General features: G+C 45.9%; 1 protein-coding gene and 1 long non-coding RNA gene across 9 annotated transcripts; one reads left to right on the plus strand and one right to left on the minus strand.

Moving 5' to 3' along the window:
- The first annotated feature begins 7,227 nt into the window (after nucleotides 1-7,227).
- Nucleotides 7,228-15,036, plus strand: LOC125748568 (uncharacterized). 3 transcript variants are annotated; one of them, XR_007399593.1, is made up of 6 exons: nucleotides 7,228-8,032; nucleotides 8,202-8,325; nucleotides 9,003-9,206; nucleotides 10,226-10,446; nucleotides 12,110-13,363; nucleotides 13,668-15,036. It is a non-coding gene; the product is annotated as an uncharacterized LOC125748568 (long non-coding RNA). The 3 variants fall into 3 exon arrangements; XR_007399592.1 differs by having other exon boundaries at nucleotides 7,228-8,325; XR_007399594.1 differs by having other exon boundaries at nucleotides 7,228-8,325; nucleotides 9,003-9,151.
- An 8,739-nt stretch (nucleotides 15,037-23,775) lies between these two features.
- Nucleotides 23,776-39,566, minus strand: vegfaa (vascular endothelial growth factor Aa). Of its 6 annotated transcripts, none has more exons than XM_049026083.1 (11): nucleotides 39,281-39,566; nucleotides 38,607-38,834; nucleotides 37,187-37,278; nucleotides 36,939-37,083; nucleotides 29,803-30,241; nucleotides 28,324-28,366; nucleotides 27,617-27,813; nucleotides 27,217-27,293; nucleotides 27,053-27,085; nucleotides 25,617-25,748; nucleotides 23,776-24,115 (listed from the first exon to the last, which is right to left on the minus strand). In XM_049026083.1, exons 5-11 carry the CDS (start codon nucleotides 29,866-29,868, stop codon nucleotides 24,094-24,096), a joined length of 570 nt encoding a protein of 189 aa, XP_048882040.1. In that variant the 5' UTR covers nucleotides 29,869-30,241; nucleotides 36,939-37,083; nucleotides 37,187-37,278; nucleotides 38,607-38,834; nucleotides 39,281-39,566; the 3' UTR covers nucleotides 23,776-24,093. The 6 variants fall into 6 exon arrangements, with proteins under 6 accessions (XP_048882040.1, XP_048882039.1, XP_048882046.1 ...); XM_049026082.1 differs by having other exon boundaries at nucleotides 39,276-39,566; XM_049026089.1 differs by lacking the exon at nucleotides 25,617-25,748 and having other exon boundaries at nucleotides 39,276-39,566.
- Between the last annotated feature and the right edge of the window lie 18,030 nt (nucleotides 39,567-57,596).

Here is a 57,596-nt window from a genome sequence, read left to right on the forward strand (position 1 = left end):
TCATCACTTTTATCGCCATATTAATAGTTGATCGTGGACGCTAATAATACAGAGTCCTGATACATCACTATAACATCCACTGATTGTTTGTTACATTAATCCTATAAGAAGCTTATATTTTAAAACCACAGTCCACAGAACTAACCTTTAGCTTGTTTGGTTCCCAATGTTCTATTTCAAGCTTTATGTTTATAGAAACATATAGAACGTTGGACTCTGTCCATTCAAAAAGTCAGTTATCATGCGGAACCTCCTTCCGCATTCCAGTTTCAAATACCTGCTGGTAGGACACAATAATCTTCTCACGACCGCCGCCTTGCCTGATATTTTTGTTCTAATATCTGTGAGTATTTATCCGATGGCAGATCTGGACTAACTGGTTTCCTTCCTATGGGAAAAGAAAGATCATCGCAGTAGAAAAATATTTTTACCAAGGGTGAGAAATTTTGCCCTTAATGATTGTTTATGCCGTTACCAAGGAAGTCACATCCTGATTTTCCGGACCAGGGTTCTGTTCCGGTCTGGCAATCAGAGAAACTATCTCACTACCTGTGTTTTCTGAGATTCATGGTCTCTACGAATAACTTATGCCAACATGGCATCCAATTTCCTGCCTGATTCTCACTCTCAAAAATTCTCATTTCAGCCTCAGTTTCATTACATGTACTTGTGATGGATGTGAATGAAATGTGGTTCGTAAAATAGTTTTTCCTCATACTGTTTCCGCCTGGTGATTAGTAAAACCTGCTGCCACTTATTTAGCTAGTAGTACTTTGAAATCTCAGCTTTAAGCAGGTTAACTTCTCCAGATTTAACTTGTTTTTTTTTTTTTTAAAGGTATATATTTTTTCATATAGAGGAGCTGACCTTATCATTAGCCAATGATATGTTTTGAATCAGTGAGTGACAGGGGGGTTGGCACTCTGGGGGCCAATCAGCTTTCAGCTGGGGTCAGAGCCCTTGTGACCGATATATATGCCCTTGATTTTAACTGATAAAATCAAATGTGTCCCCTTGTTAATCATTGAATGAATTCGCAAGCACGACTGCCCTGATATCCGAAGCTATCTCTGCTTGGTGCTGGCACCAAAGAGGGAGAAGGAGAGTGGTGCAGTTCGGCATGACCCCAGGAGAGGGACACGCTTGGTACGAATGTCCGGGGAGACGTGAGCTTCGTCACTCCGCTCCAGCAGGTAGCTGAGCAGCAGGACTGCTGTGTAACCAGCTCCCAAATCCCCAGTCATCCCCAGGAGCAGCTGTCACTGAGCCGGCCGAGAAAACCTGCGTGCCACTCAATCACGTCCGAATGACACCCAAGGACGGCTAAGGTGCAGTGGCCTGCCCCCCCCCCAAGTATCCCCATGTGGGAAAACAGGCAAAGACCAAAATATAACATCTGAGCATGTAATTTCATTTCCAGAACCACTTCCAAGGTCCATAAACGTTCAGGGGAGTCTTTCTGCACCCTGCCGTTGCACTGAGCTGTTGTTTTTGCACTTGTGGCTGGTCCTATTAACCTTAACGAGTCTGACCATTCTCCTCTGACCTCACTCATGAATAAGGTATTTTTTGGCAACTGCCCCTAAATGTTTTTTTTTTTTTTGTTTACCGAACCTTTATCTGCAAACTCTAGACACTGCAGAGTGTGAGAATCCCAAGATGCCGGCTGTTTCTGAGTTGCTGGAACCGGCCCGTCTGGCACCAACAATCACACATACATCATGCATCATAGCTGTGCTAATAAGTGATCCTGTTAACCTTGTCTGCCTGCTGTACGCATCCGTCTGCGGCCGTGTGATTCGAGTAGGTGTAGCCAATGAAGTGACCACTGATGGTGTGTAACGTAAGAGTTTTCATTATGAAAACATTAACAGAATGTTATGATTGTGTTAATCATTTTGCAAAAGCAACATTTAAAAAAAAAAAACGCAACTAGTGAAAATGATAATATTAGCAAGAATTGAGGAGCACCGCGGTCATGATGGTGAACAGACGTGTTACTTCAAAGAGTGCATTTTGTGCTGTGATTATATGTAGGTGATGGATGCCTGCATTTTGTGTTATTACCATATGTCAGTAATAATTCCTTGTGTCAGTTATGTGTTCATGTGGTAATTGGTAGCAACTTCCCCAAGGTGACTGGGTGAACCACGCTGATTGGTCCAATGAACAGGCATCCCAGTAGATGCCCGCCTTCTATTGGTGGACCCAGCCTTGCCCCCAAGCTCAAGGGATGGACATGGACAGCTGTTGTGCTGTCAGGGGCCACGTTTCAGTGTCTGTGGTGGGCGCGTGATAGCGATATGAAGCCGGGTTCGGTGTGATGGGTAACATTAGATCACAGGGACTTCAGGCGGCGCAACTTGCGTAGAAGGGTGACAGACGTAGCCCCCCACAGGTCCTCTTAACACGGTATCCAATTACATGAGTGTGTAACATTTATCTAAATATTAACGCCTACGTAGAGGGGTTCAGATCTTCTCAATAAACCACCCCAGCAGCAAACCACAACTGAGTTCTGTCACTGACCATGCAGAATCCATTTGAATCATGTCTACATCATGAATCCACAAGCATTACATGCAAACAGGAGCAGAATGGATCCAATCCCAGAAGCGGTTCCCAGGATACAAACCGCCAGGACGGAATTGGGGTGAGCCTGTATTGCCTATAGTTACCTGTAGGGGGTGCACCTGTCTTGCACGCTACTTCAGAGAGAGCCTATGGAATGGGAGGTTCTCCTCAGATTTACACTCTCACGTGGAGTGCGAACGCAAGTATTCCTGCACCATACTTATGTGCTTGTTTAGCAAGAATGATGGACAGATAAGATCAGTTGAAGAGCACCGGATTACAAGACCACACACACACATTCAGAGTTGTTATGATTTGTCGCTCGATTTGTATAGCAATAAACGTGAGTGACGGCGATTTAGGCTGTGAAGAGGCTGAGTTGTGAGACTTGCGGTTGAAAGGTCACATCATTGGAATGAGACCTGCTTTTACTGTTGGCTTCTTTATCACCGACACCTTCCCCCTCATCACTAGTGTCCAGCAGTTTAGCCCAGGAGAGCAGGCTGTGACCAGGCTTTCATGCACATTAAGGGTGCTGAGAGTTACCAGGGCTCCATCAGCCCGGGTTCCTTCCATTCTGTCTCCACGTGAATGTTCCTCCTCCCAAAATCCACCCTCCTCAGCTGCCCTTTTGCTGCTCTCCAGAGCCCATCTGTTAATTCATGGCTTTGTACACTTTGTGTGCAATGTTGGTCTTATAAGTAAATAAGACTCCTGTAATAAAGGGGAGAGCCTCCATCGTTCTCCCGTCTCCCAGGTAACGCACATCTGTTGTTTGCTATTGGTCACTAAGTGTCCTGGATGCTGCTGCAGAGATAAAGCTCATTTTATTCCCTGGCTGGCTTCTTAAACACCATCTTACAGTGATCTAGAATAGAATACTGATACTGCATTATATTGATCCCTGTAGGGAAATTTTCTCTTCACATATACGATCTTACTCTGACACACAGACATGTAGGTGACATCAAGCTTGGGGGGGGGTCACAGCTCAGGGTCAGACAGTGTATAACTCCCCTGGAACAACTAGTCAAGGGCCCGATGGTGGCATTAGTCTGCCGTCCCCAGGATACGGACCGGTGACCTTCCGATCACAGACACAGAGTCCAAACCTGCTGAGCCACACGCCGTCTCTGGAAATTTTGCCATCGTTACAGTTTGCATACAGCAGCTCATAGTCACATATCGTGCTCTGAAATGCCACAATGTGTTTCTCAAAAACCACACAGTCATTGTGAAAAACATCTCCCGTTTTAAACACTGCTATCAACACCAAGTACATTCTCCTCTAAAGGAAAGACTGTCTTCAAACCGGCGGCTACATTCGCTGTGTCACCCAAAACCGTGTTTTTCACACTGCGCTTACAACAGGATTCTGTGTACGCGCTGTTTTGTCTTTCTTTGATAAACGTCGGCTTACAGTATCTGAAAGAAATATACGTTTTTCCACAGAAAAAGCTTAAAAAACAGAAAAGCACCATTGCAGTAGAGAAAGTGTAAAGTGGTTTTAATGCATGGAAGCCTCCATCCTATCTGTGTTTGATCACGTAATTTCTCTCACATCCCAGGTACCTTCTTCCTGGCACTCGTCATAACAGATTCAGTAGGTCATTCTCATCATCTGCACACCCCTTCTCCGTGGTGTGAAGGTTGTCCTCCCGGCATTCGACTGCAGCCATGGAACACGGCAAGCAGAATTCAGCAGGGGGATGGAGAAAGAGAAAACATGGAGGGGGTCAGAGAATGGAGAACTGGTATTCCAAGATATCAGGGCAATAGGGAAAGCAGCAAGGAGGACAACATTTATCCTGCATTGCTGTATAGATTATGTAGATTTCTTGCTTGGGATAGAATGATGATGGAGCCATGAGCATCTGGAAAACCAGAAATAATGAGAGTGCTATGAGGTACTGGGCTGGGGTGGAGGTCCCTCTGAAAGCCGATAGTGGCACAGTTGGTAAGACTGCCCCCTTGCTGAATGGGGGCATCTCCTCTGGCATTCTGACCAGTCTGCCTCTTCTTGACCAGGATAAACTCTGTCTTGCCCCCCCCCCCGAAATATGAGTTTGTGTTGGACAGAACCTGCGTCAGCCCCAAGCCCTCTGAAATCCAAAGCAGGAGTGGTTAGGCCAGCCAGTAAACGTCACAGCACTGCATGAACTGATCTGGCATCCTGCGTAAAAGAGAATCCCTCAGAACGACAGCTACTTCCACATATTGGTGCTCTGCTCCCTGACCTTTCAAAAGGCCCTTGATGAATCTCTGTGACGTTTCCCTTTTCCTCCCTCTCTCTGTGGTGGAGACGCTGGCCCTCACTGCGCAAGATGTCACCATATAACGCCTGCTGACCAATGTGCCCCAGCTGGGAGACACTGTTTGCCAATAACAGCCTGAGGAAGAGACACTGTATTCCCTCTCCGCGAGGTCTTTGGCGCACTCTGCAAAATCACTGAAGCTCGAATAAATCTCTGTTCCGTGACACGTGCAGCAGCTGTGTGATAGTTCCAGTTCTGAATGGAAGTTAACTGCAAACAACTTTAAGTAATCCCTCATACTCCAGCTCCTGACCGGATCTATTTGGGTAAATGTTATCTTTCTAGACACGGGACTAGCACAACGCGGATGTAAACACGGTACCACATACGACACGTGTCATTCTGACAGATTTCTCATGTGTCATGGAATTCCTGTCATCGATTTAGAGAATCCAGTCTAGCACTTAATTTTCTGCAACACGAGAAGAAGGAGACATGGCTGTCATTGACCCCCACAGGTGCATGCCGTCGAGTTCATTTGGGATACTGTTGCCATGTCAACACAAGCCTGTGCGTCACCCCTGGTCACTCCCATCTTTTTACCTTCTTCATAATGCCCCCCCCCCTCCCCTCTGTAGTATTGTGAGAGCACCTGCCAAATGTGGACAGAAAGGCCATCGCCCCCGGTCAGAAGCAACGATGACGGGATTCACGTGACTCTGAGTCATTGGATGATTGTTTATGCTTTGGCAGTGGAAGGTTCTGGAAAAGTACTGTGACTCGGCATTGGGGCGACAGGAGGACGGCGTGTCCATTTCATGTGTAGCTGAGGGTCAGACTGGCGCAGGCAGTACATTATTAGTACGGAGATTACGGATGCGTAAGCACATGCCCACAAATGCTGAGTGAAGGGCAAAGAGAGACTTCCTGTTATGGAGTGAGTGAATATCATGAATGTCACCTATATTACCCATGAATCTCTACTTTGCGCTCAGTTTTTACTGAGGTTAATGGTAAATATTCACATTGTTGAAGATTCTTCATGTCAAGTAATTATGTGAACCACCACAAAACAAGATCAATAGCGTTGGATAAAATCAACCCCCCCCCCCTTAAATGGAATAATAGTCTCTTATAGTGCAGAATTTTGGGGTGGCATTGCAGATTAGTGCTGGTGATTAACCCCTTTCCTGAGAAGCAAAGAGAAGAGGCTGAAATTGGACCCAGACCAACTTCAAGCATCACCACCATGACCCTAGAGAAGATCATGTTGATCTGAGATCTTGAGAACAGGATCACAAGATCAAGATTCTCTACATACATCTGGAGACCAAGCCGTGCTGATATATGGGGCTTTGGGAACTTTACCGTCGACAACAGCAGCCAACAGTGATGCATGCATGAGATGCAGGTCTTTATGGACATGCTACTCGCACACATTTGCAGCTGACATATTTCACGAAGGAAGGGATGATATCACATCATAGAGAAAGAGAGAGAGGAACAGAGGTGCTGTAACCGCGTTTCTCTAGGTCAGGAAGGCCACTGTAGCTCAGTCCAGCAATACGTTCCCTGGATTTCTACCTCACTTTCCATCCAAGTTGTCACCATATTAGCTTCCCTCCAATAAGCACCTCCCAACCTTCAGAGGAGCTATAATTGGAAGCTTGCAGCCCTCAGCATGTCACCTGACCTGGAAGCACCAGAGGAACGAACACTCCTGCATTTCCACTCCTTTCCCTATGTTATGCCAGATTGCTGATAATAGAACAACCTTTAGCCTGGGCAGTTGCCGTGTTCCTAGGTGCTATGCGTGACATTCGCGACAAGCCACGTGTGTTCATCTCGGGCCGGCCTGGGTCGTAGCTGAATCTGGGGGACTGGAGGGAGCAGAAATACACCACGTGTGCGAGTTGGCCCGTATGCGTGTGTCGCCCCTGCGGGTATCAGCGTATCGATCTTATCGCGATGCCCATACTGCGGGTGTTTACACACAAGAAGCAGAAATGGCCTGGAGCAGGTCTGCCCGCTCGTCGCGGTGCGTGAATACCAAAGAAAAATCACTGGGGCAAAATTCAACAGCAGAGAAGTTCAGCCTCTGCCATTATTTTCCGCTTCTCAGGTTGTGTAATTCTGCTGTGGAATGTACTGGGGCATTTAGTAAACACCTGTAATGGAAAGCAGGATCATGAGGTAACCATGCTGCAGGACATGTGGCTCCAGGCAGCCATGGTGACCCTCAAATCATCAGGATTGTAGGCCTGAGTCCAGTTTTGAAACTTGTGGTGTCCTGTGTCAGTCACCACCCTTTATATACATCCACCCATTTTCTGTAACCACTTGTTCTATGTAGGGCCAAGGGGGGGGGGGCTGGAGCTTATCTCAGATGCTAGGGGCACATGGCAGGGAATAACCCAAGATGGGGAAATTGGTAACTCCAATTAACCACAGCCTGTTTTTGGACTTGGGGGAAATCGGAGAACCTAGAGGAAGCCCCACAATGACACAGGGAGAACTCCACACTTATGGAGCTATGGCGGAGCCTCGAACCCTGGTGTGAGGCAAGAGTGCTGACCACTGCACTCTTACATATCCAACTAAATCCTGTACAGCCCCCAACATCACTGTATCGCATCCACCTTCTCAATAGAAAACCAGCCAACAGACCCCCCGAGATTTCAGCCTGGAACCACAGTAAGCAGAACACTCCACAGGAATTAAGGAGGTCAGCACTGTCACACAGAGCAGAGGGATTTGATTATTTTCCTGCCTGAAAATGGGGCTCCATATCCTCAGGACACTGGAGTTGGTAAACCAACCTAATCCTCAGGTATGCATGTTCTTCAGAACAGATTCTCATTGGACTACAAAGAAACTCAAAGGGAAAGATTACCAACTCTCCCCTAAGTTTATTATGCTTTTGTGCATTTCTGCATCTTTGGAAATGCTTCCAGCTGAACACATTTTCTGAGGGTAATGACTCATTATTGGTAATCAGCTTCACACCCATCTGCTCTTCAGCACCTAATTAATAGCCTTGTAAACTGATGTCTGTGCACTGCTAACGTAGGGGGTGACTCCAGGTCAAGCAAAGAGAGCGGCGGAGGTAGAAGACAAAGACAATGCTGACAGGAGGAAATCATGAAGAATGAAGTGACGTGGCCTGTAAGAACTGTACTGGCATTGTTGCTGGTGTTACACAAGTAGGTACTGTGGTCCAGCCAAACCTGAGGGGCGATACAGTTATTTCAGTTATCAGTATATCAGTACCGGAAATAGGGTGCAAAAGACAAACTCACAGGTGTCTCCAAGTCAGACGATGGCATGGTCAGATGTAGACTACTGGTAGGATCCTATGGATTCCTCTTTCAGTTTCCTCAAAGTCCTGATGAGTCCGGGTTGAGGTGTGACGACTACGATGTGCATGTCTGGAGAACCTTTAAAGTGCACCCCACATCTTCATCCATAAATAACAAACGCGACTCACTGATTCCAGGTCAGTTACATGCAATGTGCCTTCAGTACTGCCTATAAACTGTACCTATAAACATTTGTGTGAGATGGAACACACATCGTTTAAAAACCTCAAACGGTTGAAGTCATGGTTTGGGATAATGCCAACTTTCACCGTGTAGAGGCACAGACTCTGTGGGAATTCATGTTGGTCTACCTACTCCATGGTGATGACATAACCGAGGAGCCCCACCAATCACAGTGGACCATTCCTCCCATGATGCATTGCTTTTAGTTCAATGCATAGGAGAATTTTCATGCAGCATTTATTTACTAATTACATGTTAATTTGAGTTAATGACTCCATGTATTTACAATGTTTAAATACAGTTATAGCTTTTTTTTTTTTTTTTTTACATTTTTTTAAATGTTTGATTCTGATCTTCAGTTAACAGCTTGTTACAAAACTATACTATAAAGCAGCTATAAAATGCTTGGGGAGTTAATTCCACGTCTGTGGTCTCTGGCTAAGTTTCAAATACGATGATGAAATTTTAATGAAAAACTGCAGTTGAATGGGCGGGAGGGTTTGTGAGCAAGGGAAGATGGGAGGATTTAATTTTTTGAGTTTGACATTAAAAGGGGGTGAGGGCGACCCTGTTGTCTGCATGCTGTGTCTGCTTCTCCAATCTATCTTTCATTGTAACTCCTTCCTACAAGAGTCCAGTCTGGCTACACAGACTGCACTGTACACAGGAAGTGGCAGCTCCTGGCCGGCAGGAGGCAGAGACGGGACCATGTGGCCGTCCTCGCTGGCGGGGCGACGCCAGGCAGAGTCTCCGGCCTCACAGGACGACGCAGCTGTCGCGGTCAGCACCGACACGGGGAACCCAATCACTGCCATCTCTGCAGCTGTGCACTCGGGTAATTGAGGCTTAAGGAACACAAGCAGGGGCACGTACATGCACACACACGCACACACGTGCACACATGCATACACGCACACTCACATTAGGTATGTACATCTTTGTGTGGACACTCTGTTCATTTCTATGGGAAAAACCCTAATCTGAACGATGACAAACCTTAAGCAAACCTTAAATACAGAACTTTTGGTATTTAAATTTTTTTGACACAGATTTTAATTAAACTGAGTATCCCCTTGAGGGGACCAAAAAATGTCCCCACAATGTAATATACAGATTCCCAAACACACACACGAACACACACACACACAGCTCTGGAGCTGAAAAAAATGGTACCCTCAAAACTGTTAATATCCTGAGCAGGTTTGATCAAGAGATCTACTTAAAAAGTTCAGCAAAAATGTTTATTGGACTGTAAAAGGCAGAAGAGAGCCCTTTAAGACATGTGGTTCTGATCGATTACCAGCTGGAAAAGCCCTTCACGCTGCAGGTTCTGCGGCTCACATGTGGTTACCCATCGGCATGGTTGGGAAACTGAGAACACCGTGGAACCGGAAGCCCATTGCCCCACTGTGGCACTCAAGAGAGCAGGAGAGTCAGAAAAGGGTCCTTGCTTGGGTGGGGACATGATTGATGATGCCTGGACTTCATCTATGGTCATTTACAGTCAGAATGCCTTATAAATATTATTGTTGTGGTTACAGTTATCAGTGCCAGCACTGGGAGGGGGGGGCTGAGTTGTAATAACATTTATTTTGTTGTGTAGAGGAAGCATCTGGAATCTTCTCCTTATGTTTGCCTTTTGCTGTCCAGATATTTACATATCGCAGCTGACATTTTTAAGAAGAGCAACGTACACTTTCTCAGTCATTTATATAGCTAGATATTTCACAGAAATGATTACAGGTCAAGTAAACCAAGCAGGGCACGTCCTTAACTGCCACGCCACCTGCTGGGTGGATGCCACGGAGCACCATCACCTCACCGCAGCTGTTCTGTGTGTTTTGGGAGATCCAGATTCTGCAGAGGATTCACAAAACAGCTGACGCCGGATCGGCAGAGCCGCCTGATGACATCTGAGGCAGCGGATTGGAGGGTGAGGCGGGGCCCCCGGGATGAGGCGGGGCCCCCGAGATGAGATGTTCCTAAAAGAGCCCGCCCTCCCCGTGGAACCCGCCACCCCCTGGGGCACGCTGATGGCCGTGACAGAGCTTTGGCCGGGGCTTCAAAAGGTCTGGGTGAGCGGCATGGGAAACGGGATATAATTATATGACTCACAGACGTGTCGGTCCAAGCACAGAATTGAGAAAAAAAAGCACATACCTTCAAAAAAACGGAAGGGGAAGCCTGTCTTCAGTGCCATCCATTCATGCCACGATGGCGAGCTGGCAGGAGGCTCTCTGCTGAGGGCATGCCCTCCACAATGAGGACGTGGCACCTGAAACGCGTGAGACCTGCCCCCGCAATAAACCTATGATTTCGGTGAGGACACGATGCACCTTCCCACCCCCCCTCCCCTTTAAAATGGAATGTGCCAAGTTCACCGCCCACGCCCCGCCTCTGAACTTCATGGGAAACGGTTTCCCCATCAAACGTCTCACGTGGATTTTGAAGAGGGTTGGTTCCCACCTCCGCCACGCGGAGCCACGTTTCCCTGATTGTGTGGCTCGGCAGGTTGGGCCCCCACGCCTCCGATCGGGAAGTTGCCAGTTCACATCCCAGGGTCAGTTTCCCCATTGGGCCCCTGACCTCCAGATGCTCCAGAGACCGTGTGACCCTGCTTTCTCTCGCAAATGTACATCACTTTGGATAAAAGTGCTAAATAAATAAGACGTTATGTAAATAAGGGTCTCTGTATACAACATGTTCTACGTCAGGTGCATGGTAACCAGCAGCTGAGCTTAACTGAAATACTGCTTATGTCTGTGATGACCTCCCCCCCTCTCTCAAAAAAAAAAATGGGCTGAAACTTTATAGGCGACGAGATCCCCTCGCAGGGCCCCGTACGCCTCATCGCCCCATGTTCCCGTGTTATTCCCAGTGTGTGTTTTTGTGTCTACACGTTTCACTTCCTCTTTGTAAACAGTAGAGATAGCTCTGCGACATGGTGTAAATACACTTCGTTGACCTTCAGGTAGCCTGGGATCTGATGTCTGTGGCAGATTGCCGGTATCGCAGGACATGGCACCCTCGTCTGCTGCCGAAAGAGACGCCACAGCCGACCCTGTCACTTGTAACCATCTGTAATCGTCCCTATCTGTAGCTCGGCTGAGTCGTGTTGGTGACCTTGGTATCAGATAAGCACGCATTTCCGATCAGCCGGGCCTGACAAGGAAACTACAAGAGGTGCCCGCCTGGAGGGTGCTGTTCAGGTACATAATGGTTTATTCAGCGCACCTTGGGGGGGGGGGACTCGGCAAGCCTTAACCAGTTACTCAGTAACTATGATGCTTCAGATGACTGGGTAGAGGCTTCTAAACAAATCCATTAGATAGTGTGTCAACGCTGGTCGGGAAAGGCGCCACAGTTTAGAGGGTGAAAAATAGAAGGTTAGTGGCAGTGTGCAGTTGAGAGAATCAGCAGTATGTGAGGGAGGTGTGCCTGCTCTTGGTGGAGCAGCATCTTATCCATCTGGATTGCGACAGCTGTACAGGGTCTCCATGGGAGATCCAGGGATTGTGGGAGGTGCTCGGCTCGGTGTCTTCAGCTTTTACTCCACTGGCAGGTTCTCTGGGCGTTCTCCCGGGATTCACTGGATGTTCTCTGAATGATCACAGAACATTCTGTGGATGTTCTCCCGGGCTTCACTGGATGTTCTCTGGATGGTCACAGAAGGTTCTGTGGAGGTTTCCTATGGTTTCTGACCCCTAATCTTGCTTTATTTTTCTTTTTCGTTCCCAGCCTCTCCTACATCATTCCAGTGATTCATAAGCAGGAACTTCAACGGCATAAATACTACCCGCTCCTCCACATTCTCCGGGCCAAGAGGAAGATCGCCGTTGTGCCAACCCACGCAGGGACACTGATGCCACCCTCGTTTTTATCCTTGTTTCTGAAGCTCAGTCGAGGGTCGAGTCGGTTTCCCTTCGTTTGTTGTGGTACTTGGCTCCGCTGCATGGGGAAATGGTGATTGGCATCCAGAATGAGGCCATGTTACAGGAACACGAAAAGGAAGAGCATGTGTGAATAGCCCTGCGCTGCCTTTCAGGCAGGGAGTTGGCATCAGCAATGTGGCAGAACTGGAAAAAATGAGACACTACCATACTTATTTTAATAAGGGGTTTTATTGTTAAGCAGAGGGACATGGAAGCATCGACATACACACTGAGGTCCTTCTCATAATCAGCTACCTTTATGTCAGTGGAACCCATAAAATATAAGTACTTTACATTTCTGCTCCCTGCATGGATTACCTTGCATTTATCTATGTTAAATTTCATCTGCCAGGTATCAACCCAGTCGCTAATTAAATCAAGATCCCGTCGTAGCCTCTGTGCTGCTAGATCAGTATCTGCTACACCATCCACCTTGGTGTCGTCTGCAAATTTAACCAGTTTACTGTATGTATAGGTGTCAGTATCATTAATGTAAATTCGGAACAATTATGGTCCTAAAATTGAACCCTCCAGTACCCCACTATGAACGCAGGGCCACTGTGACATTGTGCCTCTAATAACTACTCACTGCTTCCTGTCTGTTAACCAATTTTCGATCCAACAGTTTAGGAACTGCAACAGTTCCTAAAATCCCTGCAGCTTTGATCTTAAGCAAGAGCCATTTGTGGGGGACATCAAAGGCCTTCTTGAAATCTAAGTAGATCACATCATAGGCCTTTTTGTGATCAATTTCTCTTGTAGCTTCCTCAAAGAACTCAAGTAGATTAGTTAAACAGGATCTACCTCTCCTAAATCCATGTTGGCTATCTCTCAGAATGTTATTTGAATCCAGGTAATCTACCATTTTCACTTGGATTATAGCTTCCATGCAGGTCCTTGCAGTTTCTGACTGGAGTGCCCTGCAGTTATGCTCAGCTCCTTGCAGTTGCCCATCATACCACCTTCCTGATGTCCTCAGGTCTTTGCAGTGTCCTGGGCTTCCAGGTGTCCACCACTTTTCACCACCTACCAGTCATCTGACCAGAAGCACATTAACCTGGTAAGAAGCCTCCTTACTTTTTCTATGTACTGTAGTTGTTGATCAGGTGGGGTGTGGGAAATATTGATGGTAAATGTTGTTGATTGGGGGGGGGGTGGCCCATTTATTAAAGTGGAAATTTGGACCATGCTGGTGCTGGGTCAAAAGCCACATTGATGATGTCAAGTTCAGAAGGAGCATCAGGTCATATGAGTGGGTTAAATATCAGTGGTTGTGGGTCATCTCTCTCTCTCTCTCTCTCTCTCTCTCTCTCTCTCTCTCTCTCTCTTTCTCTCTCTCTCCACTCCCCCCCCCCCTGCACTAGTTGCAGCCTCTGGCTCTCTGATTATGCCCCAGATCCTCTGCGTGAGATTATATGTTATTATATAATATGATGCGGAGGTGTGGAACAGAGCGGGTGCAAGAAGGAACCAGTTACCTTTGGTCAGATGACATTCCTTAATTGCACCAGTAAATACCTTTAATATTTACTAGTGGTTCACTAGGTTCATCCCAGAGGAATAATGAGAAGAGCATGTGTGAGAGCGTCATTATGGGCAAAGCGCAGCTTACGCAACAGCAGACGGAGACGGAGAATGCCTTCCAGATCTCGTCAGGAGAAAGTGTGCACGCTACAGCACAGGGCTGCTTCTACGCCACACGGAGGCACATGGGGAAGAAATTTGAGGGGGCATCTTGTGACCCCACGGCTGCTGGTTTAAGGCAGCTGCGCGATTCTGCACATCCAGCTTCCTCTTCAACCTCTTGGAAATCCCCGAAGATGCACAAAAAAACATCGCTTCCGTCTGATCGGATCTGGAATGCGACAAGCCTGAACTGAGCTCTCTATCGCTCTCTTCCCCAGGAATTCACTACTACGAGGTCTTTCTCTGCAGCGCACGCGAACACAGACCCCCTGACACAGACATGCATGCACACATCTGCAGTCTCCATGTCAGTCTACATACACACATGAGGTCTCGCTGTCACGTCTTATCCCTCTTTTTATGATTTCGGAAAAAGTGACGGCATTCCGTGTTTGAAGTCTATCCTGTCACGTGGAAAGTGTCAGTTTGCCAACCTACCAACAAAGCTTTTGTGTGCCCTTAAAGGGTAATCCGCATCAGACAGCACCCACCAAATAGGTGAATGTAAATGGCATAAGATTGGTGTTCAGTCACTGAACTTCATGTGGGACAGCCAATAGGATGGAGGGAGCACTCTTCCCAGAGTCTGAAGAATTCATTTTCCTACATATAATTTCATTAATTGTGGTTTTCCCCTTTGGGAATTATGACCTTAAGAACTAATTTTAGTCAATTATGCTTCTCCCCGGGGGCGGCATGGTGATGCAGTGGTTAGCACTGTTGCCTCACACCTCTGGGACCCAGGTTCGAGTCTCCGCCTGGGTCACATGTGTGTGGAGTTTGCATGTTCTCCCCATGTCGTCGTGGGGTTTCCTCCGGGTACTCTGGTTTCCCTCCACAGTCCAAAGACATGCTGAGGCTGATTGGACTTGCTAAATTGCCCGTAGGTGTGCATGCGTGAGTGACTGGTGTGTGAGTGTGCCCTGCGATGGGCTGGCCCCCCATCCTGGGTTGTTCCCTGCCTCTTGCCCATTGCTTCCTCGTGCCCAGACTCCGGACCCCGCCGCGACCCAGTAGGGTAAGCGGTTTGGAAAATGGACGGATGGACGGATGGACGGATGCTTCTCCCCGTAGGTATTCACATGGTGATTCTGGAAGTCTCTCATGCTCTTGAATGAAGTCTAGGTAGTGGTTCCCAGCTGGGTTTGGGAATGAGGGAATTCCTTCTAGCAGATATGAGGTCACCTCAACTACGGAGAGGGAACTCTCACCGGTGTCTGCGCACACGTGCTGATCCGTGATGCGAGTTTCCTGGAAACTGTTGTCATTGCGGTTTAAAGAGGCGACGGTCACTAATGGAGACATCATGCTCCAGGCCTTCCATGCTCATGTGAGTAACGATAAAGAATGACAGAGAGGTGAGACTTGGTCACATGTAAAGATGTCAGTGGAGCTTTGCAGTGGTGGGAAAACTGAGTCTTTGATACTGAGAAACTGGATGGAAAATCTAGGTTATTTATGTCTTCTGTGCCAAGATGTAAACTGAGCTACAGGAGCAGCTTATTTAAGGAGCATCTCCCACGTTTAACCTCCCGACACTGAAGTGTTAGGCCTGGGAACAGTGGGCGTAGCTGTTTTTACTGCCCCTTTAAACGCATCAATTAAAAGTGGATCGTGGCTTAATGAAGCCCTTGGCTGTGTCGTCGGCCATTCTGCTTTGAAGTAATGAAATTTATTAAAAAAAAAGGTGTTCCTTGTTTATTGAAGGAAACTGTTTTCAAGCTGATGCTTCAGAGTTTTCATCTTGATTTCAGCCTTTTCAAATGCGCCCACAGACATGTCATTGTGTCGTAATTATGAACATGCTTTTTCTTTAACTCCTTACGCAGCTGTCAAAATCCTGCATCTTTTGTTCAAAAAGTGCCCTAAAACAAACAAAATAATCAACACGTGTCTCAAAATCAGAAACAGTGTCCAAAAACAATGTTCCCGTTTTCGTAACTTAACACAAACATCAAAAAAAAAAATTCTCAAAACACACAATTCGATCACGAAATGCTGTAAGATTTTCAAAATGACAAACACATGTTTCAAAATCAAATCAGTTGATCAAACGGCACAAGAGTCTGACAAAACAAGAGCTCAGAATTTGTTCCAAGATCACCAAGTGCTGTTTCCTACATTCTGCTATTGATACGGGCAGTCACTAAAGCTCTTACAACATCACATTGCAAACGGAGACGTCGCAACACATAAACCGGCAAAGTTTATTCAAAGTTTCCACTGTTTTACTCTTTAAGTAAAACGAAACAGGTGCAAACATGTCAAAGAAACGGCGGAATTCTGAAACAATTCAGTTACGGCATATAATTCCAATCAGCGAACAACAGCAGGTGGTTGAGACCGAGTCTGAAAGAAAACACGTGTTTCGGAATGCTGCCTCATCGTTCGAGCAGCTCCTTTTCTCCTGGAATGAATGCCATTGTTTGCAAAGACAATGCTGACAGCCGGCTCTGCCCAGCTTGGGGAAGACACTTTCCCCTCTGTTATCGGGAAAAAAGCAGTCAAACGAATGCGGAAAACAACAGTGGACAAAGGCAAGATGTAAATCGCTAAGCGGCGTGCTCTGACGAATGTCACTCTGCAAGGCTGTTAACAATCTGGCGTGATGACCTGTTTTCACCTCAACCACATGTGATCTCTCGAAACCCAACTTTTTAACACCCGCAAATGTGTTTCTGTGCATTCTTATTCTAAGTGACTCACATCCTGTAACACTGCGTACAGTTTTCATTAAAAAAAAAACAACAACAAACTAATTATGAACACCAAACTGCAACAGCCAGCCGACCTGAATAATTCGAGCTATAAACATGAAAGCTGTTGCACATCTGCCTGATGTGGAAAACAAGGCAGCACAATGTAGATACAGCCATGGCAGAGAAAGGGCCAGAGATTCTGAAAGCACTCTGCTCCTCAGCGTATAGCACAAGCCACGACAAAGTGTTATTATGTCAGACAAATTACAGATTACTGTAGCCCCTTGGAAAGACTAACCCAAATTACCATTTACACAAGTTACTTCGGTTCTTTCGACTGCCATCAGTAGAGAGGCATTGTCCAGTTGAGTAAACATCTTGGGGCAGTTTGTGGGCCTGAGGACTATCATGAAGGACCTGGGGAGCAGGGTTTAAAGCCACTGAACGGGGCCCAGGCCAGTCTGATGACACAAAGGCAAAATGTTTCATTGAAAAGTACCAGGGTATGAGAACGCTTCTCTGCCTCCACAAATCTCCTCCAGCCTTCTCCTGTTGACCCCACATAGTTGACCTCCTAAAACCCAGAGGAAGCCAATTTGCCGGTCAACCCATTAAGTGACATGCCCATTAAGAGACATTGCCATCTTCCGAGGGGGGCACCGACTTGACCAGTCAACTGAAGAGAAAATTTCCAAAACTCAGTCCACAGGAAATTTTGATGGAATCTCAGTGGACCTAGTGAGCTTGGCAAATTTAACGAAATTTGTTGGATTCCTTGAGGACTGAGGAATATTAGTTCACGAACCGTAACATATGATGAGAAAGCCTGACTTCACGTCATTGGTCTCTTCTCAGAAACAAGAAGAACTAAAATGACAGAATTTTTTTAATTTTGCTGTTTTACTTTGTCTCGCACAGTCTGCTTGCTTGTCGTGCCCTCTGTGGTGGTACTGCTGGCAGTGAAGTTTGGCAGGGGGGAAGGGCGAATGTTTCCAGCAGTGAAGCTTTCCTAGAGGGGGGGTCACCACATGGGTTTCGACCGGCACTGAGGCCAGCTGTGGTTCATTAATTCGGTTACCTGTAGATTCAAGGCCGATGGCTAATTGGCACGCGATTACTCAACTCATCCATGAGATCGAGGCACCAACGATCCAGCAGCCAAACAAACATCAGAATGACAGCACCCTGTCTGTACTCAGCACTGTCCGTCTTCTAAGTCCAACCCCTACGCTTCAGCATCTGCCCAAGTGAGCCATGACTGAGCTGCAGCTAAGCCGAGCCGCTGGTGCTAATTCACTGTTTATTTTCCCATCCCAATGCTATATCAGTTATGACCAAACTTTTTTTGACTGAAGTGGAATTCAAACTTCAAGTATTAGAAAATAAAGAGCTTCACACAAGACAACCATCATATAGATACTAAGTTTTCTGCTTTTTTTTCAGCCTTTGCTAACTAACAGTGGAGAAATTATGTTTCTTATCATAATAGCAAAATCCTTCGTAAAATGTTTTCTTCTGTGGACATCATAATTGTTATAACTGACAATAACAATAACCGTTCCCAACTACAACATCAGGAAGCATATTCCAATCCCCATTCCTGTAAATAAATGTCTTTTTTCCTTTCTTCTGAAATGGCTGCTAAATGTTTCCCTTTTTTGGGCTTGAATTCTCGAATCTGGACTAAATTTAACGCAGTCCACTGAGCCGACTTGTCAAGATCTATTTGGGATCATGACAGTCTTCTTTGCCTCTTGTGAGGACATGATATTTTGCGCAAACCCGATAACTGTTTCATGAGAATACAGGAATATCTGAATATGAATCTGTGTTTTTTCACACTTGCAAATGCTCTCACAAACACATATTTACCTTTAGGCACAATAATAATTCCAGTCTGAAATTCCCCCATAGTGTTTCAACTGAGAACCACTGTCAAACCCTCCCTCCATCACCACCACAAGCTGTGTGGTCCATACACTGTGTGGTCAAAAGTATACAGACACTTGCTTGACCAACATCTAATCCCAAAATCAATTGTAGTAATATTATAAATACATGCTTACTTAATGCATTAATTAACCAGTAACTAAGTGTTTGTTATGTACCGATCCCATACTTGTTCATCATTAATCAATCATGGCAGTTCATGTATTTCATTTGGGCACTATATCAGTTAATAGTTAACTATTAAGAACAAATTGTGGGTTTCCCAATGAAATATCATAACTGTCATGATTGATTAATGATGAATGAACATGGGATCACTACATAAACACTTAGTTACTGATGAATTAATGCAATAAGTAAGCATGTACTACTACAGTAGTCATATCCTAAAGTGTTACAGTATGAAGTTGGTCACCATTTGTTGCTATAATATTGGATCAGTGTTTCCCAACCTGGTCTTCTGGGATCCACAGACGGTCCCCGTTTTTGCTCCCTCCCAGCTCCCAGTGGTGACCTTTGATGGAGCAAAAATGTGGACTGTGTGACAGGGAGCTAGGAAGGAGGAAAAACATGGACCGGCTGTAGGACCGGGTTGGGGAACACTGCACTGCTCTAGCAGCTCTTGCATCCATTCCGCCGCCAGTGTCCGCTGCTGGGGATCACATGACCGTTTCTTAGTTTTAGCCGCCACAGCATTCACTGTGGCTTAAACAGCCAATTGCTGTAATTCAGGGGTCTCCAGTGTTATTTACAGTGCAAGCTACTTCTACGAGGAAAATAACACCGGGATGGTAAAAGCTGCCACTTGGGTGTGTGTGTGTGTGTGTCACATTGATGATGAAAGGATTAATTCACCTTTCATGTCCACTCTGCAGCATGGCTATCAGGGGCATCGGACGTCATGTAGCTGTTCTGTACTGGCACTGACTTAACCATCCTATTTCGCCGTCTTAGACTGTGTACGTTGTGACAGTGTGGAATTCACCATCCGAGACTAAGTGGAAATAGCTGGCTAAATATGAGCAAAATTTTAAAAAAACAAATTAACGTAATTGATCCTATTTCTAAAATGTATTACAGGATATTCTCATTTGGCTCCCGGCACCCCTGCTGGTAGCTCACAAGGGACACCCTGCATACCACTACACTGAATAATAGTTGGTGTCTGCATGCTTTTGGCTGTGCACTGTGACTATGAAGCCTCTGTAGGTACCTAGAGGTTAGGCAACAAGTGCTTGTGCTCGTCCGCTTCAGTCAGGACATCATCAGCGGACAGGTTCTCCAGTGAGGCCCATGAAACCACAGTACAAAACCATGGTGCTTTTCATCAAACCCTTCAAAGAGTGCTGATCCGTTTGGGACTAATCTTTATTGCGAATTGTTGTGGTGTTTCCTATTACTAGTTTATATGTAGCCCTGAGAGTTGAAGTAACATTTTTAAGCTGCTAAAACAAGTTGTTCCTTCATTTGAAGCAAATAAAACAGGAATGTTTGTCTTTAAACTTGATAATAAGGCTGGTTGCTATAACCTTCTCTCGTGGCTCCGCCCATGCAGCCAAACCATTAAACGCTAGTGCCAGGTGGACCCTGCCAGAGCGGCACCACGGTTTTTTGGAGACGTTCGCTCACTGGCCCATGAAAGCGAGATGATTTCGAAACTGTGTCAGCGATCGGGGGCAGAAAAACATGCGGTGAAAGTGTTAGAGGAGCACCATTAACACCATTAACACCAGTAGCATAGTTAAGCATGTAGAAGTCCCCCACAGTCACAGTCGGCGTCATGACACATGAGTGTTTAAACATCCGGTAACAATTTAACATATGCAGGGGGGGCTTTAGTGCACGGGCTTACCCAGGCATACCCAGGGGCCTCCACTACAAAGGAGCCTCAAAAACAGCACCCCCCCCCCCAGGAGTGACAATTCCAACTATCACCAACTGCCCCCCCCACCGCAAAGGTGGATGACTACAGTAAGAAAAAAGCTAAGGGGCTTCTACACTGTTTTACGGGTTAGACCTCTGAGCACAGCCTTTAATTTCCTGAAATCAGACCCCAAACTTTACTCTCAACTGTGAGAGCACTTATGCAAATAGAACATAAAGCAGCATTTGCGCCTCATCATCGTCCCCATACAGAATCATAATCGTATGTCTTAAACCCGACAGCAATGTGCGATAAACACCTCTGGTCACTGCTCCCATACTGGACTGCCTTGCACTCGTGGTGTGTGGGTAGCAATGAAGAGACTGATTGAAGACAGACTTCACACCCCCTAGGACTGAGAGATTGACTCTTACTGTGTGTAGGAATGTATATATATTACATTCTAAGAACCAAATGTTCTCCACAATGCAGTGTGGGGAACATCTTTGTGGTCCCCGCAATTTTATAAACATCTCCGTCTTTTACTGCATTAAAAAAACTAAAAATGCCAAAAATCTTGCGTTTTGTGTGGGTACTTTGTTTAAGGTGTCTCCAATCTGTGAATCTCCATGACCCTCTTCTGGGTAAGTAGAATATCGATGGATGGATGGTGCAGTACTTAAATCTATATGATGTTATGAAGATGGTTTAAAAAGTCTACAAAACTTTCTCAATGTTATAACAAATGAGTGGCGCCATCACAGGCCTGTGAGCTGAAATTGTAAATGTCACAGATTGCAGGACCATGGGACATGCACTGGCGTGATCCGGGGGGGTCATGCAGTCATGCCTTCAGCAGATTCCACTCTGCTCTGCAGCAGGCGTCAGTCAGACAGTCGCTCCAAACGGCTCCCCAATCTCAGACACAAGCGACGGGCAAAGGAGGAGGACATCCAGACGCAAGTCTATTTTACTTTTAATATAAAACAGTATGATTTCAAAATAAATAGTTTTACTACGTAATCTAACAAAAAAAGATGTTAACATTTTAAAATACATTTACAAGAAATAAATATATTAATGTGAAAAATGTGATTTTACAAGACAGTTGCTGTAGTTCCTGTAATACAGTTCTGAGCTCAATAAGAGCAAATGTTGCACGTGGGGTCATCAGCCACGCCCTTCTCCCCCCACCCCCCCCAGTTACCGCAGGGGAGTGCACTTTAGCGTCAGTGCTGAGAGGGCAGCGGGGCAGCATCAACGTGCAAAACTAACTGCCTGGAATCTGGTCTCGTAGGATGTTAGGCATGATCTCCATTTAACTACAGGGTCTTTCTGGGGGCAGCATGGGTACAGCGTGGAACCTTCGTCAGGCTCACTGAGAAACAGATCTTATTAATATATTCCCGCTAAATGGTGGGTGTAAATCAGAGCTCCCACGATTAAACGCGATTCCAAAAAAAGCATTGATTAAGATTTTCCTTCTCGATTACTTGGCAATATGGTGAAAGGAAGACTGGTATAGTGTATCAGGGTCCAAGATATTTCATTCACATTAACAGTGAATGAAAATGCAGTCGTCTGTAATTACTGAAATATAACCATAGAGGGACTGTAATGCAAGTATTTCTTAAAAGAAGACATAATGCGAGGTTAACCAGAGATATGTACAGAGGTGGGGATTTCAGGTCCAGAGAGTACAAATCCAAACCAGGATTTTACTTCAACCAACCAGTTCAGTGACTGTGTCCCTTATACTCAACTGGTTGGTTGAAACAAAACCTTGGTCTGGATTTGTACTCTTTGGGCCTGAAATCTCCACCTCTGAATACATGCCATTTAGCCTTGCGGAGTAGCCTAGCCTATCTTCGTCATCACGTTGACTTAAATTATTTTGCTTATGTTACTTTCTACAATTATTGTATGTCAGAATAATCGCTGCTAAAATGAAGGTCAGCCCAGTCACTTAGCTGCATTGTTTGCCATAATCATACATAACGCTCATGCAAAAGCAGGGGCGGTAAACTTTAGACTGATTTTATTTATTTATTCAGTCATTCATATTCTAGACACATTTGAAAAGGAACCATCGTTAAAATAAAAGAAAGCTAACTAAGTTTTGTCTCCAGTGACCGTGTTAAAATTTTAGCGCAAATTATTGAGGCTTGAACCCAGCAGACTATGACGATCCTCGCGAAGTGACTGCTGCATGTGCATGAAATGCAACAGAATGCAACAGAGTGGCGAGGTGGGACGCAGTGTTGCTGCACGCCGCCGCTGTGTGTGTGTGGAGTGTGCATATTCACTGCGTGGTGGCTTTCCTGCGCATCCTCTGCTTTCCTTTCACTGTCCAAAAACATGCAATTTAAATTAACTAGTGACCATGTGCCACTGCGCGTACACCCTGCAGTGGTTGGTTGATTCCTGCTTCACGCTAATTATAATTATTATTATATTATCGCTATATTAAATCATATTATATGATACTGTATTACATTATATATAAATGATTAATTGATGAATTGTCAGATTGAGCTGTAGTTTAATCGATTATTGACGCAATCGCTAGTGATAGCCCTAAGTCTAATGCGATGCGATGCTTCTGTATCAGGCGGGACCAAGGGCAGACTGACTCTCTAAATGCCCTGCTAACTGCCCCGCTGCCCAGCCCCTAGAGCCGTCGTCGGAGGGCCAACACAGGCTGCATGAATTAAAAGCTCAGTCAAAACAAGCACTGTGGAATGTGAGAAGATCTTTCTTTCCATTGTTGTCTTTCGTTATATATGTCTATAAAAAAAAAAAACCTCTACAATTGTTTTTTTTTTTCAGGGCAAAACCACATTGACAAGATAAAGTAAAATAACATTAAAATAACACTGCATATAAATAGATAAAATTAAATAAAACGGAATATTGAAAATACTCTAATATTATTTATAAATTAAAGGTACGGCACTACAAAAAAGGGGATAGTAGGTCTGTCTGTACCCAGAACTTCTTTAGAGCAGTAAGTGCATGGATCTTTGGAAAAATAACTTAATAAGCGGTTTCTATGCAGCTCAGATGAAAGCCAGGCGGCATCTACTGTCAGCTCATTGTGTCAGTACCTACAGAGAGTCCGTTTTGGGTTAGAACAGCGTCCTACTGTCTGTTAGTGTGTGTACCCCGCTTGTCTTCACGCCGTCAGATACCCTGGGAGCTTCGCCTTCCTGGTCCTCTGCTGTGAACAAGGGCACTCAGCCTACCCCCCCCCCCTCCCCCCCAACAAGTCCCCCGACCGCCTCTGGTCAGCTTGCCAAACGTCCCAGGTCCATATCCAGTGGAGTGATGCATTAAACACATTTCAGAACTGCCAACCGCTGGTCAGCTGCAGGGTTGGGTGCTGGTCTGCGTTCATGCCGTTCATAGCAGCGATTCAATGTCTCTTGTGCACGTGTGTGTGACAGTGTTCTGTACACACACAGGCACACAAACGATGGGCTCTCATTTTTCACGCTGGAGTCCATCCGCACGCAGCCAAAAATGTTTAGTTCTTACATCAAAAGTGCTGTATAGAAAATTCCTTCATTTTTGTATCCTCTTCGTCCACTTTCATCTCCTAGGTTTCTCACATCTGAAACAGGACAAAAGCAGATTAGAACATCGCTACCAATCAAAGCCCAGCTCCAGCGAGCCTCTCCACCAATCAAAACCCTTCCCCAATGAGGCCATTAATAAAGATTCTACTCTACTGAATTTCTCAGTCAAATCACACATAAATAATCCACCAGTCAAAACCCTGCTCCAAGTGAGCCTCTCCACCAATCAAATCCCTTCCCCAGAGAAGCTCCACCCCCAGCACTCAAGACTGAACTCTCTTTTGGAGTGAGTGAGGAACTACAAGTCCAGAAGTGAAGTGATCAGAAGTGATCGCCATGACTATAAGGGGTACCATTCCCGTGGTGAACAAGGGGTTAACTGGACTGCGGAAGCAGACTTGACCCGACTTGATAACTTGAATACAGTCGATGACTCTGAGTCAACAATCACACCCAGAATGCACTCTAATGCTCAAGAGGTTCAGCAGTGACAGGACGCACTCGAAAGAAACACACGGCAGCTCACGCCAGACAAAACACCACACACAGGATCCATTCACAGGGACATACAGCAGACAAAACACAGAGCCCGCCACGGCACAGCAAACACACACACCGATACTCATCAAGAGCCGACATGTTCTACGCTTTGTTCAACGACCATCAAACGGCTCCGACTGAACTTGGGGGACCAGCAGTGTAATGCCATGTTTCCCCAACACGTTCCTTGGGGACACGCGGACAGTCCACGTTTTTGCTCCCCGGAGCTGGGGGGGGGAGCAAAAAAGTGGACCATCTGGCAGGGAGTTCAGAGGGAGCAAAAACGTGGTCCGGCTTGAGGTCTCTGAGGACCGGGTTGAGAAACACTGGTGTAAAGTGTCACTGATAAATGGTCACACACATCAAACTTTAAGGTAGTTAACATTTTAAAAAACAGTTAACTGCTAACGACACTCATTACTGCGGAGTAACAGGATTTATTCTCCGCAATAAAAAAAAAAAACCACACACACAAGACAGGACAGGACAAAATTCTCACACCCCAGCACAGACCAGCAAAATAAAAACAGCCCTCCCATAAAGATGCACAGCAAAGGCTCACTGACACATAGGAAGCTCAAGACAGACAGAAGCAAGCACATCTGTCCAGAGGCGTGTGCCCAGTGGAGAGTGCGATGGGCTGTGTCAGGCCCCCTCCAGAAAGACATTTGGTGACTCCGCAGTTACTGCACGGTAAAACCGTGTACGTTTGCACCTACAGCGACGAGGGACTTCAGAATTCCCCACTCACATCCCTACTGTCTGTTATTTTTTTTGTTTATTTTTTTAATTTTTACTTGGAGCAGGACCCCAGTGCTTTTACAGCCTGGGGCAGGAAATATTCAAGCAACAAGGGTAGCCGCTCGCACCCCCTAAAGAGGAGGGACCGGACAGTACGCAGTCACGGACGCCTCCGATCACACAGCACGTCACATTAAGCAGAAATGACACCCAAAGCATAAGTTACATGCTTAAAGGAGCGTTCCAAGAACAAACCTGCACGTTCTTTGGTTTAACTCAAGACTCCTGGCCTTGCAGTCTAACTCTGAGTTTTTGCAGGAACACTGACAGGTGAGGGGGTCCTGCACAAAGTAGCGCCTCCTTTTCTCTGAGCAAGGGGCACAGTGGCTGCAAAAAGGCAAAAAAAAGGGGGAGAAAGAGAGAGAGAGAAAGAGAGAGAGATCTAAGCAAGAGGACTTGAGAGGAGGAGCAGGAGGCCAGGGGCACTGCTGCCTCCCTTGGAGTGGTTAGCCAAAACACCCGCACACAATTCTGAAGTGAGGTTAGTATCGCAGAGGGAGAAAGCGGGCCAGTGTTAGTGTAGAGGAGCTGTCACACAAACACACACACTGCCTATCTAATCTCACGCTCACGCACACAAACCACGGCCGAAGACACCACAACAGTCTCCCCAACTGCTGCCCACACATTGGCCATCACTAACGCCCCCCCCCGGTTCCTGCACACCGCAATAGCTCTCTACTCTCTACACGGGGGGTGGGTATTCCCAGGGAACCTGACGGCGTGGTGGTAAATCATTACACCTGTGCCCAGCTGAGAGTGCACCGTTTGTCTCAGTGCGAAGACTGTATACATGATTTTATCAAGATATTCCCTCATACCGAAATCTGTCACAATCAGAACCCTGGGGCCCCTTGTGTGCACAGGCACAGCTGTCGGACAAGGTTACGCAGCCAGGAACCAGGGTCACCATGTGACCAGCCCAACCCGTTTGCTATGTTGTCTCCGAAAAAACACCATGTCCAGACAGTCTGGACATCAATGTGGTTGATCGACAGCAGTACTGGCTATTCCTTACTGGTCCCTCCAAAGCATGTTCATCACTAGATGAAAAGAGGACAGGAACCACAGGGAACAGGAGCTGGTTGGCAAACAACCTTCCATCCCCCTAGAGACGGAGCCCAGTGCAGCTGCCGCCTAAAACCAGCTCTCCGCTGACTCAGAAAGAGGAAACGGTGAACCAACACCTGCAGGACGACCGACCGGAAAACCAAGTGGTCAGAGAATAGGGCCTCGATGCCCAGTGACTGAGGCTTCCTGCAACGCTTATCATTCCAACGGACCGCTCCGCACACCTTCCGGAGAGTGTCTGATAACTGCCTGTACGCAGTGAATACGCCCCCCCCCCCCCCCAACCCCCCTGGCACCGGGGTGTGAGCAAAGCCTCATCACACCTGTTGTATTAAAGGCCAACAGAATTCTTTAACAGCCCATGAAAGGTTGGAGCTTAACAAGCCAAGAACAGCTAATATACTAAACTGCGCTAATACAATGTTTCAAAACAGCACGGGCCCCTCGCTGCCCTACACCCGGCCCCAAACAGACTTCATGGCCCCAGTGTGATTGTCCCTCTGACATAACACATAGATTAGAGCACAAAACCTTCAATCAAAACAAGATTTAATACTTACTTTTCCTTGTTCTCTTTCACATCAGTCTTTGGTCTGAAAGGATAAAGGAGAAAGCCTGAAATTAGCCCGGGCAGACAGACTGAGTCACTATGCGTGAGACAGTGGCGGGCTGTGGGAGGCGGGGCCTGCTGTGGGAGGCGGGGCCTGACGTGGGCGGCACTCACCTGCACTCACACTTTCGATGTTCCGTGAAACTTCTCAGGAACTTCTGCTGTTGCACCCGCTGCTTTATTCTGATGACCTGTTGCGATACAAAGGGTGGGGGGGGGGGGGTCAAAGACACGGACATGCAAACACCACCCCAAACTGCTGACTAACTGTTCATTATTTACCACAGAGCTTTACTCTGACTACAGACAGTTAACTACCAATCACTGACTAGAAGAAGGTTCTGCTTCTGGTCACAATAATGTCCTTAGTTTGTGCATGGAGATTAACCAGACAATCTCACATGCATAAGTACGGGAGAAGGAGCAAGGAGGAGACAAAGATGGGCGAGTTTTTCCCTCGTCAGCACCCGTTCGTTAGCCTCATCTCTTGCTCCCTCGCTTTCCGATGCCTCACCTCCATGGTGGTGTTAAAGGTTTCCGTGGGAACGCACTCCATCGCCTCGTCGTTGCAGCAGCCCCCACAGCGGATGAGGGCGACGCAGGATGGGATGTATGTCACCTCTGTCTCATCTGGGTACTCTTGGAAGATGTCCACCAACACTTCTCTTGGTTGACACAGACTTTTATTGAACACATCCATGAAGGGAACAACTGCATGAGAACAGAAAGGTTAGGTTAATATCCCTTAACCGCCATCATCATCACCACCACCATTTTAATGACTCTTGTGATATATCCCATCATCACGTAATGAGTTACAGCCATATTTCTCATAATCTTTCAACAACTTTGGATGTTGTCATCAGGGGCGCTGTAAAGGGGGGGTAAACGATGACGATTCTCGGGGCCCATGACTGAGAGGGGGCCCAGAGAAGCCCCCAATAAATGTGTTGGGGGCCCTGTCAAGATTCTTTTCATGGGGCCCAAAATCCTTAGCAGCGCCCCTGGTTGTCATCGTTAAACCTCCCTAAATCTACTTCCCATAATATTCTCCCGATCGCTGATTTTTTTCTGCATGAAAATACATAGAAATCTAGGTGGTCTGATGAAGCAGAACTACTTCTGGCCAGTAGAGGTCAGCAGACCAGTGTAACGGCGTTACTAAAGGGAAACCCTTCGACAAAGTCTAAACACCTTCAGTCTCACACAAGGCGAACATACCTTCATTTTTGCTCTTCTCTCTGTCCTTTGGTATGTGGGCAGCCTGTGATGGACAGAAACGGCATATGTCCATATTAATTCCTCCAAAACACTGCACATCTTTTCTGTTTCTAATTTCATTGAGTCCGACCTCTTCGTGTTAGTCAGTGTAAAATATAATATACCTTAAAAAATGAGAAACTTTAGGTATAACCTTGGTCGTTAAACAACAAAAGTTTTAATGATCATTTGTGTGTAAAAATACCGTGCACAGCATGGTTTATGTAAGTAGGCCTGTACACTATAAAGAATCGTTGAATGCAAAATCCATTAAAAAATGTTTTAACGCCTTTCTTTCTTCCACAACAGATAATAATTCTGGTTATAATTAAGTGTTAACACATCTAATAGGGACAAACTAAATGTTATCGCACATCAAATAGTTAATAGCCTAATATCAAGCACATTTTTAAATATCAATACGGCCACGTAACACAAATAATCGTGAGTTACTAACTCTTTTAAGCTACTTAAGATAAATCTTACAGGCTTTTATGATCCTATGGTATAGTAACTGGTGAATTATACATCGCTCCTTTAACAATCGCGGATGCAGGCCCGTAAAGCCGGCTCCCTCCCAGATAGCCCTTTACAGTCGGCCGGGCCCCATCAGTGCGTACGAACAGCACATTAAGATCTTTATTGAAACTGATTAAATGTTCAATTTTATAGTAAGTATATCTCGCCGACTGGTACCGAATAAATCGACAATGAAAGGACGTGATGGAGGGGGGCTGTAGGTTGCATTACGTTTCAACCCCCGAATTCAGTGTTTCATCATTCAAAAAGCACGTGATCTCGCACTTGCACGCAGGTCACTCTGTTACAGGACAATCAAGGCGGTCGTTTTTACATAAATTACAGGTTTGCCGTCATCTTTCGTAATCTTTGTCATATGGTTATTAATATTACTTTAAATGATTGAATTAATAATTATATTCGTTATAGTTTATTATCATATAAATAACACGTAGTCACTGTTGTTGGGATATTATTACTAATAATAATAATAATAATGATTAATATGGTTGTTTGTATTGTTGATCTTATAGTCGTTCTACTACTGTTACTGCAAAAAGAGGGAAACAAACAATTAAAATCCTAAACAATCAAGGAACAAAGACAGCGTGCGCTCTTTCCTGAGCGTTGACAGCGGAACTTAGATTTCTGTGGGAACGGTGTTACTTGTTACGATCAAACCCGTTTCCACACCCGCACTTAAAACGCGGAGCTCAGACCCGATCGGTCCCTGACCTGAACTTCACCATATAATTTAATTAAAAATGATAAAGAAGCAAACTACAGCTCCCAGCAACGAGCTCCCGGCGCAGTGAGAAGCGACCTGGCATGTTAACCGCAATGACGAGCGACACGCACAGACGCACGAACGCAGGCACGACTCACTTTCACTCACCGGATCAGGCTCAAGTGCAGACCTACCTTCAGGAAAGACAAGTGAAGCGCCGCCAGAAACAGTTCCAGTATCAAATTCACAACTAAGTTCATGATTATTACTCCAAAGGCGAAGGTCGCTCCGGCAAATCTGTCTCCGTCAAGCAATGCTATTCGCACTGATATTGTAGGTTTCTCAAGGGGCGTTGAGGAATATCCGCAGCTACATAAACTCCATTTCGCCCCGCACCGGGAGAAGGGGTATCTGGGGGAGAGAAAGTGTTTCTGTTGCGTTCCTCCAACTGCTCCTTACACAGATCAAAGTCGTCCAATAACGGGGAGGGGGGGATCCAAACTGCGCGTCACTTTTTAATCCTCGTCAAAATCCTCTGCTCTTCAGAGCGCCGAAATCCGCATGACAGTAAAAAATAAAATCCCGCATTTCATGTATCAGCCCTTTTGAAGAGACGCTGCCCGTCAAGCAAAACTGGAGAGAGTGAGAGAGGGAGAAAAAAAACTCAGACTCCTAAAGACAACTTTGAGCGGCGGAAAGGTAGCGGCGACTTATATTATCGCAGCCGAGAAATCAAAACGAAACCACTTGTGAAATAGGTAAAATCGTAATCATTCGTCCAACTCTGCTGTAGGACGTGCCAGCAATGGTCCCCGTTACCTGCACATAATTCCTCTATTGTGGCCCTTTCCCCTAGCCGACTATACTAAAGCGTGCCGTCTCTTCTAGCTCCACCTCGGATCTGCTGTAGGGTTAAATGTAGCCTCACACCCTGCAGCCGCGGGCGATCGCTGATTGGCCGGGTCCAAGGTGGGCCAGAGCGCGTCCGATGCCAGCGATGATGTCGCTTATTAAGCGCTCTCACGGACCCCCGTCTTCCAGTGCCAGTTCCGGACCTTGACCCGAAACCGATAACCGTGCCGGGAACGTGTGAGATACCTCGGCGCGGTGCCTTTATCTGTACCGATCCAAAATTACGAGCTATGTTATAAATAAAGTGCCACTTTTGCCCTGTGCATCTTCTGTGTAAAGTGTGATTTAAGTCCACGAAACTGCACCTTATACCCGTTTGCGTACGTGATCCTAAGCATACCTCCGCGTGACTGATGGAAAATTAGTGCTTCCGATCTGCACGGAATTGCAGACTTTCCTGCGGACCCTCCTTAGACGGCAAAAACCGGCGGGGCTCGGGGGGCTGTCGGGGAGCGCACAATGGGCAGCAATTCGCCGTTCTGTGTGAACGCAAAGGTGCGGCCGCAAGAGCAGCTTCCACCAACCAGGCGACTGCACTTGTCACGTAGGCACTGAGACTGGGGGCAAGACGTACTCGGGTCCTCAGCCTTATACTGGAATACCCGAGGACACCTGACGCTGACTAACGATGCGTGTAAAGCCAAGCTTCAGTCTGGTGAAATCGCGCACCTGATTCTCTGCTTTTTTTCCTCATTGTGTATGAATTTGTACAATTTAGGCTAATAAAAATATATACGTGTATATATATCAAGAGCATATAATGATGGGGGAGGGTGGTCTTTCCGATCATCATTTGCTGATGAAACCTTTTGTGTGGCCGTGCATTAACGTAATTTCGGTATGTCTTTTGTCTTTTAAAGTAATCCGGGTTCCTGATTCGACTGTAATCCGGTTAATGAAAAGCAAACAAACAGCCGGGTGGAAATTAAGTACTTTAAAGGTTGAGAAGAATTAAGTCTTGGAGAGGCGGATTTGTACCTGCATGCCTGGGAAACAGACAGTAACAAATCACATTGATATAGCACAGACCGATCTCTTTAGTGCTTTAGAAACAATGCAGTCGTTTATCCTCAAGAACTTAAGTGCAAAATTTTCTACTAGTGGTATTTTTTTCCCAATTATAAATGTAATAAATTATAAAACAGAAAATTCAATTCTGGCGGCACAACCTCGCAGACGCTGTCCTGATTGATGAACTTTGCCTTCAGTGGTTCTTCGGCGGCCACTCGGTATGGGGACATAAATCTGTCAGACACATGACGTGCCCTTTGAAGGGCTGACTGGCCACTTCACACACAGCTCCTAAGCCCGTCTCTTAATTCCAGTGGTGTTTTTGAATGAAAATGATTGTTAAATTAATAAATATACCCCGTAATGAAACGGCAAGTGCAAGGTGGTACTGGTAGACGTGGGACGGCCGCGCTCCCACCCTATTCCAAACCCTTTGCCTCCCCTACCCCCACTCCGGACTCGTCTCTCCCACATGGACCCTCCACTCAGCCGTGGGACAGGTCAGCACGCACTCTCATGGCCCCCCCGGCACTCTGCTCCGTTACCATGGTTTTCTCCAGACTGCCTTTTCTTCGTCTTTCCACCATGCGGAGACGCAGCCCGCTGCTTTGTGTGTGTGTGTGTGTGTGTGTGTGCCAGTCTGACTGTGAATCTGACTGCCTGTGTTTCTTTGTGTGTGTGATTGTAACTTTTACTGTGCGTGTATCTCTCTGCATCTCCGTGGTTGTGTCTGTGTATGTAAATTCTGTGTGTGGCGTGACTGCAAATACCGCGTGTACGACGCCGGTTTCAATGTCAGTAACTATTTTCACTCCTGTATGCGTTTTGTTTTTAAAATATACGGCTCAGTGTGTTTCATAGTATACGCAGCGCTCAATTTCTTACTGCTTTATAGAATTACTCTGACATTTCATCGTAGTGATATTCTTTATTTACACGAATGGTCCGAGTATATCGCTCACAGCTCTACGAAGTCTAACGTCACGTGTGATGCTCTGGCTCTTAATCACGCGCAGCCTGGGGAGCCCGGGCAGACGTAAAATGTGTCATTTTTTTGACCCTCAAGGGGGCGCTGCAAAGACACTTGTTGTCATTTGAAGAATTTTGAAGGAAAAGCCATAGTTGAAAATATAAGTAATATATGTAACACGAAATACATAATGTTCATATTATAGGTAATAAGCAATTTAAATGACTATATCCGTAAGCTCAGAGGGTAGTGAAACTCCCAATTTTAAGAGATATGGCTTTGCTTCTGCTGTGAGTAGACACGCTGTACCCTCCTCAAGGCCTCTACCTGGTTATCAGTAACTATTGCTAGGTGTTCTGCCTCTCTCTGTTGTGTCTTTCCATGGATGCGTCTTGTCCAGTAAGGCTCATGTCTTTATATTTCTTTGTCTTTTTATGTGCATTTTCCCCTGGAATCGGTTCACGTTTAATAAAAGTATCTTGTCTCCTGATTGTTAAAACAAATATCTGACTGACTAACCCTATAAAGACAGCCTTTATCTATCAGATACACCCATTAGTGGTCGGCACTAGTCAGCAGTGTCTTAACTAGTGCTAACTATCTTTGAGATCTCATGCCAGACTAGCCTTGTGGTTTATCTACAGACTAGCCTTGTGGTTCCTGCTCGGCCATAAGGATGACTGGCTTGTTTGCTTCTGATGGATGTCTGATGCCTGTGGAACAACCCGTTCTGCGCCCATCCTATCCCTGGATCGCCTTTAAGACCTCTCACATGCTTCCTGGGGAAGGTCCTGGAGTTGGGAGGGCAGCACATTCTGTTGGCAGATGACAGAGTGGCCGATAGGGAAGGAGAAGAGGTCTCAGGGCCGTGATGGAAACCCGTAGAGGATCCTCCTCTCGCTCTGGGACATTGACTTAATTGAAGAATAACATGAAGTCCTGTCCTCCCCTCCGCTGATCTAAGGAATGTTTCAGTCGCCGAGAGGCTGAGGATTATTGATCTTACACACACACACACACACACACACACACACGCAAACCGGACATTTATGCAGAATGCCCGCAAACACTCATGCACTCCCCCGCATTTGCAAAATCGTGTGGAATCTTTACTTTTACGTAACTGGTTTTTCCCGAGAGAGATTCACCTGAAATTCTTCGAAAGGCATATTTCGGTATAAGCAGGGGCAGGTTCCCTGGCTCTCATACCAGGGTAGTGATCACTGTAACTCCCAACAGGTTTCCTTGGACCCGGAGAATGGATTTGTCAGTCATCCTTCAGCTTAAATGAATTTGGTTTACAAAGAATTTTGGGTGTTTATTTTCTCAGAACTGTTTTGGGGTGGACTCAAAAAAAAACCAGGAGACATCAGACACCCACTGACACTTGGAAGCCCTTCACTGGGCTCTCCCACCTATACCACCTTGAACCAGCTGAGCCATGCTTACAGTGTGGAAATCAGAACAGGGACATTTCCCATGTTTTCACTGGTCACCTGACCATGCCCTTCTCATGCTCAGCCAATCAACTCACTGTATTCACTGCAGTGCTGATGGGTGGCTCGTCCTTCACGTGGACAGTTACATTCCCAGCCTGTCCGCGGGCACAGTGCCAGATCCCACAGCTGCTCTGGAACCTTCCGCATCACTCTGCTCCATAAAACTCTCAGCACCTCCATCTCATCAATGACATCGTGATGATCCACTCTGCAGCCTGTTGATCTGACCGTTCTCTCCACTATCATTGATTCCCACCATGACCACAGAGCCAACATGGGTGAGTCTCAGTATTCCTACGTCCCACCCAGGTGAACCCATTAGCCTTCAGACCGACTCCAAGCGGTGATTCACACTTGACTGTTGAGTGTTAGTTACAGTAATCCCAGGAAAAATGATCTCAGTCTACGCCAGTTCTAAGAAGTGGCAATAATCTCTCTCTTATCTCAAATTTAAAACATTCTAGAATTAAAGGTAATTATTGTGTCATTAAGATCATGACAACAGGTGGTTGACTATGGAAATGCACAGGCTAACCTTTTAACGGGAACCCCCTATATGGAGTAACGAGGGTAAATGATCTGGTGGCTTTCTTGCTAATTTCCATCATGCAGAACCAAACATGAGACGTCGACTGTGCTGGGAAGCCGTGCAGGATTTTCAGGTGCCTTCCTGCGACTTTTTGCCTGCTACAGCAGAAATAAAGTCGACAGGTGATTCAGGGAGGACTCAGACTGCAACCAAAGGCTACAGTTTAAAGGTTTATAGGCACAGCTCACACCTGAACTTACTGAGATAAGAACACAGCCTTAGATTTAGAATTCCTCTCACGTCGCCACAGGTTTAGCTCTCTAGATGTGCAGTTTGCCGTCGTGTAGTTAGCATGCTCCTCTGAGGGTGCTTTGAGGCACCTTCAGGCAACTGGTAGTCTATGGTATCAACATCCACACTCTGCCTGACCTTATCGCACCTTTTCCGGACTCTTCTGTACACTGAACCCATGATAAAGGCAACACCAGGAATATCAACAGTAACTTCTGGGAGAACTTCATACACACTTAATGATTAAATCTTTTCTCTTGGTCTTTTAGGTCTCTTTCCAGCAATATCCTTTTTAAAATTGCTTTATGGTGCAGGATATAATTGGGGTCTTTTAAGTGCCTCTTTTTTTATGGTACAACGGTAGATCCCCTGGGATCAGGATTTGACTGCAGTGCCTAAGGGGCCTCCTGGGTTGCTCAGTCAGACCACGGTACCAGGAGATACCATCTTTTTTTATTTTATTATTTTTTTTTTTCGTCATTCACCATTTGTGCCTGGGAACTTGACAGCCAGGGATATTGTCCGTCTGGAGTCCATCCAATCAGCGCTCAGCAGTCCCGCCGCGCTAGCAGGGAGCGGAGCCACAACGGGCGTGAATCGGAAGAGCCTGCGTCAGCTGCAATCCGATACCCGACAGGCGGAGCCTGAGCTGGATCAGGCTAACTTAGGAGAGGAAATGGGGGGGGAGGGGGGGTCTCGTTTTCAAAAAAGGCTGGTGGGAAACTCGGAGGCAGACAAAGAAGGGGGAGAAAGAGCTCGTAGCTGATGTGAGTGACGGCAAAGGGGAGGCAGCTATGAAATTCCACAGATCATTACAGGAGGACTCTGAGACGACTCAGAGGCTGTGCGGCAGGCCGCCCCCCCCTCACTTGTAAGTGAAGCGGCTTTGATGTCAGGGGTCTAAGAGGGCAGGAGAGGCGGGCCCAGACAAGAGGGGGGGGGAGAGACAGAGGTTGGGGTTAGGGTAACAGACTTTGCCTCAGGTCCACTTCTGGTAATGAGCAGAGCCTTACCACTGAACCAAGCACGGCTCACCTGCTGCATTCCCACACGCATGGATGGGACAGCGAATGCGACATAGGTGAGCGCATTTGCTCTACGTGCCTTAAGGGTCATGCCTGCTCTGTAAGGCACAGAGACAAGACTTAGTGGCTGACCACGTAGCATCCCACTGCCATCCAGTCAGGAGCATCTGAGGTCACAGACATTCCCGCCTTCTCCACTCAGGGCTCCCTGCTGCTCCATAGCGCCCCCTGCTGTTTCCTAATGGTCTCACTATTACTTCCCTTGAAGCTGTCACATATAGTTTCCCCTGTGATCTTGCCCAGGCAAACTCTGCTGGTTCCACTTAATTAGCGTGTAAAGCTTTGATGTGTCTGTGGGATCTCACGCGTGACTCGACACCGATCCCCAAGTCTGTCCTCCTACAGAGGAGAGGCCACACTACAGCTCGGAGGACATGGATGACCAGTGCTGGGGGACCATGACAGCGGCCGGGGCCCCATTTCCATCTTTCCGGAAAATTCCACCTGCTCCTCATCGGGTCCAAGTCTGTGGGAGTGCCTGGATCTATCCATGAGCTCAAGGCAAACTGCCAGGATGGCACTGGCTCACTGCCATCTGCTGTTAAGCTCAAAAGCCCGAGCCCAACGTGGCGTCGCAGTTCGGAGCTGGAGGAGATCGTGCCAGTGAACGTGAAACCCTTATCTCTGATACCCAACCATTATTCAGTGAAGATGTTCCTGATTAAAATGCTCGCCACTCCCACTTAAATGAGTCCTTAAACTCTGTAGTGTCTACAGCTGTGACATCAGGTAATGCGGTCTGGCAATCCTCCTGCAGCCAGTGTGCAAATTCTATAGTTCTGCAGCCCCCATGGAATGGAAGAACAATCGACAATATTGCTTTGCTGTGATCCCCATTATGCCCTGAGTCACACATTACGTCGACCAGCCTCACAGATGATGCTAACATGTCTGATTCTACACTCCACATCTGCCATATTTTTCCTCCAGCATGCTACTACACACTCCGACACCCATACTGTGCTGCCTCTGTGACCTGACATAACACAGTGAAGGCAGTGACGTCTATTGAATTTCGATTGGCCAGACTCACCTTGAAGAGTCACGACTCCATCCCCTGCAAGTGTAATTCCATCGTTCGCCTCTGGCTTTCTGCGTGACCGTCAGATCCTGAGAGGCCTTGAGATTTCACATGTAGCTGACCTGAGGGCTCCCTGAAGATGGGCAGGACCTGCCAGCTTTGCATTAGAAGTATATGAAGAGACACGCTCTCTTAACTCTTCAGGAAAACCAGCTGCTCTGCAAACAGACCTTACACAGCATCACCTCTTATTGACCTACCTCTGAACCCTGATTGGCTGCCATATCTGGTCATCTAGGGATGTCTACATGGACACGCCCACTGGCTGTTCCCTTCTAGTTCGCCCAGCAGTCTGTAAACAAGCCAGTCATGAGACACAGGGGAGAAATTAAATATACTTTCAATATTTATTTACTGTAGTAGCAAAAATTTCTGTGGAAACGACCCAGTGGGGCTCCGCATGTTGTCTTTTGTCTTAGTTTTCTCAGAGAAATTGTAACGATACCTTTAAATAGCTTGAGTAAATAAAGTATATTGTGAAGTCTTGTGTAAGTGTCATGCCTGGTGGAGGTTCTACACCTACACTACTCGATGATTCCTACTCCACGTAAATCTGTTCCAACTTTTAGCATTGTTTTATCCTGCTAAGATCATAATGCTTCCAAGCTTATTGTATTTTCCTCATACTTAATCCCAAATTTCCATTCACGATCAGCTTCCAGGACTCAGCACGCTAGAAGCCTCTGACTCATAGATTCATCATACATTGCGATAAAAAAAATAAAAGTCTCCTTTACTCAAATCACTGGGGGATTCAAGACCACACAGTTGACCTCACTTTCTGCGTCAGACCGGCTTGTGTCTGCCCTCACGAACAGAGCGGATATTATTTCATCATTCTTTCATCAGACTTTTCTGGGTGATATAATTCTTCAGAAGAGATGAGTCGCCTATCCGTGATTTTCAGCAGGTTTGTCGGATGCAGTGAAACAAACATAGATGCTTGGTTTTAAGAGTCTGCTCTCGATACTTCCCACATCAAAACCTGACCCGGAGGTGAACATCTGCGGAACATGCTGGAAGCGTCCATCCCCGAGAGGGACGTTTAGCAGGGAGCCAGTCAGCACTGGCACTGAGAGGAACAGAGTCGCCCAGTTCAGCATGGTTAACATAGCAATAGCAGAAAGTCTAGCAGTAAAGGAAATTTAAGTCTCTCATTTCTTGGACCCCCAGGAGTTTGTTCCCCTATTAGTCCAGCGTAGGGGGGTGGGGGTTGTTCCTCCCCACTGCTGTCTTCTGTCTAGCATAGTGTGCTAATGTTTATATATGTGCATGCGAAGTGCTCTGGGGCAAGTGTTTTGGGAAGGGGCTGAACTTAATCTGAACCTTTACTTTTTTTAGTTTTTCACTGCAAAATCAAATATGAACATGAGTGGTAGTAGCAGTAGCAATAATAATAATAATAATAACAATGATGATAATAATGATAATTATGATAATGATGATGATGATGATAATAATAATAATAATAATAATAATAATGAATACACGAGCAAATAAATAAATAAATAACAGTGAAACGTGTTTCTGTTTACACAACCTCCCACACTACAATTAGGAATCCAGTCTAAACTAGACTTAGCCGAACCTGACAGACACACAAACCGCCTGAGAAATTACAGAGGTGTGGCTTCATGGAGCGAAGACGCCAGTCTGCCTGTGATTGGTGCTCCTGGTAGGTGTGCCGTAGGGGGGTGGGCCATCCCGGATCCTGATTTCCCTGCAGAGGAGGTCCTGCCCGGCCTTCCTTCCCACCAGTCCCGCCAGGCAAACGTGCTGGGCGTGTCGGCTCGCTCTGAGACAGGTGTGTGCTTCCTCTTGCCGGCAGAGTGCCAGTTCGCCACAGTGCTGTGAAGTCGGTTTACATATTTCATGATATCGATCTGGGTCCTTCCTCTCACACACGCTGTTTGAAGATCAACTTTGCTGACCTGCTACTGTGCAACCAGAATCCATAAAACCTCATTTAGTCAGCGCAGGTCACCGATTCGTGCGAGTGAATTAGCGTCTGCTTCCTGTTTCCCCACCAATGCTGGTTTTTGTGTCACTGCACCACAGTGGTCAGCTGTACACTGGCTTCCCAGCATGAAAAAATCACTTACTTATCTCCCATGTGCAAATATACAGTCTCCAAGGAGCAATCATTTATTAAAGTTCTTACAGTTCAGTGTTTATCATTCTGGTTGTAGTCAAATGTTACACGAAGCAGTTCAAACATATTATCTTGTTTCACGTCACTCAAGATACAAGCGTCATTGCACTCGTAACCCTCGGTCAGAGAGACCTCACCGTACTCATGATCTTGCAGTCAGAGTCACTGGAAGGTCCTAGAATTCCCAGTCTCTTTCACGTGGCTCTTCCGTCAGTGTTAGGTGACGTGGTCTCCCTGCAGATATTTCCTGTTAATTTGCTGGACCTCTGCGGCCCTGTGCTGCTGTGCCAGTTTCTCGCTGACGCTCTAGGTGCCCCAATAAAGTTGCCTTCATACAGCAATAAAGATTCAAACCATACCACTGTTTCACATGCGTTACATTGCATACGGCATTGCCTTGACAGCACAAGGAGTAGTTGAACCAGGCATTTCGTACAAATTAATGAAACAGATGAGCTGAAAGCCAGTTTTCATTGGCCCAGCGTGTCACATGACATTTATATATTTATTAAATGAATATAAGGAAATAGAACACACCACGTCACTGTTAGAATTGTATTGACTCTTTCAAAATACAGTACAACTGTTTTAAATGCTTTTCAAAGTGAAGGTACTGTAGAAATTAAATTACTGAACTATGTATAATTCAAATACGCGATAATACTGCAGTGCCGGCGGCATCTGCATGTCCCAGCATGCCTCGGGAGCGCGCGTATATCGCCCTGTGTATGTCTTGTATATAGCCCCTGTTTGTACTTTATAATGTAGGTAGTGTAGGGTGTGCCTTTAACTGTGGTTGTACTCGGTCCTCGCCTCATCCTCGCGTGTCTTTGCCGTTGTGTAATGAACTGCCATGTGCGCACCTTACCGTCCCTAATGTAATGTCCGTGCTGGCCTGTCAACACCTTTGTGTCAGTCCACCTTTCGTTGTTTTCATTCGTCGCTGCTGCGATTCCTCGGTCTGCTCGGCACATCGGTACGTTACAGTACTGCGCATCAAATATAGCTTATTGTATGCTTGCTGCTGCGTGGCGTTTTCTGTGCACGCAGCATTACCATTAGGCTTATCGAAGTAAAGTTAAAAAAAAAAAAAGAATTAGCGTAGTTTTATTTTTTTTCCGTATGTTGTCATGTATAAAAAGACCCAAAATTAATACTGTAAGGAGAATAACTATAAGGCCATTATTTGTATAGGGATGATTCTGTCCCAAGCTTTTTGATCCATATAAGCAGTTGATCACTATAAGCAGGTTCCACTGTATATCTTTATATCTTAAACTCAATATATTGCCCAGCCCTACGGGAAACCCATACTTGAACGACAACTACAATAGGCACTACCCTGGTGTCCAGGACTTCTATGTCGGTTCTATGTGGAAACAGGACAGAAATGAAGTAAGTACCACCATTGCTCCACTCGGAGCACATTTGCAGTTTTCTACTAATTCTGTGAGCCCCATTGCCCAGTAGTGGAGCTTCTACACCTCTGAGGTCCAGAACCTCCTCATGGGTGATCTGTTCTGTGTTAGCATGCTGCTCTCTTGTAGGCTGCTTTGTACCACAGACAGTTCCGTCTTCCTGTTCTTAAGTGTGCAGAGGTGATTAAAATGGCACCGTGATGCTCCAGCAATGCCCCCAGAGATCCATCCCGTGTGGTGATTCATGGCTTCGCTGAAGGTCACTGCAGGCCTTGGCTTGGCTCAGCCATGCTTGGGGGGTTTAATGAAACCTCACACCTCCTGACCAAAAAAGAGCAGTGATGTAGACAGCAGGAAGTTGGAATATGGTGGGTTGGGAGCAAGGAGCCAAAAGTGTGACCAGTGAGCCACAGATAGCATGGAAAATGCCAGCAGAACAGGCGACAGGGACACTGTCCTAGAGAACAGGATATGGCTCCTTAGTCCTGGGAGAACATGCCCACATGTTCCACACTGTCCATCCCTCCAGCTCGTCTTGTGTTGCCCAAGCAAGCTTACAAACCAGGCCAGATTCATGATTTGACCTGAGTAAACGAGAAAACATTCAAACTTTACAGCAAAAGAGATAAAGCGGGTCACTCCCGCCTTTGTTCGTGGCTGCCCTCGTCACGATCAACGTAAGGATGCCCCACTTTTGGCTCAACCAATGAACGAATGTCAGCCCACATATTGCCATACAGAAGTGTCATGCCCCAACGATTGCTGCCGAATGCCGATGTGTTAGCAGCCAATAGCAAAGACCTGTAGATTCTAGCTAATTGGTCGGGAAGATAATAGGAACATTTCAGTTTGCATTCACTTTCAAAGCCAAAATTCAGTATGGGTCTGACAGCATGAAAGCTCAACGCCCCCTGCTGCTTCCACGTCTGACTGATCACAGAGCTCCACAGGCCGCTGGCTTAGCTTATATTTTACTGCCAGAACCTGGGTCGGATCACTCTACTGGTACCAATTACATGAATGGGGTGGATCTTGCTGGACTCCATTCCAGATCCAAAAGCTCCAGCTCTGGTCATTTGGTCTAAATACCCAGAAGTTTTTCAAATATGCTTCTGTTATTGACCTTGGGGGGTCCCTGCCAGACCTCCTCCTCCTTAACAAGACATCAAAAGGTCTGCAGCTTCCGTTTTGAACTTCCTCCGTCGGGGTCATTTAAGAGACGTGTCTCCACTCTTCTGCACCTTTGTTCCAAAAACAACTGACTCGTTACACATAACAGAGGATCAGGAAGGAGTATTACAGGTAGAATTTTGAGTGGATTAAGTGGTTGAATAACTGCTTTTTAAATAAGAGAAGGAAAAATGCCAGATGGCGATGAAAGATGGGGAAAACCCGTACAACTTCCAGCTGGCCCTAGGCCCAAGGTCATGCAATGGGCTGGGCAAGGAAAGTACAGGAAAAGAAATACAGGAAAGTGTCACAGAATACCAACATTTTCAACATTACTGAATGAATTAACGATTTAGCAGAATAACATCTGCCCACATAGTCCGGAGGCTGCGGTCAAGAATGTCACAGAATGACAGTGCATTTGCACAAGTAACCACAATAACCCTCGGCCAAACCGATCCTACACTCTCCCCAGGTGGAAAATCTATCCACTTGTTCATCATTAACTGGTAAAAAAAAATGAGCTCAGAAGTACTCATAGTGACGTAGGAAAGGTTTGTCACTGCAGCGGGAATGCCTGCTAACCTTTTTCTCTGAAAAAGGTCCGTGCTTCCGAGACTCCATTTATAAATACGGAGTTGTGGTTTAATGTGACTGCGTCTTTTCTGCTCATGCCTGCCACCCAAATGGCCGCATGACCCTCTCCCCCCCTCCATCTGAGCCTACAAGATGGCTCCATATAGCCTTTATTCAAGTTGTGCCTGACTTAAATGGACTCTCACCAGGGGGCTGTTTCACAAAGCAGGATTTCTTAGTTAGCTGGGTTAAGTAATGATCGTCCAATAAGAGTTTAAATAAGGAACATTCCTCTTGGACTTGACTTCTATCTTTCTCAGCTAACTGAGAAATCCTGCTGTGTGAAACACCCCCCTGGATTTTCTTGGTGCCCTCTATGTGGGGGGGTGTTTTGAATGTATGAATATGGGGCATGTATCCTTGGCACACATTCAAAGCTGCTGAGAATGGGTATCAGTTTCCTGCACGGAAATTCTTGTCTCCAGTCCGGTTTGAGATTTATGTGGCTTTCAAGGCATCTCTCATGTTTGGGGGAGGCGGCATACACAGGAACGACATCCTTCCAATCAGAGGTGGCAATTTCAGGTCCAGAAAGTAAAAATCCAGACCATGATCTACTTTCAACCAACCAGCTGAGCATAAAGAGTCACAGTCACAGAGTACTCAGCTGGTTGGTTGAAAGTAAATCATGGTCTGGATTTTTACTTTCTGGACCTGAAATTGCCACCTCTGCTGGCTATTTATAGATGATGATAGGCAGCACCTTCCAGATCTGAGGCTTCGGTAATCTTTTGGAAGAGTGGATTGCCAATTAATAATAATGGCACTTTATTGATCCCCATGGGGAAATTTTCTTTTCACCTACTGCATTCTGCTCTCCTTGACACACACATAAATGACAGCAAGCTTGACAGGCTCCTGCAGTAGGACCCAGGGGACTGGGGGACTCAAGGGCTAACAGACACTTCTGCTGAGGCAGGACTGAGACTGGCGACCTTCCAGTCACCAGCACAGAGCCATACATTGACCCCGAATCCAGGTGAGGAGAGAGTCTTTACTAAGAGGAGGAGTTTAAGCACCTTGGGTGTCATGCCCTAATCGTCCAATCCTCCTGCGCACCACGCCCACCTCACTACCTCGTGTGGACCCCCATGTTACCAGCTGTTTCTCGTTGTTGTTAATCGGTCTGATGCATTTAGGTCCGCGTTTCAGTATGTTTCCCCAGTCCGGTCATTAACGTCACTGCGTGGTTTCTGCCTGTTCTCCGTCCCGCTTTTCTTCACCCTGAATTAAACCCCGTGTTCCCCCGATTCCTTGAGTCCTGCCTCTGCTTCCTCGGTCTGTGCCCCATGCAAACCATGACACTTGTTCACAAATCATGGTAAGAAGGAGACTGACAGGCAGAGCAACACAATGACTCCAGTTTCAAGGACATTGAGCAGGTTTGTGGTGCTGAAGTGGGAGCGAAGTAATCGGACAAGGCTCACAGTTTACTGGTCAGTGTATGACCTTCTCCTCACCGGTTATAAGACAGGAGCAGTCAAATTACATTTTTCTGCAGGGTGGCTCGACTAACACTGTGCCAGGGTGAGGAGTTCAGAGCTCCCCAGAGACCTCAAAATAGAACAGCTGCCCTTTCGGATAAAAAGGAGTCAGCTGAGGTGGTTCGGGTAACTTGTGATGCCACCTTGGTTGGCTTCCAAAAGAGCTGTTTCAGGCATGTCCGACTGGATGGAGTCTTCAGGGGAGACCCAAGGCATGCTGGAGGGATTACATCATCTGGCTAGTTTGGAAAGGTCTGGGGATCCCTAGAACAGGCGGAAGTCTGTGGCCATGGAAACAGTGCTATAAAAATGATGACGATGAAATACGGAGTTTAGCATAAAGTTAGCACCATTTTCATAAATATCACAATTCATTCAAGCTCATCAAACCTTGGTGAATCTTTGACGATCCCGAAAAACACAAGACAGCATTTAAACCCTGAAAATGGAGATGCTCTGAGGACATATAGGCATGGATCATTCATTTTATTGCAGATGATTAATGGTCACTCAGCCAAGGTGAAAGCAAACATTTATGAATTATTCACTTTTTCAGACGGCATGCCTGCCTGCACGTCAGGGTGAAACAAAATCTTCCACATGAAGTATGGTGAGTAAGGAATGATGCATCTAGTACCGGCTACAGACAGTTACAGCAGTAAATGCACATAGGCAGTGCGTGGTGAAACATTCCGGAAAACAATGGTGTATTCATTACTACTACATTCACATTTCTCCTCCCTAATTTAGTTTCCCCAAACACTCATACTTTCGCTCCCTAAATCGTTTCCCAAAACACTCACAGTTCCATTCCCCAATTCGGGTTCCTCCAAACACTCGCAGCTACACACCCTAATTGACATTTCCCAAAGACACAGCTCCTCTCCCTAATTCAGGTTCCCCAAGCTCACAGTACCAGCGTGTATTATTTTAATGTTGTCTCATTGTTCATTTAAGTTTTTCCCAGGAACTCTGGTTTCTTCCCGGACTCTAAAAAATGCGGTTAGGTGAACTGGACTGGAATCTCATCTGGGCTTTTCCTCTTCCTGTTTGTGCCCTAACATTAACTGCCAAACACTACTTAATTCACCCTATAAAGTATAGAACAACCACACCCTTATTCACCATTTCTGAATAGTGAGTCCTTCCTCCACAACAGACAGGTAGTCATCAGTTATCTATAATCTATCAGCAACAAAACAACACTGAACTAACTTTCTCTTCCCCTGTAATCGGAATTCTCAGCGAAGGGAGAATTTTTTTAGGCTCAGTCACTGCATGTAGCCCTAGCCCGTGTCAAGCTGAAAAGAAAGGTTCATTCCTGTATTTGCATACTACAGTAATAGTTTGGCTCCTTTTGCAACAACAAATTTGCCAGTACATGTTTAAACCTGAAGATTTATATATGGAGAGTATATGCGGTGTTTTATGACATGGATGGTCCAAAAAGTCAATAAATAACTGATATGAAAGGGAAATGGAGAAGAAGTGCGGATATAAATATGTACACTCTTAGAAATACCCAAAAAGATCCTAATTTGTCCCACAGTTGGTATGATGGCCACGGGATCAGTAACAGAATGGAAAAATGCCTCTCTGACATGTGTTTGTCAACCTAGCCTGAAACACGGAGACCGCTGAATTTCAATGTCACGTGACACCATAGCGCCGGCATTCCCGTGCTGCCTCATCTCGTCTCTTTACTCGCAGACAGATTCACTGCCTGGATCCGAGCCAACCTGAGTTGACTCAGTCCTGCGATGCACAGCAAACCCCGGAAGGTGATCCTCCGGAATTCCGACACGGACACACAGCCGAAGCTGCCAAGTTCTGTTTCATCTGACCGCAGAGTTTGTTTCTGCACTCTTGCACGTTCACTCAGGCACTTCTGGGGGGGTTTTCTTCGACTCGATAATGACCCAGTACCTCCTTTGCTGGGGTTCAGTCAGTATGTATTTAAACTTGCGCGTGTTGGCGTGTGGGATGACTGATCAGTGCTGTCCAAGAAGCTTTGCACCTCTTACTTATTTACCTTCCCCAGATTCTTGGCCCAAAGAGGGATGTGGATGATGAATGGTCCGGCAGACCCGGAGGAGATCAAAGGCAGAATAAAACGTGAAGGTTTTATTTTAGATTTCCGTGTAGTGGGGGCTGCACGTGAGCAGTGAGGCACGGGTTCAGGGCGGGGCTTCTTTTGCCCACCCTTGGGCAAAAGTTGCGGGTCCTGGGTCAGCAGCATCTGGCAGTAGCTTGAGAAGCTATGAAAGACTCAGTTGGGGCTCAACCCTAATCTGGCCAAGATCAAAGTGGTGGGAGACGCTGTCAGGAGACCTGCAGAGTGGACGATTAGAAAAATAAGCAGTGGACTGTGACTAGGTAGACCACCGGCATGACTCTAAGAAGGAGAACTTCTGTGTCCAATAAGGAGGACTAAGGCTTGAAAAGAAGAACACCCATGAAAGCTGTGGATTGGGAGGGGTTATATCATACACGTACAACAGCAGCCATGAACAGTATATTCATCAGGGTAATCATCTTATTATTTCAATAGAACTGTATAAAAAGTACTTGCAGGCACGGTCGTTCTGTATCACACACATGCTATGGAACCTGTGAATGCTCATGGGAGTTTTACTTACACTAATCGGATTGCGGAGGGGTCGCTCTAGTTGAGGCAGGAACAAGACGTCTGATTGGTTGGTCTGACATCTGACCAAGATCTGATTGGTTAGCTCTCTAAACCAGTCATTTTTCGTTCTGCCTAGAGAACTTTTTTGTGTATGTAAAACTGCTATGAGCCCTGTGAACAGTACAGCAGTCCCTGAGTTACAAAGATCCAACTTACACACAACTTGTATTTACAAATGGACTGTCATAAATCAAGTTATCTAAAAAATTTGGGTTAAATCGATGGTTCATGATAGCAAATGGAGACACTACTTTGTCAGCAGTTCATCAGCTCGAGGTACAGTTCTGTACCATGTGCAGTTAATTTTATTACTAATTCCACTTAAAGAAAGACTTAGGGAATGGAACTTGTTTGTAACCCGGGGACGGCATGTATGTCAATTGTGAAAATCTTGTTGCCTCGACAAAACAGCACAATCGTCCTCAGTGATCTGAGCGTGTGCAGGTGCTCCACATTTTTTGTGCAGCCAGGGCTGAAAGAGAGCGGAACTAGTTGTTCACAGGGAGGTGGGCAGGGGTAGAGAAAAAGGAGGACAAAGGGGTGGCAAAACCGGACTGTCCGGACGAAATCCAGATGAGTGGTGCTGTTTCAAATCACTCCAGTACCAAACCCTTCATTAGTATTGTCAGCACCAGGCAGACTGAGGCGGCAGTGAATAATGAGGAGATGTGCTTGCAGGGAAGAACCAGGCTTTTTTTATTGAGTTCTTAACAGGACTGATACAGGCACCCAATGAGCCCCAAACCAAACATACCAGGGAAACACAGGGAGGTCAGACACTGGATGGTAAAGCCCACGCATGTTGGGTTATTCATACGATGCTAGAGGCATGCTAGGACCAGTCAGTTTACGCAAGAAACTGGCAAACACAAACACAATAGAAGAGTATTAACAGTAACACAACACTATAAGGGGCTATTTACAATATCCCACGAGCATGGCTGGATGTGCTAATCCCCACCGGCGCTACAGTATGTAATAAGACATGCAGTTAAATGTCGAACATTGCTGTAAATGTTCCTCACAGTGCCAACAGCAGGTCACAGGTCTGGCAATGGAAATGGACAAAAAAAATTGTGTTTCTGAGACATATTTTACATTCTACATTTTTTTAAAAAACCAGTGCTTGTAAATTACTGGCAGAGTTGCCAATTTTGGTCAGCTGGCTGGAGTGAGATTTTCAATTCAAGGCAAATTTGAACACATGCACACGCATTCACATATATATGCAACAGTTTAATTACCTTGTAAATAGTTTGTAGGGTTTGCGAACTTCCCCAGAAGCTTGCAGCTGATTTTAGGTGAATAATGGAATAATATACATGCCCTGTACCTTATACATGATACAGTACCTGAATCTACTGAATGACCAGGTTACACCTCCATCCATCATAAATGGATTTTTTTCTTGGCATGGGCATATTCCAGGACAAGATTACCAAGATTCATTGGGTGTCAAAAAGTGGTTTAGGGAGCAAGAGGAATCATTTTCACATATGAATTGGCCACCACAGAGTCTTGACCATTAACCCCAAAGGCTTTGGGATGTTCTGAAGAAGACTTTATGAAGTGGTTCTACTCACTTGTCAGTGCAAGATCTCGGCAAGAAATGAAGGCAAATCTTGATGAAAATGTTGAGATGCTGCGTAAGCTTGTGGAAACAATGCCATGACATATGTGCGCCATAATCAAAGCTAAAGTGTCAGGGTCGACACCCATCTGTGTCTGTTCTATGTGTCATGTCCCCGTTTGGCCAGCAGGTGCTGCTGAGCATCCTCTTCCCCACCCCCCGTCTCCTAGCCCTTCAGCCCTAGTGCATTCTCCTTGTTTCCTGGTCTGCTGCGTAGCTCAGTGGGTTGAGCACGCTGCTTAGATCATTAACTCTCCTGTAATGGGTTTGAGGCGGGTTAAATATCGGCCTCATCTACTTATTGATATTTATGAATTTTCGGTGTTTTGATATTTTTCTTTCTTAGTTTCCTTTGCTAGGTTTGCCCCCCTTGCATTCTGTCCTGGTTTTATTTAGTAGTTTTGTTTCTTCTTTAGTTCTGGGTTTTTTGTTTTAATTTGCCGACCAGTGGTCATCGTTGACACACCACAGCACACAATAATGAACCGCGTCCTCTGCATTTAACCCATACGTGACATCGTGCCATAGCAGGGGGCAGCTAATTCAGCGCCCGGGGAGCAGTGCTTGGGGGCGGTACCTTTCTCAAGTAGCCTCAGTGGTGCCTTGCTGGTCAGGGATTTAAACCCATCCCTATCCATTAAGCCACCACTGCCCACTAGTGTTAGTTACTTCATCTGATTCTCGTTGCTATTGTCTTTTCGGATTAGTTGATTTCTTATGTTTCACACCTGCCGATCCTTGTTAGTCTGGTTGTCAGTGTATTTAAGTGCTTGCTATTGTTTTGCTTCTTTTCAGTCATTGTGTGCATGCTACAGTGTGTATGTTACTCTGTTAGGTTTCCCTAAGTCATGCTCCCTAATCATGTTAAATTCCGGTTGCTTTAGTGTGTTAATCCTTGTTTTTGTTTTGACCCCTTGTGGTCCCTTTATTTGGTGGTTACCTTTGATAGTTCTGTTTATTAATAAACCTTTCTGTCTCATAGTTACAAGTGGATCGTCACCTTCTTTCTGCACCAAGTCAGGCTGGCTTCACATCCGATGAAACATTGAAACGGCAGCGTAGATTTGCTGTAAGACAAGGGATCCCCCTCATTTGACGCACCTGATTCAATACCTTGCAACTACTTGTGCTAATTCATTTTTGGTGAAACAGGGAAAGAACTGAGCGATACAGGGCTCTCCCCCCCGGACTGGAGTTTGACACCCCTGCTGTAAGATTTCTTGTGTGAGCATGAGAGTCTGAAAGTACGAGCATCACACCAGGTGCGTGCGATTAGCAGCCCTGTTACTCGTCAGTCAGGGCACTTTACTCTGGTTGAAGCGTGGAGGCCCCTCCTATGAAGGGACTTCAACCAAACATGTTCAATAAAATTTTAGCACCCCTCCCCCAACCCAGCTTACAACTACGCCATTGCAGAAAATAGTGGGGGAGTCTTTAACAACTCAAATAACCCAGGGGAATCTGACCATGTTAATGTACCTCTGGGGTCTGATGTGACTCTGGCTTTACAACATGTGCACCCCTCTGCTGCTTATCAGTGCTGAGAAAACGCAAAATGTTTATGGCAGAGCTAATTGTTGCACAGATATTGGCACAAACTGCAACACTAAATGATTTCTGATTCTATTGAAAAGAACTACCAGGAGAGACAGGCCAAAAAAATCGTTTAATCACTCCAGGGAGCTGAAAGATTTTCCTGTGCCTCATACTGTGCTATGTTATCCTTTGCTGTGCTTTTCGTTATACTGTTACATACCCATAAAGCGTGTTTTAAATCACTGCTTAGTGCTGGAGCTTATAGGAATAGTTTAGTAGATTAAGATCAGATTAATGTACAAGTTGAGTTCAAAGTCACACTCGGATAAAAGGAATAAAACTAACAGAGCTGATTTCTTGAGGAGCGTTTCTAGAAGTGACTGGTCAGTAAGATGGTTGGGTGGCCTGATTTCTTTGACTCGCAGATTGCTAGCCATTTAACCCACATGGCCTGTGAGGTGGGGTACCGTAGACAGAGCTGTTATTCCGATCCACTGGCTAAATGTTGATGTATAGAAATTAACTAATTGTTGGGACACGGCTGGGCTTGAGATCTCCATGACGATGGTGTTCCTTCCAGCAGTACACTAACCCAAGATATTGGGTGTTTCCTGTCCCTGGACCTGGAAGAATCTCATTCCCAAACAACCATGGAATGTTATTCAAACAATGGTTCCTAGAATTAAGGAGTACCAAGCATTGATGGCTGATTCAGCATCGCCGGAAGGTCATAGAAACATCGTTTCAGTTTCTGTGAACTTGCAGGGGATTTTCAGAGCACCGCAATTTGCCTGCTGTCTCCATCGCTGAGCCTCCTGTCTTTGCTGCAGGCCAGGAACGTTCCAGGCTGTTTCTGCCTTCTCTGTCACTCCTGCCCCATCTGCAAGGACGGCAAGTTCTTCCACAGTCTGTTTCTTTTGGGAGACTTTTTTGATACTCCTTTGGCCTGTGTCAGTCTAGAACGTCCTGGACTACGGCCAGTTTTTGGACAGATGAGGGTCACATCCCGGCCTGCTCTCCCCCCCCCTCCGCAGCACATTGAGTATCTCCAGATGTTACTCCTTGTGATGAACTTTTCTTTTCCCTTCTCCCTCATTTGCCTAAATGTACGCCGGAAGAAATCCTCTCTGAGTCAAGTCACACCTTACCAGAAATGAATTTCGCTGAAATCCTTAACGTCATTGAAAAGACCATCTTGGCAGGTCTGCAGACTAGTCACAGGGAAGGACGTGCAGGAAAGAAGATTTCAATTCAGACGAAAGATGACTTTTATTTTTACAGCACTTTTCCAGGAATGGCTGCCCTAACGGCGGCATGGTGGTGCAGTGGTTAGCACTGTTGCCTCACACCTCTGGGACCCAGGTTCGAGTCTCCGGGTACTCCGGTTTCCCCCCACAGTCCAAAAACATGCTGAAGCTAAATTACCCATAGGTGTGCATGTGTGAGTGAATGGTGTGTGAGTGTGTCCTGCGATGGGCTGGCCCCCCATCCTGGGTTGTTCCCTGCCTCGTGCCCATTGCTTCCGGGATAGGCTCCGGACCCCCCGCGACCCAATAGGATAAGCGGTTTGGAAAATGGATGGGCTTTTTAATATCTTTAAAGTAATTTATCATATTTCAATTTATTTTATTATTCCCCTCGCTTTTCTGTTATTATTTGCTTGTGTTCTTTTCCTAATTAATTATTATTTTTACTGTTTGGTTGACCAATCCATGTTACACTTTATTCATTATTTGTTCCTATTCGTTTATACTTTTATGTTTGGTCTTTTTCTTCTATTTTATTTTTATTCCATGTATTATACTCTTGTTTATTTTAGTTTCATTATTTTCGCTTATTTATTTGACATTTTACCAAATTAATAGCTTATTTATTTATTCTGATTCTCGTTTCTTCATTCCACACTATCTTTGACTTGCATCTTGGTTGCGTATTTCATACAGCTTTGTTCCATATTTTAATTCCATAGGTGAAGCACTTCAACCTGCATTTTATGTACGAAAAGTGCTGTATAAATTCAGATCATTATTATGGTAACAGTGGATTATAATATGCAACAATGGAGTCGGCATTGGTGGGGGGAGACAGGAATAACGTGCTTCTACGAGAAGAGAAAGGACACTTGCTTACATTAGTTTAGCTGACATTGTTAATCAAAGCTACTTAAAACTAAGAAACCAGAGTCAGCCGATCCGTGGACCAACTGGAGATAAGGGGTTTGCTCAAGGGCCCAATGGCCAGGGGGAGATTAACTTACCAGCTTCTTTTTTTTGAAGCTGAAAGAGGGATGAGAAGCAGAGGAACTGCATTGTAACACCTGATTTTGCTGTGGCTCTCTGCTGCAGCCTAGGATAGCATGTGCATCAATCCGTCACTGCTGCCTACAACAAAATTACTTTGCTGATCACGGGATTCAAACTGACGACCTTCAGTGTCCTGAACCACAAATGGGTCCCCGTGATGTCCAGCCATCTGTGCGTCTCTGGTACGGCCCAGGTCTGGTCCAGCTGATGCATGTCCTAGGATCAAGACAGGAATAGAAAGGACATACAGACAGCGGCAGGTGTAGCAGCACCTGTGGCAGCGGTGAGGCTACGCTGAGCTGAAGTAAGAACTCCCTACAGCCAGGGGGTGCTGTGAGATGGCTGGCCTGCTCTCAAGTGGAGAGGGCAAATCAGGTGAGCAAGATTAGTACTGGTGAACTATGAAAAGGTATCAAGTCCCCCTGGGTCCAGACTCCATAGCATGGGGAATGTCCTAGGAAGCGTTGCCAAGACAACCCATGCCACGACCTGTCTGGCTGGGGAGGTGAGGCCCCCGCATGACTCTCCCCCTGAGACAGGCTCAGCTTTGCATGCTGCCGGTTTGTTTGGCTGCAGTAGGAGGGCCACCATGCTCGCCAGCACACAATTCAGGCGCTTGAGGGGAGAGGGGAGCTTGGGGGGGCGTGCCATGACTTACAGTAGACGTGGCTCTAGCAGCCAGTCAGTAGCATTTTATTGAGAGTGGTGCATTTTTACAAGCAAGTTTGTCACAAAAAATTCTTTTCGGTGATTTATGGGAAAAGAAAGACAGGGAGAGAGAAAAAACACACAATTTTGCTAGTATAGGTATACGGAAAATATCATTCCCTCCCCATTCGAACAAGGCAATACGGCTATGAGAAATCTGCGGCTATGAGTAAAATCCAAATAGGATGGATTGTTGTTCAGTGTGTGTGTATATATATATATATATAATTATATATAAGTAATTCAGCATATCGAAGCACAGTGCAAGTCATAAGGAAATGGGATTGCCACGTAGTAACAGCAATGTAGTAACTCAGCTTATTAAGTGTGTGTTACGTATGAGTTGGAAGCATTTCTACAGGAGAGGTAATGTCTCAGAGGTAACAGGACAGTGTGAGGATGGGCTAACAGCTGACTCATGTGAGGAACATGAGTTACGTGCATGCAGACACTCAGTGGAGGCCCAGATAAGCATCCGGATGAGTCTGCTTGGGTGAGTCTGTTTTCTCCGGTTCCTGTCATATTTCTACTGACCTTGGCTCCCCAGGGGAGACGCAGGCAACACAAACTCACTGACCCCAACACAGCCATCCTCCCTATACAAACTCACTGATCCAAACACAGACATCTTCCTTATACAAACTCACTGACCCCAACAAAAACATCTTTATTATACAAATTCACTGATACCCAACACAGCCATCCTCCTTATATAAACTCGCTGACCCAAACACAAACATCTTCCTCATATAAACTCATTCACACCAACAAAAACATCTTAATTATACAAACTCATTCACCCCAAGACAGCCATCTTCCTTATACAAACTTACTGACCTCCACAAAACATCTTCATTATACAAACTCACTGACCCCAACACAGCCATCCTTCTTATACAAACTCACAGACCCTAACACAGTCATCCTTCTTATATAACCGCACTGAACCCAACACAGCCATTCTCCTTAACCAAACTCACTGACACAAACCAAAACACAGCCAACTTCCTAACACAAACTCGCTGATCCTGACACAGCCATTTTCTTTATCAAACTCACAGATTCCAACATACCCATGTTTCTTAAACAAACCCACTGGCCCCAAAACAGCCATCTTCCTAACGCAAACTCACCCACTTCAACATAGCCATCTTCTTATCAGAAATATATAAACCCAACATAGCCATCTTCTTAAGACAAACTTCACCAGCTTCAACACAGCCAGCATCCTAACACAAACTCATAGACGTCAACACAGCCATCTTCGTAACACACAAAGCCCAGTGCGTTTTTGAGACTCTGCATGTGTTAGTGCATATAAAGTGATTTCATGAAGATTTCACTTTTATCTAACAGTGACTTGCATAAATTTGAAGACTCTGGTTCCAGTGCAAGAAGATTATTCCAAACCACACCAGATCTTCAGTATTTGCTCTGATCTATGCTGGCTTCCTGCTGTTCCCTTTATGACCTCTGGTTCTGGAGTCTGTACTGTCGGTCGAGTACTGGATTGACCTATTCTGTGCACCTTAGTATTTCCTACATTTAGATCATGCCCCCTCAAATTCCTTTGCCTGAGACTAAAGACATTTCATTCTGAAAACTGGCCCTTGTGTAACGACCCTTTAAGTACAGGAATTACTCTTGCCTCTCCATGCTGTATTTCATCAGAATCCTTTGTGAAATGAGGGGCATGCACTCTTCATCAAGGTCTTAATGTATGAATTCTCAGCAGAACGTTCTTCGATCTCACGATATATTAGACATATCCAAGTATCTTGTTTATTTAGAGCTCTCTAGAAATTTACCATTTATTAAATAAACCACTTTCACGATATTTTTAGTAGAATCGGGAAGATAAATGATTGGAGGACAGAATTGTCTGGTGCTCCAATAATTACTATGATCAGTTGGTACCTGCATCCATAGCATTGTCTCTATTTCAGCTCCTTTAAGTTTCTGTATCTTTCTGTTAAGTGAAACTTCGCTTAAGGTCATTTTGTTAATCTAAATTAATTGCATCAGGAGACAGGCTAAGGAACACTTAGCTTGCCTTTCCCAAATCATGACTTCTGTGGAGGCACAAAACACTACAACTCAATGAGTATCTTGCGAAACATGTTTCTGAAATACTGTACCTGTGTTCCCGCTGTGATATCTTGGTCTGTGAATCTCCCTGGCACATTTCTATCATGTCACTGCTATGTCTCCAGATTCACACATCATCTCTGCACTGCAGTGCCGATGGAGAATATCCCCGCAGTGCCGCAAGAAAGAACGAAGGAGGGTCTCCTCCACGTAAGGAGCCAGCGACTGGGGTTCCACAGTTGCTTTGATGTGACCGAGATCAGACCACAGAAGCTGCTTTGGTGGCATTAGGAAGACATCTGTTTTCTCTGCCTTTTGCATTCATCATTTTCCAAAAAATCCTGAGGAGAGGAGATGAGATATTGTCAACCTGTTGACTTTTTGAAGTTAAGATTAAGTGATACTTGTATGTTTATTTGAGAGAGTGTAACTGTTGTGTTTGCGTCTGTGAGTGTGTGTGTGTGTGTGTGTGTGTGTGTGTGTGTGTGTTTGTTTGTTTGTTTGGGTTTGCATAGATCACATTTGGAGTCCAAAATGTGCCCAAAATGTAGTAACACCTGAAACTTCCTTACTTTTCGGGACATTTCTTCAGGTCCTCATTTGTATAACCTCAGTTTTATAAAAATCTGTGAATGCAATCAAAAAAGTAAAAGTGCCCAAAGTCTTGTATTTTGGTTGGTTACTTATGGTTAAGGTCAGGGCTGGGTGGGGGTTAAGGGTGTCATGATTGGGTTTAGGGTTTTTCCCATAGAAATGAATGGACGGTCCCCATTTAGATAGGAAGACCATGTGTGTGTGTGTGTGTGTGTGTGTGTGTGTGTGTGTGTGTGTGTGTGTGTGATATGTTACTGCTATTTCTGGGGGCACATGCTGAACTAGTTTCACTTGTGATATACTACCTCTATCAATTTTGGTTTCATAATTCCTCGGTCAGCCTGATGCCTGATTTAGCTTTAGCATATATGTGTTCTGAGACTGGCGTGTGTGTGTGTGTGTGTGTGTGTGTGTGTGTGTGTGTGTGTGTGTGTGTGTGTGTTTGTGTGTATTTGGTGTTGAACTTCAATGAAACTGTGAGTAGTTCAACAGTCCATCCATTTACACCAAAAGGCAGATCCTGTGTACCTGTCAGAAAGTCCATCTGCATTCCAGGGACACGACAGTCCCTAGAAATCACAAAACTTCTTACCATGAGGCCAGATGCATGCCAACACTGTAAAACTATAGTGTTACAGAAGCCGTCAATGCCCCCTGATTCAATTGTTGCAGAAATGCAACACTGCCCCCTACCTGCCAGGATCAGAACAAACCCTCTAACGTCATGTTAGTTTGCATAATGTGTTTTGGTTACTATCTTACTACATAGAGAAATATGATGATTTCAGTGTAAATGTAATGATGGTGTACATATAATGATAACAACAGGGAAATCTAAGGTGTGATCTAAGGTGTGTTCATTTTGCCATTGGGTTATATTTCACTGTTTGTGGTGCCACCCACTAGTTTCTCTGTGCCAGTGGTTTTTGATTCGCTCTCTCTGGTGCCACCCCGTCTTGTTTCTCTGTGCCAGTGGGCTTTGATTCGCTCTCTCTGGTGCCACCCCGTCTTGTTTCTCTGTGCCAGTGGTCTTTGTTTTGCTCTCTCTGGTGCCACCATGTCTTGTTTCTCTGTGCCAGTGGGCTTTTTTTCGCTCTCTCTGGTGCCACCCCGTCTTGTTTCTCTGTGCCAGTGGTCTTTGTTTTGCTCTCTCTGGTGCCACCATGTCTTGTTTCTCTGTGCCAGTGGGCTTTTTTTCGCTCTCTCTGGTGCCACCCCGTCATGTTTCTCTGTGCCAGTGGGCTTTGATTCGCTCTCTCTGGTGCCACCCCGTCATGTTTCTCTGTGCCAGTGGGCTTTGATTCGCTCTCTCTGGTGCCACCCCGTCTTGTTTCTCTGTGCCAGTGGTCTTTGTTTTGCTCTCTCTGGTGCCACCATGTCTTGTTTCTCTGTGCCAGTGGGCTTTTTTTCGCTCTCTCTGGTGCCACCCCGTCTTGTTTCTCTGTGCCAGTGGGCTTTGATTCGCTCTCTCTGGTGCCACCCCGTCTTGTTTCTCTGTGCCAGTGGGCTTTGATTCACTCTCTCTGGTGCCACCCCGTCATGTTTCTCTGTGCCAGTGGGCTTTGATTCACTCTCTCTGGTGCCACCCCGTCATGTTTATCTGTGCCAGTGGGCTTTTTTTCGCTCTCTCTCGTACCACCCCGTCATGTTTCTCTGTGCCAGTGGGCTTTTTTTCGCTCTCTCTCGTGCCACCCCGTCATGTTTCTCTGTGCCAGTGGGCTTTTTTTCGCTCTCTCTCGTGCCACCCCGTCATGTTTCTCTGTGCCAGTGGGCTTTTTTTCGCTCTCTCTCATGCCACCCCGTCATGTTTCTCTGTGCCAGTGGGCTTTTTTTCGCTCTCTCTCGTGCCACCCCGTCATGTTTCTCTGTGCCAGTGGGCTTTGTTCCCCTTTCTCCAATGCTTCCCTGAGTTCTTTCACCACGCAATTTCAGTGAGAGGTGGATGTTCAGAATCGGCCCATTTGTCAAATTGGGTGTTTTCTGTGGCAGTTATGGCACAGTGGTTAGCGGTGTTTATTTATATTTCTCAGACTAGGGTTCAAGTTCCCGCCATGGCTCCATGTGTGTGGAGTTTGCATGTTCTTCCTGTGTCATCATGGAGTTTTTTACGGTTCTCCAGATTTCCCCCACAGTCCAAAACACGCTGAGGTTAACTGGAGTTATTAAATTGCCCATAGGTGTGCATGTGTGAGTGTGCCCTGT

The sequence above is a fragment of the Brienomyrus brachyistius genome, chromosome 9, assembly GCF_023856365.1.
Source record: "Brienomyrus brachyistius isolate T26 chromosome 9, BBRACH_0.4, whole genome shotgun sequence".
NCBI classification, from domain to species: domain Eukaryota; kingdom Metazoa; phylum Chordata; class Actinopteri; order Osteoglossiformes; family Mormyridae; genus Brienomyrus; species Brienomyrus brachyistius.

Bases quoted from the DNA above. Each gene is read 5' to 3' on its own strand.
- vegfaa (XM_049026083.1), bottom strand. From the start codon at position 29,868: ATGAACTTAGTTGTGAATTTGATACTGGAACTGTTTCTGGCGGCGCTT. The intron at 28,367-29,802 runs GTAGGTCTGCAC...TGTCCATCACAG, and splicing joins TTCACTTGTCTTTCCTGAAG to GCTGCCCACATACCAAAGGA. The intron at 24,116-25,616 runs GTTTGTTCTTGG...GTCCTGTTTCAG, and splicing joins TTAAACCAAAGAACGTGCAG to ATGTGAGAAACCTAGGAGAT.